At 39.5% G+C, this 70394-nt stretch overlaps 2 protein-coding genes across 3 annotated transcripts; both read left to right on the plus strand.

The window, feature by feature from the left end:
* Positions 1-17230: 17230 nt before the first annotated feature.
* Positions 17231-29040, plus strand: LOC309440885 (phospholipid scramblase family member 5-like). Its single transcript, XM_082055092.1, has 8 exons — positions 17231-17290; positions 19867-20018; positions 24343-24385; positions 25281-25501; positions 26460-26621; positions 27659-27820; positions 28740-28818; positions 28905-29040. Exons 1-7 carry the CDS (start codon positions 17278-17280, stop codon positions 28776-28778), a joined length of 792 nt encoding a protein of 263 aa, XP_081911218.1. The 5' UTR covers positions 17231-17277; the 3' UTR covers positions 28779-28818; positions 28905-29040.
* A 15356-nt stretch (positions 29041-44396) lies between these two features.
* On the plus strand, positions 44397-58920 carry LOC309440884 (phospholipid scramblase 1-like). 2 transcript variants are annotated; one of them, XM_082055090.1, is made up of 9 exons: positions 44397-44526; positions 49344-49375; positions 50181-50282; positions 52634-52803; positions 53778-53820; positions 54876-55096; positions 55906-56067; positions 57124-57285; positions 58492-58920. In XM_082055090.1, exons 2-9 carry the CDS (start codon positions 49369-49371, stop codon positions 58549-58551), a joined length of 927 nt encoding a protein of 308 aa, XP_081911216.1. In that variant the 5' UTR covers positions 44397-44526; positions 49344-49368; the 3' UTR covers positions 58552-58920. The 2 variants fall into 2 exon arrangements, with proteins under 2 accessions (XP_081911216.1, XP_081911217.1); XM_082055091.1 differs by lacking the exon at positions 49344-49375.
* Positions 58921-70394: the final 11474 nt, after the last annotated feature.

Consider the following 70394-nt stretch of genomic DNA (forward strand, 5'->3'; position numbering starts at 1 on the left):
TGAGTATGACACCTCTTCTCTATAGTGTAAACATACCTTATCCAGTCTGCTCTGAGTCCCTAATAACTACCTTGAAATATGTGTGAAATGTTAAGTATTGTGGTTCATGTCGACTGGGGATTGTGAAGCTCAGTGATAAAATCTAGTAGGGCTCTTGTGTTGTGTGGGGTTTTTTTGCATAATAATTTAACTTCACCTTCCTTAGGTCCTTTTCCTTCTGGTTTGTGCATGCAGAAGCATGAAAGTTAGGACTCATTAGATGGCATTGGCATGGTAAAAAATCTCAAGAAAAATACTACTGTTAATGAGATTTGTGTGCATAACCCCCTGCTTCCCGCAGTCACAATTCACTCCTATGACTCTGTCCAACATTGCAAAAAAATAAATAAACCCATTAGCTCAATAATAAATAACTGCTTAAGATGCACTTTTTAAAAAACTTTAAAATGTAACAGTCTAAATCCTCAGCTAGCTTGAATCCACCTCTCTTCACTGAGTTCAGTGCAGCTAAACTGATTTACAGTGGCTGGGGAATTAGCCTGTTGTGACTCAAACTGCAAAATGTGCAAAAGTTTTGACAAATCCAGTTGGAATATGGATGGAAATGAATATGTGGGTTTCAAATGCTAAAACAAAGCATTGGTTTAGAGAAACAAAACAAAACAAACCCACAATACAATACAACTGCTTGAAAATTCTAAACTACCACTGCATATGTTCCAGTAATTTGCTCAGCCATGCAGTATGTTGTATTCACTGAAAGAAGAAAACTTCTCGTGAGAATGTTTAAAATGTCACAGAGGTTCAGTTTGGATCAGGGTGCAGGTGGCTCTACAAAGGCTTTGCTGAGGAGATGTGTTTATACAGTTGCTGTGGACGGATGGTATTGATTGGCCAGGCAACTCATAAAACAAGCAACCTCACTTTCATCTTTGTGGTTTCTGTTCCTTCAGTAGATAGAAAAGTGGTTTTAATTATTCACATCGTTCATTTAATTTTTTTTTTTTTTTTACTCTTATCCACCCACTGTCTTATAACCAAGTAATATTCTCATCTTCTTATTACTGTACAAAACATACGAAGGAAGCAAGTGTGCGCAGATAGATAACAAAGTTTTAGGAATACAAAAGCTGATGCTCCATCACTGGTAAAATTAGCAGAGTCATATATGCTGAAATCTCCATCCTACAAGACTGTTTGTTTGGATCAGCTTCAGGATGACAGAGCACTTGACAAAACCTGAGATTTAGAAATTATGAAAGCTGCAAAATCTTTGCTACTTTCTGACTTCATAATAAAAGACAAGTGTGTGAAGTAAAGAAACACGAGGAATGATGGAGCAGAAGAATTTACAGGTGGCTTAGCTGACAACTCCAAGGAAAAGCAGCACATAGAGAAAGTGCTGCTTCTTTCTCTCAAATGGCCTTACAGACCTCTAAAGTCTATGTCAGTAGTGGTCTTAGATATGTTACATAAAAAAACATGAGTGAGTTCTGGTTCAGAAATAATATGTCTTATATGTCACAGCAAGTAAAATGAGAAGGGAGTATAGATGGGAGAGTTCCTTAGTCAACTGTTGGACAGGATTGTTCAGAGAAAGCTGTAGTGAGGACTGACTTTTCTGTAGGTTTTTACTTTTTGAGATGCTCGCTTTTCCTTCAAGCTAATTTTAACTCTAAACCAGCTGTGATTCTTTTATTTTTAGATCAAGCTGAGCTCTAAGGGGAAGTGGGGCAGGGAAACAAGAACCGAAAGCTGCAAGGTGGGTTGCTTCCTGTATGCAGTCTGCTGGAGAGCACAGCTCCAGAGGAGAGTACTGCTGGTAAGAAGCCTTACTGATGGTAAGAAAGGCTGCATCACTCTCCCCAGGACAAACATGTAATTAAAAGGATTAAAGAAGAAGAGAAAAAAAAAGTACAGCTTTTCAAAACCTTATTTTATGCCTCCTTCATATTTAGCATTCCAATCTTGAATACAGCACCAGTTCAGGGTAACTATATATTCCTTTTATACTTGTTTCGTTTCCTTTATCACTTCAGCCTGTCTCTCAGAAGTATAATTTGCGTGTGGAAGAAAAGTTGAGCTTGATTGCAGAGGATGCATCTACCCCATCCCCAGTAAAATAAAGTAGAAACCCATGTAAATGAGGCATACAGTTTATAATGAATTGGGCTGATCATGATGATGTGTTCAAATGTATCTCCCAAAGTTCATTAACTTAATGTAATATATAGTAGCAAGACTGATATCTATGATTACTCCAATTAAAATGATAGTTTTGTGCTTTTCTGTGATGCAAGCTAGTGCTGTGAGAACATGAAACGCACCTCATAAATGCCACTCAGCTGCAAAAGTGGCAAAGTGAGTCTGCCAGCTTTTCCTAACATCATTGAGAATAATCGGCGTGGCTGCAACTGGCTTTTGTTGTTGCTGGAAGGTCTGGCAGCTCACCAAGCATGGTAAGACCAAAGAAATAAGTCCATGATAGCATTGCTCAACAAGTGATTAAAATACACTACGGAAAACTGAAAAATGTATACTCTTAAATGGAAATAAAAAGAAAGCAAACACTACCATAAGCATATAATATGTGGATACCACTAAGAGAAGGCTGTAAGCAAGTGAGGTTAGCACATCATACTACTCAAAAGAAGTATAGGATTAAAGCTTTGCTCTGTTTTGAGCTCACTGCTTATTAATAAAGAGTGGATGGTAACTGAAGAGATGAAGAGACTGTATTGTGAGACACCACAGAGCACTGCATGTGTGATGTTCCTTCTGAAGCCATAATAACCATTTGATTTCTGACCCTGAGGTGAATTTTGTATACTCATATGCATGAAGGAGGTGAAAGGATATGCACTGAGATATGCCCTTCTTTCCAAACTGTGTTTTTAGAAGTGACATAATTGAGGTATAAATAAAATAACAAAGAAGGCTTTTGTAGATATGTATTATTATTTCAAACTACCAACAGTTGTCTTCACATTTGCTGATATTTTAGAGTCCTGAATTTTAAATGGCACAGCTCTCCTTTACCATCTCCTGTGAAATGCAGTCAATAGCGAATGTATCTGAAGGGAAACATCCAGAAATCAGGTCTGCAATAAACAGTCCTAGGAACTTAGAGTTCCCTGCTTGTCTCCTGTTTGCCCTGTGACATCTCTGACAATAAAGAATGCAGCCCTAAAATTGGCACTTAGCAATAGGCGAGTCCATATCCTTCCCCCAAAATTAAAAAAAGGACCTAGCACGTGGTATTTGCTTCAAGTGTCTGCCATTATGGGAGATGCCGAGAGGCCACCGCCTGCCATTTTCCATTCAGATGAATGGGAAACCTATGGATAAATCACCACCTGCAGTGCATGATAGCGGCCATAGTAAGCAGCTGTCACTTTAGCTCTGTAATTATGCAAGTATTCTAATATTATACAATTAGATGGCCCTCATCTCTTTCTTTCTCTTGATAATGTTTTTGTAGGTGTCAAGAGCACTGAACTGTTTCCTTGTTCGGTCACTTATGTCTCTGTGAAACACAATGAGCACTTTCCTAATGCTCCTGGAGCTGGCACTCTTCACGTACTGGTTTACTTCTGTTGCATTTTCAGTACTGTATTAGATTTTTGTGTTGTGAGATAGCAAAAACCATGGGAATAATAGTCAGTAAGTCATCACACCTCACCTTTATTAGAGATATCAAACAATCTTGGCAGTTAGAAAGATGCAGCTGGCTTTATTTTCTTCAGCAGAAGCTTCTTCCAAGCATTCGGTGGATGAAGTATGATAAACCAAAAAATGTAAGTGCATCCTTTATGCATTTGAGGCTTCTCTGCACTAGAAGAAATGGGAGAGAAACTGGATGATATAAAGCAAAGCCAGATTTTCAGAAGTAAAAAAAACAGAGTAGAGTTCTCAACTGAGGGGACCATCTTAGTACCATCTTAGTAGGAAATGGCTAGTTTGTTATTGTGGGTGTTCAGAAAAGCATATTTTACTACAAAATGTTTCCACCTTTCTCAATATAGTCCCCTTTTTTCTCTTCTCAGCATGCCAGTCTGTAATTAGTGGTGAGCTTATGAATACTAAAAGCTTGAATTTTTCTAAATATCGTTAATAAAAATGGCTGATATTACTTCCCCCTCACCCCCTAACCCAAGCCTCAGTTGCCATTTTTGCAGTCTAGTACTTTTGATTTTATTCCTTTCTCCTATATTTTTTTTTTCTGCAAGTCTTCATTTGAACAAGAAACTGTGGAGATCTCTTGATGCCATAGAGGGTATCAAATCTCATCCTCAAGAGGTGGCATTCATTCTGAGTTGGTCTAAATATTGATTGTTAAAGGAGTCTACAAACTCTGCACATTTTAGTTCTTCCTATATTTCTTAACCTAAGGAAAGTCAATTACATGAGATGAGGATCTGTTCTTCAGTTAACCTTTTCCTGTGAGACTAAAGTTTAAAGTAAGTTTAGATTCAGTACCAAGGTTGCTAATTAGTACCTGCTTTTTTACCTAAATTTGGGCTAAGTCACAGTGAATTTTACATTTGAAAGGCTTCATTCTTGCTGCCTTTAAGATAATTTCCATAAACAAAAATAGTGAGCCAGTTTTGATGTTGCATTTAATTCTGCTGTTTACAAGATCCTCAAAACTTCCTTCCATAGGAAGCATGCAAAAACCATTAAACTGGGCTTTGGAAGCAGCTGTAACAATCGCCACCCAGCTGTGTGAGTTGTGCCAGCAAACAGGAGTGCAGACTTGAAAAAGGTTTGGGGAAACCACGATTTTACAGATCTGTCCTCATGTTGGCAGTTATGCAGCTGTACGAGAGGTGAACAGGGATAGTGATGTTTTAAATCACTGCAGCTGTAGAAGAAAATGTGTGATTCTGCCTGAAGGCTCCTGCGTGATGGCACCCAGGGCACAAACCTGCCATTGGTCCCCGGGACTGGCTGAGACTTGGTGAAAAAGCCAAAGTAATTTGGCTGGCTATTGCAGATTGCAGGTTCTCCTGTTCATGCCTGATGTGTCATGCAAACACACAGGTGGACCAGAGCTGGACCAGAGCCATCCTGCCCTCTCTCATTACCCCTGCAGTTGCATTTCTTTCGAAGGCAGCATGAGAGCATTCCCTCGCTGTTATGCAGAGCCCAGGACTCTAAAGTTATATCTCCTCTCTTATCTCTTCCAAAGGTTAGTCCCATGCTTTCTTTGTACATTTGTACAACAACAGATTTTTGGCAGTTTACAGATTAAGCTGTACCTTTCAGAGCACGTAAATGGATCTAAATTAAGTTGCAGTTAAGCGGAAAGGTGTTTATCCTGTTCTTTGGATGCCCTGAAAAGAATTTTTGAAGCAGCAAACAATGTAGAACATAGTTTTCTGAATTCATTTCTTGAGTTGGTATAAATACAGGGCTTTTGGGAGCTTGATATATATTACAATAACGGAGCATCATTCTAAATTGATAAATTAGAAGAACAAACCATGGTAACATAATGCCCCCTATGGTTTGTAAGGCAGTATGTACAAGAGTATTAAGGGGAATGCTTCCCTACATTCTCTTAGTAGAATTAGAATTACATGTCATGCTTCTCAGCTACAGAGGAAAAATCTGGCTGGCTTTTTTAATAAAAATGTCAGATGCTGCTAATTTAGGTGCTCTAAATCTTTCCTTCTTTCTGGAGATCCAAAGCAATTGAGATCAAAAGTGGTTTTGAGTAATGTAATTGCATAACTCGTAGCGGCAGAGTTAATACATTCGCATACCAGACAGCCATCAACTAAAGCAAGGCAAGCAGCGGGCCCCAGAGAGGAGAGGGTGCTCTGTAATGCAATAAATAGCCACGTGATGGCAACATTTTACCACAGATAAGTAAACCCAGCAGCATTTGACAGTAGAAACCATAAACCTGGAAACATGCACGTTTCTTCAAGACCCATTTCAAAAAGCTCCAGACATTCGTACAGCATTGTTTTCCAATAAATTCTGCAAATAAGACTTCTATCCACTGTATTGTGTGCATGTCACAATTGTATGATCATTTAGGAATTCCCTTGTTACAGGACTTCATTTAGCAAGTTAGTGCTTCATTCAGTAAGCTAAGCCTTTCAAGCAGAAGTGGATGTAATGTATTAATAGATTTGCAGAGTGATAAATTGCCTCAGTGGTGAGTTATACACAAGATAATGTGTAAATAATGGTAGGACATTTTGCAGGTAAATTAGTGCTCTTTTCCTATTCAGAGTTTTTTTAATCTTGCTTTCCCAATGCAGTTCAAAGGCAAGTCTGCCCCCTTGTACTCTCAATTCCTTTATGGTCTCATGGTGTCAAGGAGGGCATAAACACCACTGTACCCAGGAGAGGGAGCAAACCTGCCCACGTACAGGTGCTGTGAGCTGAAAGCAGGGACAAGCCGGGCTGTCCTGCTCTGAACCTGCACAGGAACCACGAGAGCAACACCTGTGCAGTATGGTGAAGAGATCCAACATCTAAAATGGATGAAATCAATTACACCCACCTTTGAGCTGTGGATGGGGAAAACACCCTGGGGTTGCTTCTCTTTCAGTTTCCATGGAGCTCACAAATTTACTTTTAAACCTTCTCACTGAAATAATATGTTGCTGATATTTGCATGGTGGTGAACTGGCAGCAACCAGAGCAGACTCACATGTGCCTATGAGTACACATATAAAGTAAGAAAAAAAGGTATATTGGCTGTTGCAGATCCTCAAGAAGCCAAGAGCAAATGTGTGCCATTTGGCTATTCAAGCAGGTTGGCTTTGTGTAAAGTGATGGATGAGATAAGATGTCTCATAGGCCCAAAGTTTTGGCCTTGTGTCTTGCATAATTTTGTGTTTCAAAACTTAATAATCTTGATTACACATTTCTTCTATTTCAGTAACTACTGAAAAAGTCATTGATTTTTCATATATTTACATCTTTGCAATACAGGGACAAAGCAGGAGTGACTTACTGGGAGTAACTTCTGCATTTTGTCAGAATGTAATGAGAACTGTTTAGTCACCTGCTTTTAAGCTGCAATCCTACTAGTAAACTGTGGGCAGATTGATTTAGCAGTAAGTACACTTGGAAAAAAACCATACATTTCATTTCACTGACAGTGTATGATAGTAATCCTCTTGCTGCCTCAGATACAGCCAGTGCTTGTCTGGAGTGGAGAACCTCTTTTCTTCATCACTCCTTCTGCAACAGTCATTAATTTGTTGTACTGGGACTGAAAACACAATTCACTGCTAAATTTGCCACAGCTAAGGTTAAACAAATGGTTATTCCAGCTACTGGTCCATGGGCATATATACAGCTAATATTTAAAATCCATGAAAAGACATACGCATAGGGTTTGTGAAAAATGAGACAGTTTTCCCTCCTATAATGGCAGGGATCTCAAATGGGTTGTGTTGTCAATGGGACCACAAGAGGTTATATAGTTTTCCATAATCTATAAAGCTTCTTCAGAATCATGTCATTAGCTTTCCTGTGGCAGTGCACAGCAGAGCTAATAATGCAATTATGGTTCATGTAGTTAAACTATGCTATTGATATTTTTTTTTCCCAGGAGGCCTTCATTTCTAGCAATTCTAATAATCTTCATTGTACAGCTGTATGGATTCCACGTTTCACCATGAGGGAAATAAAATTGCAAATAAATACCATCTTTCCTAATGTCTCTGTAAATGCTACATTTAGTAATCATTAACCAAATGTTGGAGTCTATAAAATGTATAATTCTTTGTATAAAGAAAAATATAGAAGAGGCCGCATTCACATACCAGTCACCAAAATAAGCTATTATGCTGCAGTAAATGAGAGCAGAATTTCATCCAATATTTGATTATTCTGATTTCTTGCTGCTAAAATTCATTACACTTTCTGGTTTTGGTGTACTGTCTCTTCCTCTGTCTGTGTACTATATTTAAACTCTAAGTATTAGTATGAATTAGTAAAATTACCGCATGAAAATGGCGTGTGTGTTTAGCGGGGGTTGGGGGGAGAATCTTCTTCTAACTTCCCATTCTTTTGAACAAATCTGGAAGCTGCAGTTCTGTACTTTTACATGATATGCAATTGATATGAGAGCTGGCAAGCATGGGATAATTAAGATGCTATTTAGTCTATTATTAAGCAATAATTTATGAATTCCATTAAGGAGATGATGTATTTTTTAAGAAAATGAATGCTTCCACCTGTGCCAATCCCCAGTACAGCAAAAATCTCAGTCTTGAGGTGTTAGGACCCTTATTCAAAAATCTAAAGCAAGAAATAAGGATGTTTGCTGCCTTTGTGTTCTCAGTCTTCCATGATTAAGGCTGTTCCAAGAAAATAAATTATTAGAGCAATGAATCGCTGAAAGGATTGCCCTGTTTTCTTGAGGGAAAAAAAAAAAAAAATTGTTTCTGTTAACTATTATGTTTCTTCTGAGTAAACTACCAAACACGTTATGAAGCCTTTCAAAAAGACAAATTATAAGGTGATAGTGTTGTTCATCATTTTGCTGAGAAACTTCCTTCTCTTTCAACATGCCTGGGACACAAAGGGTTGAAAATAAACTCAAAGAATGATTCCTATTAGGTGTCTGAGGAAACAAAAACAGATATGACAAGGACCTGCTAATTAGGCTTTCTCAGTGGACCACGTGGAGATGGAAAGGAGTTGAAAATAAAAATAAAGCGAACACAGCGAAGGCCTTTAGATATTCTTTCAAAAAGTTGTTATCTATGGTAATGAACTGGCAGAAATATTAGTGAAGTTCACAGGCATTTTCTGTTATAATCTGTGTTTTTAAATTGCTTGACACTTTCTACATATTCTATTAGTATATTTTTTTTCTGTTGCATAATAACTGTTTTGACTTGTTCTTTAGGAAAGCATTGAAAATATTCAACCTGTATTTTGAAATACGTAAGCAAAATATCAAGAGGTACTAATTTGAAAAGTTGTGCACACATAACTTCCTAGTGCTCTCTTTTGCTCTCATTTGTTTGTCTGGTGCTAGGTCAAAGAAGCAAGCTGGTTTTACAGCTCAAGTAGTTCTGAAATTATAAGCATTAATAAATTTTTTTATCTACACAGAAGTTTTTTCCTTCACTTTTTATGTTAAGCTAAGCCTTTGGTGGTTTGCTAAGATTTTATTTTCTCTTTTTACTTTGTATAACAGGGAATCTGCATAGTGATTTGCAGGAATCTAAAGTACAAATTTGTTGCTTTTGGGAATCAAAAACAAACAAAAAAACTTGCTCTGTTTTTTTTTCACCAGTAAGTGAACTCTGATACAAGGAGAGAAGAATATAAAACAAACTTGGAGAAAAACAAAACAAAGCAGAAAACCACAAACAGAAAAGATTTTCCAGAGCTGCTGTGAGAAGACTAATGAATTAGCATGTCTATAAAAAGTGTGGTTTGACCAGTAATATAGCAGTCACTTGGGGACTAACGAATGGATTATTTTGTGTTTCAAAATGTAATAATCTTGATTAAGCATTTCTTCTGTTTCAATACCTACTGAAAAAGTCATTGTTTTCATATAGGACATAATATAAAAAGTAAAATTGCCTGGCACCCTGCAAGAATTACTTTTCTTAGTGAGCCTGTCCTTTGATAGGTAGAATGTCAGAAATGCGATAAGTTCAAAAGCAAAACATTTTCAAATTAAAATAAATTACTAATAGTTGTGCCATACTATTGGGTAGAATTTCTAAACATTGCTACTAAATGTAGAAAACAAATTGGATTGAGATCCTTAATTCCTTTTCTTATTTTTTTAGGGGATGAAAAGCTTTATTAGAATTAAGCTCATCTGAAACTTATTATTCTTCCTGCATGCTAATTAATAGAGCAGGATCATGGATTTGTTAATTAAAATAAGATACCTCAGGGAAAATGAAATTAATTTTGATGTCCTAATAGTGTTACCATTATGTCATTAAATCTTGTGGATGTCTTATCCATTTCAATTCTTTTTCTTTCCTCAAAAAGTGAAAAATGTTTTATTTACTTTGAATATAGAATTAGAATATTGAATCATGACTTTCCGAAGATGTGGAAGAGATCAGCTGATCATCTTGGAACAACTGTAGCCTTCATGGGAATGTTAGGGCTATTCACCTCCTGTGCTCTAAATGAGCACAAAACTGTTCCCCTCTGGGTCACTGGATCTGTCTTAGTAGGGATTAACTTGTAAACAGTTACTCCAGTAGACTACTAGAATAATTTAGTAATGTTTGCTTCTATTTTCCAGAAATGGAACTAGCAAAGCTCAATTATCAGGCAGAATCACAGAATCACAGAATCGACTGGGTTGGAAAAGACCTCAGAGATCATCGAGTCCAACCCTTGGTCCAACTCTAGTCCGTTTATTAGATCATGGCACTAAGTGCCATGTCCAATCTCAGTTTAAAAACCTCCAGGGACGGCGAGTCCACCACCTCCCTGGGCAGCCATTCCAATGCCTGACCACTCTCTCTGTAAAGAATTTCTTTCTAATATCCAGCCTAAATTTCCCCTGGCAGAGTTTAAGCCCATGTCCCCTTGTCCTATTGCTAACTGCCTGGGAGAAGAGACCAATCCCCACCTGGCTATAACTTCCCTTCAGGTAGTTATAGAGAGTGATGAGGTCACCTCTAAGCCTCCTCTTCTCTAGACTAAACAACCCCATCTCCCTCAGCCTCTCCCCATAGGTCTTATGCTCAAGTCCCTTCACCAGTCTTGTTGCTCTTCTCTGGACTCGCTCCAGCACTTCAATGTCTTTCCTGAACTGAGGGGCCCAGAACTGAACACAGAATCAATAAAAAACACAGACATCATAATGACTGCCAAATTCTTATTGCACCTTAATGAAATGTCTTTCATACATGGCAGGTGTCATCCAACAGCAAATACTGTGGTCAGTTGGGTATTTCCAAGTTAATAAATTAATTTGTGTGGAGTTTTTTAAGGGAATCTCCTGGTCGTCCCCCTTGCTGTGTTTGAGTGTAGTTTTGGAGCAGTCCTGGAGTGTGCAGACCAATTCCTGTTGGATGGGACCAAGCTTTAAGATGTGCTCCAGGAGCTCATCGAGGGCCACCAATGGTACTCAACCAAAGAGCCACACAAGAGCCAAAGCAAAATGTGGAGCCACTGAGTATGGGTGACTCCTCAGAACCTGTCTTCTCTTTCTACAGGTCTGCTGCTGTTGCATTACACTTTGGCTAATGTGGATGTAGCTAGAACTACCCAGGTCTTACCTAGTGCCTTGGCAAGAGATCAGAGTGTTGGTGTGATGGTTGGTGCAAATGTTGATTTCAGTTAAAGTCATTTTTACAGAATATACTCAGTGTTTTCTAATACTCTGACCTTCCAATACACTTTCTTCCATTTTAGATGTTTCACAGTGTAGAGAAACGGAAAACGAGAGGTAAGTATGACAGAAGAACTAGTTTTTCTTCTACAGCAAAGCACAATGGTTCTAATTTGACTTTATGAATTTTCAAGGCCAGCAAAGAAGTTCTGCATTGTCACCAAGTGTTAATTGCATTTGTATCCAAAACTTCAGTCATTCAATGTACTAGAAGACAGAAATAATCTTATTAATATACCAGTGTATATTGTCTGAGTACTTTATCTCATTTTATCACTGGGTTAAATGGCTAAATTTGATTAGAGGCAAGCACTAGATCTAATTGTGAGTGGCTGCTGAGCAGTCACAGTTTGCTTAGTCTTGTGAAAGCTTATGACTTCCTAGGAAGAATGCCTACTTTGCTTTCAGCCTGAAAAGTGTTCACAGAGGTTTGGTTATGTGTGAGGAAGGGCAAGATGCAGTTCTCTTACGCTTGAATCTGTGTTTAATAAGGAAAAATAAATTGAGATTGTGTGTGAATTTCAGTTGCACTTGACAAATGGTTTCAAGCCAAAATAAAAATAAAATTAGGTAAAATTCACTTCATCTTCTCAAAATAGATTAATCACAGTACTGTTTACTAAAGTATGCAGAAAAGAGGCATAAAATGTCTTTGTTTCCAACACACAGTTAAAACAGTGAACTTTATATGTACCTCCAGAGTCCTTTTGCCACAGAGCTATAAAGCTATTCTCTCTGACCTTCAAATCCAATGAGTATTAAAGGACATTTACCTGGAGCAGAATACCTTCAGGGCAGATTTAAAAAAATACCCTCAGAGTGCTCATTAATTAGGGTAAATTCACTCAGAGGTGAGAGACCGGGTTCAAAATTTCTACATGACCAAAGAGAAGGTTTAGTATGTGTTTTGGTGCAAGATACATTCAGGTCTCGCATGCTGCTCCTTTCTGGCCTTATTTTTGTATAAATCATGTTGGTCAGCTTACATAAATCAACCTCTTCATGGCCATGCTTCCTCTGCTTTTATCCTAGAACTTCTTCAATATGATTCAAGTTGAAATATTTGGGTTGGGGTTGAATTCACTATTATGGACTAATCATTTCAGGCAGTGGTTTCAGAACTGCTAGGAAACCAGAACGTGTGAGGCAGTGCTCTCCAGCAGTGCCCACAGCTCCACGGTGTGCTGCATTTTCATGAGAAGAAGATTTCACAGGTGATTTAAAAAACAAACAAACAAAAAACCTAACACAACAAAACCCCACAACCCCAAAACCTCGTGACAAAACTGAAAACTAAACACCTCCCTGAAAAAAACAACAACAAAACAAAACAAACAAACAAACAAACAAAACCAAAAAAACAAAGCCTTCTCCATCTACTGTATGAAAATGGGGTATGGAAGCTGGTTTATGAATTTCCAGTTGATTGCTGTATTTTGCTGACATCTATATTTAGGCTCTGACCCATATTAATACTTGCTGGGTTGGTGTTAAAATTTCTAATACATATTCATTACCTGTGCACCATTTCTAAATACAAGTGCATGAAGGGTTTTTTTCTTGATCTTTTCTTAAACAATCAGTTTAAGGTTGCTATTTTGATCCCACTTCTCACAGTTCAGTTAAATGGAAAATAAAGAACTCAAGGCTAAACAGTTATTTTAAAAGTTGTATTTTTCTATTAATTCACACACAACAGTCACCTTGTGGAATAGCCATGGTAAAACAAATGCCAGGCGCCCATTCCACAGCGCCGTGTGTGCTGCATGTGCTGTCAGCGCAGGCATTGCCAGGCAGCGCGGCCAGAGCCGGGTATTTCAGCATGATTGCAGATGTCTTCGGAGGGGAGGAGTTCCTGCAGACACAAACTGCAGCGAGACGCCTCACAAACCGAAGTTCAAGGTGAGATCTATATTAGACAGTAGCTGATTTAACAAATTGATTTTTTTTTTTTTTTCCCCAGCGCAGAAAGCAAAACTAGGTAGAAATCTGTAACTTGGAGCTTCTTATTGCACAGGATCACAGGCTGATACTTACATTCCTGCTCAGCATTTTTCCCTGTGCTAAAGGCAAGTCCAGGAAAGGGAAGAAGGCTTCATAATTTCCTATTAAAAAATACAATAACAATTTATTTTAATGCTTGCGACAATTGATATTTTGAGGAAAAGAAATGTAAAGTGGAAATGGGCATTAGTGATCTTCCCTCTTAAGCAGCAGGGAAGCTCAGGCATTGCTCAGTGAGGTTTCAGGTGCATTTCGTGGTGCCTGTGCCCTCTCCTTAACTTGCCTGCTGGGTGGCACAGCGCATCCCTGGCTGCTGGGACCTCAGCAGGGGCAGGTGGGGAAGAGCTGAGCTGTCTCACGTGAACTTGTTTAGGTTGTGGGGATGGGGGGGAGACAGTTCCTGCTTATCTGGGGAAGCTGATAGTGATACAGTGGGGAAAGGGCAGTGTCATCTTTTCCCTGCTGCGTACAAGAGCAAATGTTTTGCACCAGGTTTATAGGGCAGTTTTCTGAGCAGCAGAACTTGGGAAAAGAAATTGGTCAGTTTTTCCTAATACTTTAAATTCTGTTGCTGTCTCCTGTTTTTCTCTTGGTGCCTCTGACCTCTAGTGAAGGTGGATTTTGTGAAACTATTGTGATACTCTGGCTGTGGTGCCTGTAGAAAACAGAAGAGTGATTAGGCTCCAGAAACGCAGCACCTATGTTGAGTCATACAGTATCTTTGCTCTAGTGATCCACCTGTCTGACTAATACTATATACTTTCTGGAGGAAAAATCAGTGTTATGGCTCTGTGCCATCTGCTATAGTGATGTCTTAGTCCACAGGTTTCCTACATGCTTATGTAATAACCATTAACTACAAGGATGTTTGTACGTCAGCTTAGCAGGGATGGACCTCTGTGCTTTTGAAGAAGTCGTAGTTGTAGAAAAGATGCAATGTAACTTTTCTTTAAAGAAAAAAGGAAGTTTCTAGATGTATAAATTCTTCCAGCCAAGCACTGCTTGCCCTGATCTGAATAGTCTCATGGAATTCAAAGGATCTGTATTAACTTGCATCTTCAGAGGATTTGCCCATCACCTTTTATAAGCTTTACAGCATAGGATGCAATGAGTATATTTTACAGGTAGAGGGAATACATGTATGCACGCTCAGTTTCTTTTTTAAAAATTTTTTGTCTTCTTTATACCTGTGAATGGGTTACAGATGTTCAGCACGTTCATACAGAGGAAGGGAGCATGTTCAACACCCTAATGACAGAGCAAGTGTGGGCAGTGGTCCCTGAGAGCCTTCTGCAAGGAACAAGGGCAGCGCGCTCGGTATCCTGTCAGAGTCCCACTTTGTGTGCTGCCGCTCTGCTTCCTCAAGTCCTTAACAAATGGACAGAAAGAGCTGCATACAGGTCTTTTAATGTTTATCCTGATTTCTTGAATAGTTTTTCTAGTGCATTTCTAAATAGCATGAAAGAATGTCTGCGCTTGTGCCTGGGCAAACATGATCAAGTCTTCCTCTGGTCCTGAAGTCCCTAGCAATGCTGCTTTTAACCACGGCTGGAGTAATTTTTCACCAATATGTGAGTACTTATTTAAAAACAGCAACAACCATGACAAAAACCCACAGAAAACAAGCACTAAAACAAACACTCCCCACCCACTGAACTAACAAATATTCAGATTAAAGAAACTGTTAAATACATAGTTTTATTTGTAAATGTATTTGCATTGATGCCAATGCAAGACTACAGTTTACAAATCCTGAAGAAATCTATGGATGTAATCTATGAAAATAATTGCTTCAGAATCAAACAATAAGAATAGAGTAAGAGGAGACACTCTAAAATATACAGAAAATTGTGAAAGAAATGGAAAAATAAAAAATGTACTTGAAGCCAGGTTTTATATCTTTGTATTACTATTCACTGCATTTTTGTAAATAATGCTAGAAAATTAGTTATTTGTGGCAAAACTGCTTCAGGAAATGTTTATTTCATGAGCGCAGGGTATTGAAACCCAGCTCCTGCAGACAGGTGGACCTGCTGGTGCCACTGTGGCAGCTCATGCTCCGGAGCCGGTGTCACAGCACCAGCAGCTCCCAGCACAGCCAGGCTGTCCTGTCCCAGAGCCCACAAATGATGAGGGAACAAGTGGGACTGGTCCTGTGTTAGTGGTACCCAGCACAGCACAGATGGGCTGCATCAATGTCCATGTGTTCCTCCAGGTCAGCAAACGAGCTGTTTGGACTTCTCAAAAATGCTTTTTATAAATGTTTGAAACATCATCTTTCAGCATATATGTGCATCATCTGATTTAGGTACATTTTTTCTTACCATACTACACTTGCTTTATGCACTGACAGAATTATTGTTTTTTGGGTTTTTTTTGTGGGTTTTTTTTTGGTTTGGATTTCTGGGAGCTAAAGTCAGTCTTTTTTCATTTTTCAAGGTAGGTGAGTGCCATCTTATCTGAGGTTTCATCTGTCATTTTCAAGGTTAGGTTTACTATATTTATCCAGAACTTTTCCTTTCCTTTTTTCTTCTTTCTTTAGGTTTTGTGTCTGCTTTCCAGGTTAGATCCCCTGCTCCAAAGAAGCGCATCTTTGGCAGGGAGAAAGGAAGCAAAAACTTTTAGTCATCCTTAATCTGTAGTGATGTCAAACTTCTTTCCAGTACAGAAGGATTTGTTTAGTGCCAATTTTACAGCAACCAAAGCTTTTGTCTGTTAGCTTCCTTTTCCCTTTCCAGGACTGAGTACAGCAGGAACCGGTTGCTGGGTCAGGCTGTGCTGCCACTGCACCCAGGGACTTCTCAGGTGGGCAATGATAAACTCCTGGAAAATTTTGCATGGCCAAATTTTCTCACATTCTATAGGTACACCTGGAGCCTATGTGTGGACTAACATAGTTAATAAAAATCAGCTTATTTAGAGGGATTTTCTGTATTTTTCCTTCAGAGACCCTCGCATGTTCCTGAACTGTTAACTCTGGAATTACATCTGCTCGAACCTGCTCCTACAGACTGTTTCAAAATAGTAGGATTTGCAGTAGCAGGGAGAAGAGAAAATGGTCCCCAACACCTCACCCTGCTCTGCTGAGCTCCGTGCATAGACTCTGCCATTTTTGCAGCCATGTATCACATCTGTCTGCAGCTCGCGTGTGCATGATGATCTCCATGGCGACTTGGGCACTTGAGGCAGAAATATGAGCTGGTAAGTCAAGGTTACTCTCCCTCCTCCTTCTTTCCTCTGAGTGCAATGCAGGTGATTACATGTGTTACATTTTGGTGTGGAAGATACTTGTCTGGAGCAAAGCACAGCCAATCTGTTTTAATTCCCCAAATCCGGTTTAAATACCTCACATGGATCAGCAGAGCCCAGCATGGTGGGGGGTACAGGAACACTTTCTGGGTCTAGGTGCAGGTATGACAATCCCTTGTAGGGGAGGCTGATGCTACACAGATAGAATATGATGAGAAACCCTGTCTTTACTGGATACTCTGAAGGAACGGAAACATAAATATTGAATTATAAAGGTAGAATTTGTTTAGTCTTAGAATATATGCGTACCTTATAAAGCACAATTTTAGATCTAATGTGCTCAGTTAGACAGTGGGTCCATTGAAGTTTTGCCTCTTTGTATTCACAAACCACTTTTTCCCTCTTTCCATTGGTGCAAACCACTTGAAATGAATAATGTTTTGCTTGTTTGTCAGCATCATCTCCCCCTGTTGTCCATCGACATAAAATGCAGTGTTCTGGAACATGAGAAAGGCAATACATTTCCTCCAGTTCTTTGTAAGCTGATATGAAGTAGACAGACACCTTCTGAAGTTTTGTGCATGCTGTGCTCTTTTTTCGCTTTGCTGCAACAAGAAAAGCCTTTTCTTTTAACCTGGCTTCCTTTGAAGAAGAACTCAGGAAGCTTCATGGCCTCTCAAGGTAAGTGCATCTATAGTCTGTATTTTTAGATCATGTTTACAGAAAACTACGGTCTTGTGCATTTCCAGCAATCAGCAGTCTGATGAAATGAGAGTTTCAGGCTAAAACCACAGCAGCCAAAGCACAGTTGTTTTGGCTTTCTTTAATTTTTCAGCATTCAAGAGGCTCCTAAAGAGACTAAAATCTGTACTAGAATGTTATTTGAATAAAATATGTTACGAAATGTTAGCATCTGTATTCAGTCAGAAAATCTAGCGTTTGTATCTTTGTGCTTAAACCTGTCAGCAGAGAATGCGTGGGAAGGGCAGGCACCGAGCCAAGGGTACCACTATTTTTGCACAGTTCTTTCCTATTCCATTTTGAAAATACCAAATCAGCAAATGCTTTTCACTTTTAAAACTGGCCAGAGTCCTGCTAACCACATAAGGAAAATAAATATCTGAAGAATAACTGAATTTAATCAGATTACTCCTATCTGGGTTAACCTTTGTCACATATTATCTTTTAGCAGCAGCTGGTTGTGTACTCAGGGCTATAGACAAACACTGCAGTATGCTGATCTAACCAGCCTTCTAAATTCACTTTCTTCATGCTCTCAAATATTTAAACTAAGTAGAAGGACACAAATCTGTTTTTTCTTGACGTGAACACAAGTCCATAGATGTCACCCTGTTGTGACATACAGAGGCAGATGTTGGCCCAGGGAGTTTCAGCAATGTCTGTTTATGTTTGTTTACCCCTCTTTGCCCCCCAAAATGCTCAAGGCATACTGCATTTACAGCAGTAAAAGTTATACAGCAGCAAGCAGGTTTTACAGCATTATTGTACTCTTGTAATATACTTCTTCTTTTTTTGCTTATGTTTAGCCATAGAAAAAGAGACCTAGTTTATATATTTTTAATGCATAGTAGTTAACAGAAGCAGGAAAATAGTCATATTGTGTAATATGGTTTTCATAATGAAGGAACTTGATAATTTACTTCTTTTAGGAATAAGTAACTCTACAAATTATGTTTGTGTAGAATGCTCACTGTGTCATATAGTAACTTTTAAGTTTTCCCATACCATAAATTAATGGGGAGACATCCACAAAAATAGACAAAGTGTCAGAGTAGCTGGGATTTTCATCAATATTTAATATTTTTACTGTTTGATTTTTGTATAGCTTAAAATTTGACAGGTAGAACTGCAGTTTGTTGTCTTTTTTTTCCTCTTTATTATTTGAAAATAACACTAGCACTTGGTCACTTCATGGCATTTCATGTAACAACAAGAGTTACAGCAGTAACAGAACTCTGTGAGGTAAAATGATGCAGAAGAGCATATAAAATATTTATCACCTAGTCATACATTTTTAAAAGTCAGCGACAAATTCAAAGGCATTACTTCTTCCTGTCTCAGACTTTGAAAGAAAGCAGTGGCTGCAAAGACAAATTAAGATCAAAATACGATTAAATGATGAATTGGCCACAGTGAGTTCAAATAATACTAAGTTATCTCATTTAAACCCACAACACCAAAAGAGAGCTTCAGACTTAGAGTCAAAATTCCTTCTGGACCTCAAACCCCATCATATCTAAGTATTGTCAGACATGAGACAAAAATGATCAATTTGGGGACTGCTTTACTGCCTGTGCAAGGGGGTTCAGCTTAATATGAGGATTTGCCATTTATATACAGAGCGCTTCAGCTTGCTCTTTCTTGTTCTGTCAGAACCAGTGTTACTGCAGGCTGTGGAAAGATGCTTATAGTAAACCCAGTAGGATTTGTTGAGAATGAGGTGGCAAAGGTGGTCACCACACTGTGGGAAGCAGTGCCTTGCATGTGGCAGGGTGTGGGAACAGAAGTGCCTGTATCAGTAAATGCTCTCCTTACCTTTGCCACACTATCCAAGGTAACCACCACTGTGTTCTAAAGGATGTGTTTGCAATTGCAAACCAGAAAACTCAGCTTAACGATATCTGATCTTTTCATTAAGATAATAATGAATAATACATTGTGAGAGGCTGTTTAGATTTTGATACCAGGGTTGTAACATCTAGCTTGGGAAATCTGAGATCCCTGGAAAGGCTATCCCTAATTAACAGAAAATATGCATGACCTCAAGATGCTGGAAAGCCTCTTGCTTGGGGCAAGCCCTCAGCAGCTGAGTGTACACCTGCATGCAGGGCAGCTCATGTGGAGCTGGGCTGAGCAGCCTGTGCTGAGGATCTTGTGGCCACCCTGTGTGTGACTCTGGACCAGCTCCAGCCTTGTCACACAGACTGAGTGCTCACAAGCTGTCAGAGCAAATTATGTGCCCTCCAAGACCACAACTCCTGGTTGAGCTTCATCTAAGGTGATTGCACTTTGTGTACTCCAAAACTACTTTACAAAGTGAATCAGAATGCTTGAAGTGTGGGGCCATCAGGAGTTTCATTTCAGATCCTCACTCCTGATCTGAGATAAAATGCTGATACAGTCACAGGCAGAATGTGATGTTATTGTTCTAGTTTTGATCCAAGCAGCTAACTGCTGTTTGGCCCTGTTCATTTCTGATTGTTTGGTTTGCTTGTTTGTTTCTTCTTTTCCTGCAGAATCTAAGGGACAAAATAACCCAGTCTTCAAGGATTATCTCCCTGGTTCTTCTGACCTTCCAGAAGAGAATAAGCCTGTTGAACCAACAAGTCTCTGGAAGCAAACATCACACACTCATAGCTTGCCACCTGGTCTGGAGTACCTGAACCAGGTCTTGAATCTTTCCAAATGTTAGAATTATTTTGTTTTCTTCGTAGACTTCTTTGATACCTTAGGGGATGGAGTTGCTTGGGTCTTCTTTTCTTGAGGGGGAGGAGCAGGTTGAGATAGAGAGGGTTTATTGTTGTTTGATATTACTCTGAAATAGGGAGCATAGGAATGACAAGCCCCCCTTTTGTTGCTGCCATTCATTTTTATAAAATCCATTTGTTGTGCATGCAGCTCTCCTTGCACCAAAACCATGGTTTTCTTCTCTGTAGGACTTTTTCTAGGTCATAGTATTATTCCTCTTGTTGTCCCCAGTTTCCTTCCAACTCCTTAAGAGTTCACCCTCAGGGCAATGACTATCAAATTCCAGCTGGCCTCAGGAAGACTGAAACAGGCAGTGTGTGAATGACTTTTTACCTCCTTATCACCCATCCTTTGAGGAACATGAAGGTCTTCTGAGCAAACTCCTGCTGAGAGCAGTGCTGTCCAGGTTAGATAGAGGTAAGGTCCTGGGGAGATGAGCTGCCAAGGAGACAACTTTGTGAGCGTGAACCTGGGTGGCTACAAATCCACAGCTGTTCTGTGTGGGGTCATGGGGCATGGTGTCGATCTCACTGTGTGAAACCTCATGGCTCCTGGCACTCAGACCAGTGCTGGTGGCAGCTCTGCTCCAGAACTTCCCTCTCTTCCTGCATTTTTCTACTGGGAGGGTCACTTCCTGCTGCAGCTTTGACACTGACTCCAGTTTGCGTTTCACATGTGGCTGGATTTGGCCACTCTTATATACACTGAGTGACAGTTTAGACACCCTGTCTGGCATGGACAGGGACAGAATCTGGCCCCTAGTGCAGTCAGGTTGTGATTCTGATACACAGGCTTCTGCTGTGTTTGTGTTTTGGTGGTGCTGGGAAATGTTTATTTCTCTCAAGGTCTGTATTTTAGATATAGATTTCTGGTAGTTTCGTACAGGAACAGAAATTGACTGTATTTTATATTTGGAGCTAAGTTATCTAGACAGCTAATGAAACTGGGAGACCCTTCAGAAACAATTTTTCATATCGAGTTATGATTTTCATTTCATGGTGCCCATGCACAAAATTATATGTTGGCAATTACGGGAGCATTGCTCACAGACTGAGCGTTACATTTTTTAGCGATTGTGATAGTTAAATACTTGGCAGGTTACATATTCAATCTCCTCTATGAACATGAATTATACCTCAGATTTACACACACAATGTGGGCAAGCAAATTCTGTTGCTCCATTTTGTCAAAGCTTTGTGTCTGACATAAAGACAAAAGAGCAAGTGGCTGTCAGAACTATAACTAGAACTCAAAACTTTGTTCATGCGTGTTCTCAGCCCAATAACCGTGTGTCTGTGCTGCAGCCCTTGCTAATTATTTTCAATTTTCTCTGCAGTCTGAAAAGCGGAAAGCATGTGTGCAATGCTGATTATTGGCATATACCCACAGCTAGAGCTTCCATGTGTTGCTGAACGTTTTGGTGTGTGATGCTGAAGTCACACTGGCTGTGTGACTAATGAAACAAGCTCAGACAGGATAGATTGCAGCAGAAAGGAGATCTGACCAGCAGGGAGAGGGCTGCCTGCAGAATGAATGTGGGATTCACAGCTGTCAGGGTAATCCCTTGGGATTTATCCTGATGGACTAAGAGATTTTCATGTAATGAAATTCTCATATGAATTAAGATATTTCTAGCAGAACAGTGAATTTTTGATGCCACTGGAAAGACTGGAATACTGAGTATTCTTCTGGTTGTGTGTGTATTGGGGAAAGTTGGTCCAAACTGAAATAGGCACAGATAGGTGCTACTGGAAGGACATGGGAAATAAAGAAAGTGCTTTAAAACAAGACTGCGAGCGTTTCATATTTAGACTAAGAAAATGGTACCAGAGAGGGAGTTAGGACAGCTCTTACCTCTAGAAGAGTAAACAACCTGTGGGAAAATGAGGCAATTTATAGAATGATACTACCAGAAGAAAGATTGTATAGAAAGTGATGGTGAATAAGTACAGGATAAAAGGTAGAAATGAGGTTCTGGGATTATCTTTAGCAGGAGCGGGGAAGATATCTGGACAGATTTGTGAAAACTGAAAATATTTGCTAATAAGACCATGATGTATTTGAAACAAGAATCCAAATTTAGTGAATCTCAGAGAGATCCCTACAGTCTTATTCTAAAGAGCAACTCAAAGGCACAATATATAGTGTTGAATGTGAGGAAAATAAAATGTCTATTGTGTACATTAAGGCCAGACAGCAATATTTCACTCTGCAAGTACGCTCCCAGAGTCAGTCAAGCTGAGGAGCGATTTGGTTGGCTGTTCAAGGTGCAATGAACTACTTCTGCCCTGGCAAACTGATACCAGGCTTTCTATCAGTATCAAAAAAGTGACACTCTTCAGTCAATTTCCTACAAAACTAGCTAAGCAAACCTCATTATTATCTTCCAGATCGCAGCCATAGTTTGAGGAACTGGCCAGTGCCTATCACAAAAATCGAAGGAACTTTTCCCCATAGCAGGAATAGAGAGATGAGACCTTGGAAAAGAGTTTTCCAAGTAGCTCAACAGCTTGTTGTGCCACTATTCAGTCTTAACCAGTTTTTTAAGAAGCTTCTTAGTTTATACTTGGTTAGACTGATCTGATGCAAATTTAATGCCCACAAAACTGAATACTGATAATTAGCTGTGTAGAAAGAATTTTAACACATCTGAGCTCAAGAGGACTCAGATCCTTGTAAACCAAAGTGGTTTAGATGCTTTCAAATGCAAGTGCAGAACTCCCTTAATCCACAAGTGCCCCTATAAAAGATACATCAGAATAACTGCCTTGCAGAACACAGTGGAAGGCAAAACAAGAAAGCCTGACAAGTGATATTGCTATGCTGTCTCAACATTGTTTATATATCGTACACAATAAACCAATACACAGACCGAAATCACTCAAAGCTGCTCAGGGTCATTAATTTTCTTTTCCATGTGACAGTCTACATGAGACAAAGAAATCCACATGGAAATATTGAAGTACCCCTGCCATCTTTAACTTGTTTATTTTTTTTTCATCAGCAGAGCACTTCCCATGTGCACCAAGAGTTCACATGTCTCATGAAATCTAGACTACAAACAGCAAAGATTCTTGGGAGAAAAATTTTAAGTCCAAATATTTTTTCTTATTTCAATTACTGGCATAAACATTTTGGAGATTAATGAAAAGGATAAAGAAATTTCTCTTTACTAGCTTTTCTTTGCAGCCTGTGAATTAGCTATAGGAGATGACTAGAATTGACAAATGGCTGCAACAGTTTGAATATGCACCAGGCGCAAGATTTATCAATTGTAAAATATACAGACGCTGGAGAGCTGTGACATGCTGGTCTCAGAAGGTCGTTGTGTGCATTCTGTCTGCAGCTGTGAGTAATGGCAAAATCCTGTGCCAAGCATTTGCCCATCAGGAATTTAAGGAAAATAAATTAGCAAAGCCTAAACTATCACATAAAACAGGCATAAAAAGTCACATAAAACTGAAAGGTAGACTGAAATTAAGTCTTGCTGGTTTTATAATACTAATGACTGTTCTCTAAAAAAGAGTAATGTCAGAGGGACGATAAGCATAGAAAAGCTGGGTACCATGGCAAACGGTCTTCCTCCTGTGTTTGTAACCAGCTCACAGAGGCAGAGAGTTTCAGCCAGACGAGGATTTTTCTGGTGAGCTGTTGTTTTGCTCATTCTGGCACCTCAGCGTGATGGTCTGCCAGATTCAGGGTGCAGAGCTCCCAGTGCCTGAAATCGGAGAGTTAAAGCTTGTGTGTGTTGTTGGCACTAACTGACAGCCCGGCTGGGCTGCTCCAGTGGGGCCCTGGGGATGTGGCTGCAGTGCATTTTGATCTGGAGTCCAAACTATTCACCCCTGAACTGCCGTGGTGCCCAGCACCAGCCTCACCTTTGGGGTAAGGGGCTTCCCTTCTGCCAAGACCAGGAGGGAGGAGCAGGAGTGAGAAGTGGCTCCTGCTTCTTGCATACATCTTTTCATTGCTGTTGGCTTTCTCATTTCCCCCAGTGAGGGTTATTTTTCTTCAAAACTGTGGACGAATTACATGACCACGGTGCTCAGTGTCATGCTCTTCAGTCATCGTTTCAGAGGGATGACTAAAGTGTCACTTGAGATACTCCTAGGGCACCCAGCTCGTGCACCTCTGGAAGGAAAGAAATGCTAATAACAGGGAGATGAGCAATAAAAATAGATAGACATCACTGGCACCCCCAGAACTTTCCAACATCCAGCATCTTGTCTATTTTTTTTAAACAGTTGGACCGGATAATTATTCATCAGCAGGTGGAGCTTCTTGAAGGTATGGTGCAATCCTTGTTCTTTAACAGTGCTGGTATACAGATGTCTCCAAGAGGTTTCTGAATCTTGCCCTCACCTTGTTGAAGTCATTGTGAAGCCTCCTGCTGACCTTGCATTAGGCCTCTAATGCAGTGTTAGTGTGGTGAAAATTCACTTTATTTACGCCTGTTCAGAAAACCAATGAGGAGAGAAAGATTACAGTGAGTAATCTCTACACCAGTCCTAAAGTCTCTACATCAGATACCTCTCCCTCAAAGTTATTAAAGTTCAACCATCTTTCCAATCCATGGAAAAACATATTGTCTTCAACAATAATTAACGTGCTATGAGAAACAAAGCAAATAAGGAAAGATCAGAAGGCACAAAATGAAGAATAATAGTTTTCTATTTACATAGTTTCTTAGAATTTCAAAATACTGAACAAGTATTAAGATCTGCAAGTAAAACCTTTTCAATGTATTTCATTCAAAATGTTTTTGGCCTGATTCTTGGACATTTCACTGAGTGAAAGTTTTGTCAAAGGAGTGGAACAGCTTCATATTGTTACTTTTCACAGATGATAAAATAAGAAAAAGCCCAACCCAAAAGTTGGCATCTGAATTCTGTTTTGTAATATGTACTTCAGTGTACAGCAAATAAAAGTCTGAACTACATGTTCCTTCAAAATACAGACCTGACATTATTATTATTTCCTTATAATTGTATATCTTCTTTGTGTCCTTATTTCTAAACAATTTTTAAAGAGTCTCTGTTCCACAGTTTTTTAGAATACATGCTACAGAGAAGACCAGAACTACAAACTTGTATGCAAAGCTGAATTTGGTGGGTCTTGGTAAGGGCTAACTCTAATGCTAACATTATACTAAGGTAATGTACTACTTGTTTTGCTTTATTAGCCATACTTGGCACAGAGACCTCCAGCAAATATGAGATAAAAAACCATTTGGGACAAAGAGTTTACTTTGCAGTGGAAGAAAATGGTTGCTTTGATCGTAATTTGTGCTCACCCATAAGGTCTTTCACCATAAGGATTGCTGATAACACGGGCCGAGAGGTGATTACAGTGAACAGACCCTTGAGATGTAATAGCTGCTGGTTCCCCTGCTTCCTGCAAGAGGTGAGTGAATCCTAATTGCCTTCTGCCCCAGCATCTTGCTGTCTGTGCACAGCATTAGTGAAGCCCAGTGCAACCTCTGCGAGGTGGTCAGGAGGGAATTCACACCCACGTCTTAGCCTGGTGCACTGTCTGGGGCCTTCGTTTAGAAGTAACTATTGATAAACATTCTAACAGCTATATTCCTAGCTTGCCTCCTGTCTCCCATGGGACTTCACTCTGCTGACATCCTAAACAAAGCCTCTGTATCTGATGATACAGATGTCTCCCCAGTTAGGCAACACCCTAAAACACTGCCTGCCCTGCCACAGACTGACGTCTGTTGGTGCTGCTGACGGACGTCACCCACTCTGCTACCAGAGCATGAAGGATGGAAAATCACTGGAGGCCACTGGTGCATGTGGGCAGAACTGGGAAGAAGCTCTCAGAGGAAGCTGATGCTTTGCTCTGTCACTCTGCCTCTTTAAGGCCATATACCTTTGAGAAATTGCACAACTTAAAAGTAAGCTGCCTTAAGTGACAAATACAGATTCTACTGAGATTTTTTTTCTCCTTATTTTTGACTCTTCTTTATTCAGACATCTTTCTTGTTTTACGAAAATGTTTTATAGGATAACTGATCTACCTACTTTCTCAGTTCTGCATCAGGATTTTTTTTTAAAAGGTCTTTTTGTAGCACAGCTGCTATATAAAAAAGCTTATAGGATACTCACAGATTACAGTAAAAAAGACTTCACAGTGCATGGCTTTTATCTAATCTTACATGTAAGATGTTAGCTTCTGGTGCAGATTTTGAGGTTCATATTGTGCACTATTTAAAAACACCATTAGATAGCCTTGTAACATCTAGTTCAGAGTTTGGTAAAATTATTTATAATACATAAATAATGTATGTTGTCATTATAGAAATAATACACTATTTTGAAGTTAACCTATAAGGTTTTTTTGTTTTGTTTGCTAGTTAGAAGTTCAATCCCCACCAGGAATAACAGTTGGATATGTTGTACAGAACTGGGACCCTTTTCTGCCTAAGTTTACTATACAGAATGAAAGCAAAGAAGAAGTACTAAAAATAATTGGCCCATATGTAACTTGTGGCTGTTTTGAAGATGTTGACTTTGAGGTATGTTTCTGATGAATGTTGAGAATTTTAAAGTTTTACTACTTCGAATAAATTTCTCACTCAAAAATCCTGTTATTCTAAGCTTAAAAATATTATGTAAATTGCTATAATTATGGAACAGAAATCCAACAATGTGCATTGGAATTCCTGACTTCTACACTCAGATTCCCACAAATGTTTTCTGGACAGGAGTGACAATTTCATCAGGGAAATAAATATGTTGCTAAGCTGAGTCCTTGTCCCAGCTGTTCATGACTGCTCAGCCTTTGACTTCAGTTCAGGGTTCCATCCCACAGGCATTCACTGGTACCTGACTTGTAGTCCCTTAATACCTGTGACATGGAATCTGCTGCCTTCATTATTCTCAGACTGAGAACCATGGACAGGACTACTGTCCGTTATGTTTACACCCATTTGACAATATTCACCAAGAGAAAAATAATTCTGAGGAGCCATTGAAATACTTAAGGGCTGAGAGGGAGAATGGGAGATGCTCAGAGAAACCACGGACAGAGTTTTCTGATGTGACCAAAGCAATTTGCCTTAGTTAAGGAATCATAAAAGAGCTGCTGTGTTGATCAACTCGTTAGCCAAATCAGAAGACTTCAGTATACTGTGAGAAACATGCAGATAGCTACATAATTAAGAACATATCTATCAGCTGTAAGGGACAGTGGTCCACAGCAATGGTACTGCTGTGACCGGGAGCACATCAGAAACATAAGACAGGAAAAAAATTTTCATTGTGAAAAAAGAGCAAGAGTGGTGTAAACTTTCATAATTGCTTTCCTCCACTTTTCTGTCAGGTCTAAAGTTGCTGATGTTTCCAAACTTGAGACCCATTCTTGTGTGCCACTCCTAAAGGCAAATCTGACACTAACAGAGCATCTCAATGATAAAGATAAAAGAACCACCTGACAACTATAGCATGCTCTGTGTTTCAGGGCACAGTCACTAATTCTGTGGAGACACAATCAGTGTGTATTTTATTTATTTACATTTAGGTGTATTACTATTTTTTTTTTTTATTTGTGCAGGTAAAAACTCTCAATGAGATGTCAACGATTGGCAAAATTTCCAAGTACTGGTCTGGATTTGTAAACAATGTCTTCACCAACACTGCCAACTTTGGGATCCAGGTCCCTGTAGATCTCGATGTGAGAATCAAAGCAGTAATAATTGGTGCTTGTTTCCTCATTGTGAGTATGCAAACCCAAGAGGAAGATCTACAGAGGTGGGCAGGCTGGGACCAAGGGAGCCTTTACTATCAGCTGGGATCCTATAAAGGCATAAGTGCAGTGAAAAGCCAAACCCATTACCTAAAAGATAAGCTAAATGAAAACCTTTTAATTTTTACAGCTGCTTTTGTTTTTCTGTTATTTACTGAGCACCTCTAGGTTCCTAACATTTTTGTTTATTAAACCATTTAAATAGTATTCCACATGTGATTCAATAATCTTGATTGACAAACCTACCAGACTCGCCAAGCCTCTTATCTGTTGTTCGAACTGGTGTACGAACCAGAAAAAAACGTTATGTTATTTCTAATAATAATTTCAAATGGTGAGTGCCACTTCAATAATTCTGTTAGGTGTTGCATGTAAGAGCTTCAGGTTACATGAAATTTCCTACAAAAGTTTCCTTGTGAAGATAACAATAAGAGAAGAATTGTGGGAAAGGGGAATACTCATCGGAAGGGGCAAGGATGAATTTAAGAAGCATGTTTTCTAGAATTACAAATTGATATTTCCTGTGTACCTCTTTTGCCAATGCTAATGACTTAATATTAACATGCAATGACTCAAAATCATCTGTGATACTTACATCAGAGAATATAATCTTAAAGGAAAAAACTACTTAAATTATTCACTGCAAAGTGTTTCCTTAAAATAGCAACAACAATTCGGATATTTTGCTTTTATTAGGTCAGAAATGTAACTCTCACGACACTTAAGAATATTAGATTTTGTCCTCCAAAACTCCTGTTGCTCAGTGACAGAGTAATGGAAAATGATTGACTAATTACTTTATGTAAAAAAAAGCCTACAAGTAAGACTTTTGATAGTAACTGTTGCATTTTCCTACCTTCCTTACTGTTCACAGTTTGTTTATTTGTAGGACTTAATGTTCTTTGAAAACTCTTTGGATGGATTATAACAAGTTGACAGAAACAGTAAAATATGCAGAATGTGTTTCAGTAAGTAAAAATGAAAATAAATTTATCTTCTTGCTTTGAAGACTTATATGTTAGATACTTTCTAATTCTTTTTCATTTTCTTCCAGAAATCCCCTGAGATTTGAACGTGATTTTGAACTGCACAAATCCTTGTTCCTTATAGGAAAAGAAAGGGACCTAATGATGAAGTTTATTAAAATATGTCTCATGTAAATAACAATTTCCTACTTACATTTTATGTGTTACTGTAGCTAAACATATACTTTTCACACAGAGCACTGTTGCTTTGGAACAGTGCTATTCTCTTCTTTCTCTTTTGATGTTCCTGCATGGGAAATCATGAAAGATTAGATGAAGGCTTGCAGCGTAACTGATGAAAGTCTATGTTTAGAGAAGCCTTTGATGTTTTGCAAGTGCTGGTACCAGTTACTAACCACATGAGGGTGTGTTCTAGGGGTTTTGCTTTTTATAATTTTAGAAATAATTTTCTGATTTGTTATTTAATTAATAGTAGCAAACTGAGGCTGAAAGTAACAAATATAAAGACATCACCCAATGGGAAGTTCAAGATGTTATCTGTTTCAGCGAATTGAAAGAAGGGAAGTGATGTTTGCTAGTAAATTAATTTTATGGCAGATTTGTTTAATGAGAGGCAGCCAGAAATTAGTCTTCCAGTACTAGAGTCTGGAACATAAGGTCTGCTCAGAAAATCTGGTCTTCTACTGCCCTTATTGAATACAGGCCATAAGGTTTGAGAAACGGTGCTCTGTGTGCTAGGCGTGCACTTCACATTTGACCCGTCTAATGTTAGGGATTCTTACTCCCATCTACTCAGACTTTCCTTCAAAGTTTTGTTCCTCTTAATAATATCTGGTGGTTGATAAATTTTCATTCAGCCTTGCCTGAAGCCACCTTAGCACAGAATTATTCTTTTCCTTTGGCAAGCTCAGGTATTTTCCATTATGGAACTGTGCAACAGGAGCTTTTTCTGTTTCAGATGGCAGTTCTACATAGCTGTTCATTCCTGCAGTCACACCTCATCATACTGTTCCCAAACATTCCTACCAACAGGCTTTTACTAATACAAGCTGCCTTTGTGGGAATATCCGTGATACACATGCAAGATAAACAGAAAATATTTTGTTGCAAAATATTTGCTGTATGAACATGCTTACACCTATCTTGAAAATTCCAATACATTCTCAAGAAGCAAGCTAGTACCATACAATATTGGTGTTAAAAGCAGATGCTATCCTAGTCACCAAGTTTCCAAGGGGAACATTTTACAAATCACCATGAATACTGAACTCTTTTTTTAGTGTGAACTAGTAATTCAATTCTTGTAAATAACCAACATATCAACGGAAAGGAGAGGAGATAATGAATAATTCATAAAAATGAAAAAGAGCTAAATTTATCAGGTGATTAATTCTCAACAAATATTTAGAGTAATTTTAAATTAATGTTCATGGCTATGAATTTAAACATGGTGAAATCAGGAAGTTGCAACTAATATTCCCATAGCAAAATTAACTCAGGAATGCTTATAGATTTAAACAGTATGTTTTATATTATATGCCACACTTAGGTATTTATACAGATTTACATATGTCTTGGAAATAATTGTCGTTAACAAGCTCTGACAATCATCATTATCTGTTAACCATTTCATTACTGGCTCTCACTGTGACTCCTGGCAGTGCAATCAAGCTGCAATCTGCAGAAATTGAGAACTCAGAGGGAACCATCACTGTCACCTTTCCCAGGAGGAAGCACCCTGTGCAGTAGCTGTGAGCTTTGTGGGCAAGAAGCTCCCTCGTGTGGAAATTTATAGTTTTGCAGAAGAACACAGATGCCAGTTTGCTATTCTCACTAGTTTCACGTTGGTGTTATTCTACTAAACTCAGTCAGTTCACTCTTGACTTACTCTAATGAAGACTGAGAAACAGAACCAGGTTTTTATATTATCTCTTTAAATCCCTTTGTCGTCTTGACAGAAGTGACTATTATTGCAGCCAACAATCTTGGGTCTCATGCAAAACCATGTTCTTGCACTTGAGTTGTGTGTGTCTGAACACCCAGCAGAGCGCAGTGCCAGGTGTGACCAGCGAGCTTCCCTTGTCACCTGCCACTCGTCCTTGGCACCTCCCAGCCTTCTTGAGACCTTTAACAAGCCAAAGACACCTTTGAAACAAACGTGTCCAACCACCACTAAGTCAACACAAAATAGAGTCTTATTTACCTGCCAGGCTGAATTTGGCTGTGATTATCCACAAATATACCTTGTAGGTAAGAAATATGTGCATATTTAGATATATTTCTATATCTATATATATAGATATATTTTAAGCAGATTATAGTACTGTATTTCTTGCACTTAGTGACTTTGCTGTTTAGTGTGTTAGTACAACTTTTTTTGTTTTAATGTAGCGCTCGCATACATGTATGAGTATGTTTGAATGCCTCTGTTCAAATCCAGCTTCTGGGACATACAGGAACAGGTTCAGTCCCTGGATAAAACAAAGCACTGGGGCTGGGGTTGCTCTTGCTGGCTAGAGCTGCTGTAGCAGCCTGCTTGATCTCGGTCCCACCCTTCAGCATCCAGGTAGAAATTCAGTGCCAATGCCAGGACTTTTTCAACTGGAAGCTCTTTTGTTTAAATCACAGCTGCCATATAAGGGCAGGTATTTATTGTCAGCAAAGACGAAGGGGTTCTGTGTGATATTACTAAATAAAAGCTAACGTGTAATAAACTTTTAAAAACCTGCAGCTCTATCTAGTAATTCTTTCTTATTAATAGCAATGTGTTTCACGTTTTAGGAGCTACATATGCTCTGTACAAATCTCACCTTTCACAATTCCCTTATGGGCTAGGAGTGGCCCTCTAAAGGACAATTCAGTATTCCCCAAAGTGGGGACAAATTATTGTCCTGAACGTCTTCTAGAAAGAAACATGATTGTTCTAATGAAATTGAAATCTTACTCAATACAGCCAAGCAAATAGTTTCATGGTTGATCACAAGACAAATTGTAAAGCTGTGTAGAACATATTTTTTGCGTTCAGTAGATGGCAGCACCAGTTCATTATTGTAATATTTAGATTTTCAGAGATCACAAGCTGTACCCAGGATGCTGATTAAAGATCAGCACACCTTTAACCCCTAATTGATTTCTACCCTTAACTGGAAGATTTTATTTTCTTTGTCTGCTATGGAACCTTTGTCACATGGTGCTGGTTTATCTTTATTGTCTGCAACTTACAGCTGAATTATTGGTAACTGATATTTTGTAAGATCTCATAGATCCATGGGCAGAATCCAGTCTACAACAAAGTGAACTCTTCTGGTAAGCCCAAAACCTATTTTTTCCACCTGGAGTACCTCACCAGCTTCCACAGATGGACAGAGGAGAAGCCCCAGTTCCAGGAATTTCCCCACCTTCTGCAGAAACAGAAAGTGCTACAAGAGTGTCTAAAGGAGATTGCCTTGCAGTGGGGTCCCTAGAAACGTAGAAGGTTTCTATGGGTAAAATAACTTTGCCCCCATGTGATGTCACCATGGACTATCACTATGTGTTGTCCTGGGACTTGTAGGGCCACAAACTCAGACAACACCACTGCCTGGGAAAGAGATAGTTCATCTGCGGGAAGGTCAACCACTTTTTGGAAGAAAGTGGCAACACATCATCTATGTAAGTCCTGAGATATTTTTGTCATATAATAATTTTGTGGATGTGAAAGTACTTCTCTTTGCAGACTTTGATGTGTGTTTTGGGAAAAAAAAAAAAAAAAAAAAAAAAAGGTTGGTCAGTCTTGGTCTTGAAATAAACTTACTAGATTGCATGGATTAAAATATATCTCCTCCATTTAATGTCCTTATTCACAAATAATAGATAAATTAGGCAATCTTGTATAGATCCAAATTCAGTGCTTTCACAGGCTGCAGGTTCAGTTCTGGGTGCTTCTTATTGCACAGGCTCTGGCACAGAATAGCTCCTAAAATCCAGATACTGGCAAGCAGGGTAAGCATGGAGACTGTTCAGCTGCTTAAAGATGATTGAGCACTTTGTGTGCTCTTATTTGTAAAGAACCCAGCACCTCCTAGCTTCAATCCTCACATAATGATGTAATAAATAAGGTTGACAAGAGCACGTGAGTTGTCATATAAAATCCTAATTGGGAGGAAAGTCCCCACTTACTTGAGTGACCTTGTTAACTTTGCTTGTTGTTTATCTAAATTAGGCTTACTTTCTGATAAAGATTGACAGATTAGTCTTCATGTGCAATAAAATAGGATAAAGGAAAAAATGCAGGAGAGAACCAAGAGCCACAGGGTGGGATGGTGAGAGCTGTCTGGCAGCTGTCTCAGGGCTGGGGCATTCTCTCTTCCATCGCTTACAGGGAAAGTTGCACTTTGGGTACGCAAGGCTGGAAAACAGAGAAGCACACACCACACATTTTCCATCTTTAGGTTTCTATAGGCCAGTCATAGTACGTCTAACAATGTTTTTATTCTGGCAATAGGATGAGCATTGAAGGAAAATTCTTCCTGTAAGTAATTTCAAAAGGACTCATTAGCTTGGTGTATTTTTCCACTTTAAGAAGTTAATTTGAGGGACTTCTTTGCTCTGCGCTAACAACATCAGGTAAGTGTTCTATTTACATGGCTGATTTTTTGGTATTAAAAAAGCCCAAACATACAACAACAAAACCCTACATGCTACTGTTGGCAGCAACTTCTGTCTCTAAAAATATTTGTTTCTATCTAGAAATGAGCCTGGATACTTCTTCTGTTGTTTCAGATGAGCACATTTAGAGAAAGAAAATGTCACAGTGCCTGTGTCAAGGTCCACTATTGCTTTGTAAGCCTTTTCTTAGTTATTTATGGATTGCCTGCAGAAACCTGGGGAATTTCTGGATAAGGCTAATGATTATTGTTATTCTACCCACATGTAATTTCTAGACACATAAAGAATTACAATTTGGTACCAGGAATCATTTTGGGCAGCTATATTTAATAATAAGGCCTGTAGCATATCAGCCAGCATCAAAATAAGAAAAGCAGCCTGAGATCAAAATAAGGACCACTACTAGAAATACCTTGTATGCTTTACACTTTTATAGAATTCAAATGAAAGTTTTGAGCATTTTTTAATTATTGTGGGTTTCATGAAGAACCCAAAGTGTCAAAAAACTATTGTATTTTAAAAAGAAAGATCCTATTTGCTTTGCAAATTCAGGGGAGATTACTCAGGTTATTATATAGGATAGTTTGCTGAGTATATAGGATAGAGGTAAAAACCACTTTTTTTCTTGTTTTCACTGTTCATTTATTCTAGTTTCTTTCCTATCTCTAGTTTTATATAGTTGTAGATAAAGGCTCAGAGCACCTGGGAACTAAGAGAAAGCCACAAGTGGTGCTTTCTCCATCCTTCAGCCTTGCCCAGCACCAGGGCAGCAACATCGCACCTGGGAACTGTAAGTTTCCCTTGAAAATAAGGCTGGGGATAGGCAAGCCCTTACTGTTTGTGTTCAAGGGGATTTTTTTAAAATGTCAGCATTTAAATCAAGTCCTAGATGTGCATTTTAAAATCCTGAGAGTTTGGAACAGTTTTGATTAGATGAATATTTGGTTCTTAAATATTTTCACTTAACTGAGCCAACCTTATGAGAGCAGCCTCACACCAATGCTCTGAAAAGGCAACAGCCTTAGTGGAAGCTAGGACAAGCAAGTTATCATTTATGTTAAGAGTTTAGTAAATGAATGAATGAAATGGTTCTTTATCAGGAACAGCTTTATCTCTGCCTTTATTGCTGCAGATTATCAAGGGCCTGATATAAAATGGTGACATCTAATAAAAACTCCCAGAAAAGTGAAACCCCAACAAGAATTGGTTCTGTACAATGTATTTCATCCTTCTTGACACAGTGCTGTGGCTATTGTCCCAGCAAAGTCAATACAGTCCCACAGTTTGACTCCTTTCCTAATGGCGCCTAATAGAAAATTAAAGAGATTTTTTCCCTTTCAGTGATCAGCAAGATGTGTCATTATTGATGTCCTTCAACCACCTGGACACTCAAATGGTATTCATCATTGTGGTACCAGAGCAGTTACAGACACGGGCAAGATGAGGTGGTACTGTGCTTGCTGCTGAGGAAAGTCTGGGTGTATCTTCTTTTTGCTTTGCTGAAGAACTGACAGCAGTGCACGAGGAAGAATGTGAAGGTTTCAGCAATAAGGTAAGAGAAGAGACAAAAAAAGCGAGGGCTTGGGAGGGCTGAGGAGGAGCGCCTGTGTAAACAGATAAGGTGTGTCTTTGGGAAAGGCTTTGTTCAGGAAAAGCTGAGAAACAGCAACTGATATATTGACACTAAACTTGGCAGCAAGCATGACACCTAAATAAAGAGCATGTATGTGATCCACAAAAACTTCTGTGAGCTAAAACTGCTTGCTTTTAGCTGCAGTGGTTGGAACCAGTGGGATGAGGCATTTTGTCTTGATACTATTATTTTTTTTTTCAAACAGAAAAACTTATATCCCCCAATGACTGCATGCATGTGACTTCCATTTGCACACCAGCTGGGAGAATGTTATCACAGAGAGGTGCGGTTATGTGGCGGGAAGAGGGGGGGCGGGAAGCACATGTGTGACCTGACTTCTGACTAACCCATTTGTATAGTCACATGAAATTATTTGCCTCGTCTTTCAGTCTTCTGTTCAGTCCTCTCTTGCAAGTACTGGGTTTGACCTGTTTCAGGGAACACAGTGATTTAGTTGAACTGTCACCACCCTGGGTGGTGACATTGGCCCTGATGTCAGGGAAAGGGTGGCTGGGAAGAGTCTGAATAAGATGAATCCCTGCAGGGTAACTTGACCTGAAGGAGGTGCGAGGGTGTCATTGGAACAAAATGAGCCGGGGCAGAGGAGGACATGAGGAGTATAAAATATTTCTATCAAAAATAAATGAATGCTTTCAACTAGCTGTGAAGCCTAATACGGTCTTTACAAATATGTGCCTGGTGGAAAAAGTATGATGGATCTTCATTACAAAACAAACATCTGCTTAGTGAAGTCATGGTTATCTAATGCACTGCTGATTTGTTCAACCGATTGTGCTTTGTTATTTGTACTTCAGGAGTATCACTGATAGAAGATGATTAAGAAGGAAAAATATTTCAAGAAAATCTGCAGAGAGGTGAAAAGCAAACAGCATTTATATGCTTGGCACCATATATATATTTCTACAAATATATGTTAGATTTTTTTGGTGAACTTTTTAATCTAAATCACTTAACTGTAAAAAATCAAAATAGAAACCTTTCCTGAAGGAGATATATCATAGCAGATGAAGTAAAAACAAAACAAAGCCAAAACCTGTAAGAAAGAGATCAGAATCCACTCTTCTCCCATGCTGTCCCGGAAATTAAATTTTGTAAACAGCTTTGTTCAGTCTGTTGTTTATAAAGCAACATCATCTTAATTGCAGTCTTGGTTGACGTGGAAGAGTTTAGAGTTCCAACACTACAGTGAAGCATTAAAACCACAGGGCTTCATTCAAAGCCTGATAAAATAAAGGTTAGCCTTTAAGCAGGTCATTATGGCCTTTTATCAGATGAGTCCAGAGTAATTGTACGTAGCTCTACAAGCAAGTATTTTATATTATTAACTCAGAGAAAATAACTGCTGAATGGTGTAAAATTTTTGTTCTAGCTCTAAAGCCACAGAAAAGTCTGATTAATGCCAATATAAGTCCACTTAGGCAGAAATGACATGCTTTGAAATTCTGGGAAAGATCATTGATAAAGAACTACATAGAATAATTGTAAATACTAGAGTAAAAGTGGCTTTTACCTCAATTTTGGAAACCTGCCTAAGGAGCATATTTGTTTCAGAAACCTGCATACCAGACTTGCAGGCCAATACATCCCATCCACCCTGCAGGAGCTGCAAGTCCAGGGGTTGGACCTCCTGTCTCCAGCAGGAGAGGGTGGCCCTTTCCCAGGATCAGGAGCCACAGGGCACTGAACTTCCTCCTGCAGCACACAGGAGCAGTGCTTGTCTCAGCAGGGCTGGCGGCCGGTGTGTCCCCAGCGGGTGCAGTCCCCTCCAGCAGCACACTGCTAACCTGCCACAGCTGGACAAGAAACTCCAGCCTTGGGCCAGGAGCTTCCAGCAGGACCTGTCCTCACTCATGCAGGGTGGAGGTACCTGCTGTATTGAGATTTGGTTAATGGGAGAGGATGGAGCATCTCCTCGTCAGCAGCAGCCAGCAGCTCAATTACATTAAACAATTGAACAAAGGATTGGATAGCAAATACAATTTATAATACCATGGGATAGAACAACCAGGGAGAAAGGTCTCCTGGGCTGTGTGTAAGAAATCTGAGAAGCCCGATGTAAGATATAATAGGATTTAATGTGAATCTCCTGAAAGCTATGGTCAGGATTTCTAAGGAATGGTCCTGGCCTGAGCGTGAGGTTGCTGCTTTGATGAGCAATTTCCTCACATGTAATTACTCCACATCCAAGGTAATGCAAACAAAATAACTACTACTACACCTGATATTGGTGGCTCAGTCTTCATAGTGAACAGGTTTTATGTTTGATGTAAATCTTCTCTGTCTTCCTTTTCCTGCATTTTCCCCTTCCCAGCTTCCAAATCTCCCCAAATCCCACAGCTCTCTGTGCAGTGTGCCTCTGAGCAGTGCCTTGTGCTGTTTCCTCTATTTTTGTTCTTAATTGACCTGTAAATTCAACTGATAAACCCTTGCAGATATAGTGACCCTTCTACATTTACAACTTCTGTATTATCTTCTTAATTAATGAAATCCTCACTGTCCTCAGTATGTTTTTATCAGATGAGTCTGTTATGAAATGCATTAACTTGTACTTCATTTTTTTCAATAACATTCTGTTCTCAGCCTGGTTAGACTCAGGTTGATAAAAGAAGCAAGTGCTGTTATATATCATACCAAAATCAGAAACAACCCCATTTGCAGCTTTTCCTTTGTTAGCAGCTCCCTGGCAAGCCTAGGGTCCCTAGTCAAGAATGTGAAGCTAAAGGGTATTATTTTTTTATAACAGTGAATTCACAAGCAATGGTGGTATTCAAAAGACTAAACTATTGTAAACAAAAGCCGTTGTGGGCCTGGGTGCTGCCAGATATTCTTTGCTGTGCTAGGACAGAAGTGGGGCTGGGAGGTCTGGGGGAGAGGCAAAGGGAGCAGAGGGGACTCCTTCTGTACAGCCGAAGATACCCCAATTACCATGGCCATGGGCTGCTGCTTACCTGCTTTTTCATTTTATGTACCTCTGAAAATGAGAGATTTCAGTTCAAGGCCCCAGATGCCCTAACATAACCGTCTCACGTGAATCCAGTTTTCCAGCAGTGCAGCAGCACCACCTTGAGAGGACTTTGGCCAGAGAATCCCACCCACAGACGTTCCTCACTTGTCCAGGAAACTGGAGCCAGGGGAGTGTTCAAGGACTAACACGTCATTGCTGCTGTGCAATCTAGTGTGGCCTGCAACAGTGCTTAAATAAAAGAACTTAGCTTTGCAAAAAACCTTAAAACCCCCACAAACAACCAAAGAAAAACCCAAAAACCTAACTCTCCACCTCCTGCTCTGCAAACCAAACACGGTTAATCTAAGCAGCCTGGAAATGCAGAATGCCAGCTTCAACACAGGCAGCTGCATATCCTCAGTGTGGGGCGTGTGGAATTGGCCTGAGCTGGCTTTCCTGGTGTATTATATAGATTAAGCTGGTATTAATTATGCTTTTTAGGAAAAAAAAGTCACGCCTGTGAAAATGTTGCCTATAAATATCTATTTGCGGTATCAGTATCCCTTTGGCAGAAAACAGGATTTACACAAGCTGCATTTTAAACTCTTGGTATCACAGTTAATCCTAAATGCTGTAAACTGTAATGGCCTATTTCTTTGTCGTGTTGTTCTTTTTCTCCCTATATCCTGGTTTCTGACTCTAAAGCGGCTTACTTTGGCTCCTCTGTAGTGCTGACATTCAAAAATCAGTATGACTGGCAGCAGTAAAACTTTATTTAGCCTCCTTCTTAGCCTAAGAAAGAAATTGGTTTGGCACAAAAACATCTAGTAGCAAGATCAAATATGTGGTATTATTTCTATTGTTGTTCAGTTGTTGTTTTTCCCTTATGTTCAAATGTCTTGAAGAAAGACTGATGATGATGGCTGATGGTTCACTGTGGGAAGTGCTTTTCTTCTTTAAATTATTATTGTAATTGTTAGTGACAGCCTGAGGGGAGATGTTGCTGGTCAGTGTATGTAACAATATAAGGACTGTTGCCTTGTGGGGTTTGGAACTCTTAAACATACAATCCTGCTATCTGTATGGTGAATTTACGAAGACATTACAATATTAAAAACATTTTCACCCAGTTTTCCCTCTCAAAGGAGAACATTAAGCTAATTTCTTAGACTACAGGCTCGAAGACTGACTTGACATTGTTAAATGAAATCAAATAAACTAACAGTCCTGTTACCACAGTTACAAGTCTTTAATACAGAGATAATGTGTTAGCTGCCTCTCCTGGTTTCATGAATACATTTTTTATTATCTTAGTGAAGGCCTAATTACTGAACCAAAAAAGAGAACTACTCTGGGACTGGGAAGATGTCAGATGCCTCTCAGCTGTTAGCATGATGGAATCCATTGGCCCCAGTTCCACATCAAAGAAATAATAATGCTAGTAATTTATCTACTTTTAAAAATGTTTGGATTTAAGCTTCCTTTTACTACATGTCTGACCCATGGAGCAGACATGGTGGTCTGATATTAGACATCATGTTTTAGCAAAATGTGGATCTTGCCTATTGGAACATTTAATTAGTTGCTTATTTGCTTTCAACACTGCTACTAGTTTGGATACAATAGATAGTATAAATGCAAAGAGGAAAATAATTTATTGATTATGGATAAGATTCCTAAAATGTGAATAATTTGGGGTAGGGGAGTTAGGGTTAGCCTTTTAAAACCCAAACTCTCACAAGAAGTTCTAAGTGTTGTGAAAATCCTGTAATTTAAAAGTGTATTTTATGTGACTCCATTGTACGTTTTTTGCCAGCAAAACCTGTGCAGGGTAGAGCAGTCAACATTGCAATCTCTGGTACTGTTGGGATCTACCATTCCTTCTCTATTCACCAAAATGTTTCTGGTATTTAATATTCAGTTTCACTTTTGTTCTGTCATTCCCAGATGACAACACTGACTCCAGTTTACTCCATCCTGCCATATCCCTGCAGCAGTTTGCATGCAAAGGGATGGAAGGATTTGCCAAGCAGTGCTTGGACATCTGCATTGTATCAGAAACTGATGGTCCTGGAGTCGGTCAGTACCTTTTCCATTCCTCTGCATGCACTGTTTGAGTGACACCAGCCTCCCCACAGGCAGGGGAGCATATTTTTCTTTTTTTCCCCCTCTTCCTTCTTCCCCCTTCCCTTTTCTTTTTTTTTCCTGGCACCACCCTCAGTTGTGCACCTCAAACCTAACACCCTGTACCTTTTCTGTGTTTAAGGCAACACCTACTCACGGCTAATCTTTCTCTGCATCTGCCAGGGCTGCTTGCTGTTCTGGATTTGCTTTCTAGGACACAAAAGCCAGAGAAGGGAGTTTCCATCTTCTGTGGGATGACGTGCACAGACACAAAAGGCAAACCTGCCGGTAATTGCTCTTATTTCCTGAAGCATGCAAACAATGCCTTTCTAGAGGTTAAATGCAGTTACACACTGGTTGAGCTGCACAAAAGTTATTTTGTTTCTTCTGTACAGTTGTGAGTGAATTTCCTTATGTTCTATCACAAACACTGCACTGCCTGAGCACGAAGTGAAACAGAGCTGTTTAGGTGACATCAGGAAGAAGGTAGCTCCTTTTGTCGACAAAACTCCACACAGCAAATCAGGTTACTGAGACCTCTGTGTCAGAAGCTGGTGGAGGATTTGATCCTATTTCTGGTGTTGGATACCATGGGATCAGATGAGTTGCTAGAGATGAGGGATCAGAAACTGAAGCAGTAGTAATATACTGAATACGTAGCCCATAAGCAACATACCTGGAAAATGGGGTCAGGAATCTACAAATGATGTTTCTTCTCAGTTAAACATGCTAAATCTAAAGAACAAATTATTATGAGCATAGTCTGTTTCTCACTTCTCTTGAAGCAATTCCAACTTCTCTACCAAAGGTTTCAGGGGTTCCCCCGCGGCACTGATCAAATCCGCTCACTGGAGAAAATAAAAAGGTACTGAGCATTTCAGCTCACCGATCTAACAGAGAAGCACTGCCTGTCAGTCATAATACCAGTGATCATAGTCGGATAAGAAGCGGAGCATTATTTGATATGGCAAAGACTGGCAATTTACTGGCATTGTTTGAATCATGGCATCTTTTTTTCTGCCACCGCAGGTGAATAGGTTTTTTTCCTACTGATAAAAGCCTCAAAGGAAGAGATACGGTGCTATCTCTGTTCCTATTGATAAGATGAAGATATTCTCATGTAATAAATAACATTCATCCCTGTGTCAAAAGTCATGTTTGCTGGGCAAGAGAGTTTACATTTCTAGGTATAAATCTGAACTGAGTTAAATATAATTCTTTCATTTCTGTTAAAAAGGAGAGGTAGTATCAAATACTACCACGTATTTCTAATTTCCCAACCATGTCAAAATAATTCTATATCCATTTCTTAAAAGAATTATTAAAGCCTACTTCTCACTGTCTGGTATTAATCCTCTTAGTGGACTCAATGCAGATGCGTGGAAAAATGCAAGTCAGCTTTAGATTAGATTCCTATGTACCTGAGGAAACTAGCAAAATAAAATCCCCAAATCCTTGTTATATCCGGTGTCCAGGTGAAATTCAGTGCACAACTACAATAAGATATTTTGGTTTTGGAAAGTTTTATATTGAAATGCAGACATTATTTTGTGAGTTAGAAGAAAAAGGCTGCAGTGTATATAAAGCTGTAAAGTGACCTGCACTTACTCATTTATGTTTTCTTTATTAAGGATTCAAATTTAAGTCCCAGTCTTGGGATTAATGCATGCACAAATTACCAAGATCAGATTTGTGTAGTTTAGATGAAGCGCAGTTTACTTGGCAGACGCATACATGGACCCTAACAGCTCCAGTATGGATTAGGTGACTATATAGCAAAGGATGCAGAAGATTAGTTCACCAACACTGTGTTCAGGACATGAGCCAAGTTACTCCAAATGCTTTCTTTGCCAAACAATTCAGTATTTGTTTGTTCTTGTTCCTGTAACTGTGGAGTTCACATGAATATGTTTTTTTGCCTGAGGTGGTGCCTTATAAGCAAGGTAAAATTGTTTCAAATATAATTTATTTCCCTTTCAAGGTGGACATAGAGTTTGAATGTAGGTATGTAACCAGGTATTCTGTGGCTAAAAATTAAAAATTAACATCTCACTAGAAGTATAATTACTGAAAAAGCCCAGTGTACTCCATGTCACAATTTAAACATTTGTTGTACTGCTTGAATTTTGTGTGGCCCGAGTCTTTTTACAGATAGGTGGAAAAAAGACACTGGATGAGCATTATATTCTAAATTTGGAGATGGAAAAAATAAACATCAAAAGGAGAAATGCTAAGTAATCTTTAGAATTTTTTTTTACATTTAATGATCAGATACACAGTGTCCTTTCTGGCCTTCCACTCTATGAGAGGAATAAAAAGGCCCTAAAAGAGAAAAGATTAAAGTGTTAGTTTTGGGTCGGATGTTTTCCCCACTGAAAAAGAGCAATACTTCCTTTTTTTTTTTTTTTTTTTCCTCCAGTAGATATTAAACATGTGGATCTGTAAACAGCACAGACTTCAGTATCAGCAACATCATAACGTCATTCTTGTGAGGGCTTGACTTTGTTACAGGAAGGAGCTGGAGCCCGGCCGAGCTCTGTTCCTGGCACCCAGGCAAACACGCAGCTCCAGCTCTGGGAGGCAGAGCTGGGAAAGCAGGACTGCTGCCTGCCAGCAATGTAAGACTGCACACCGCATCGGTACTTCTCTTTTCTGCTGAATTTTATTAAAAGGTTGACTTTGCAGCAGTCCAGAAAAGTTGTTATAACTTTCCCAGATGTACACAAGTTTTCAAACAGCTAATATCTCAGCACCATGGGCCAGCTCCCTGATGATAGCAGGGAAGCTTTGCAACGCACGCAGCACACTTATCGGAGCCCCCTTGACACTGTGATCAATTGATTTTAAGAATTAGCTGGATAGTTCCTAATGCAGAAGGAGCAGACTGTCTTTTTCCCTTCTTACGAAAACATCATACATTTGTGTTTCTACACATCTATCAAACAGGATCATCTTATTCATAGATAACTAGTACTTGTCTGGAAGCACTCCTAAGCCTGAAGGAGTAGGAATGTATATAGAAAAAATAGTATACTGGCACCCTGGAAATGGAAATATCAAAAGTGCATTTTGCTATTATAGATCTATTATTTATATTCTTTGACAAAACACAACTGTTCTTTGCTTTGTTTTTTTAATTCTGCTATCTTGAAAACGAGGCTTGCATATTGCATCTCATTAGGTTTTATTTACACCTGTACAAATCGTACATGTAAAAGTATCTATAGGCTTCTGAAGAATGAATGACATGACTTTCAACAATATGAACAGAATTTTAAAAGATTCTATTTTTCTGTTGTTTAAAAGCTCAGTTCATCATATTTGTTGAATGGTCTGGGAACCAAAAACATTGAGTAAACTAGCAAGAGAATTAAGTGAGATTTAAAATTTAGGAGAATATCTTGTTATTCCCTGTAAAGTGTTATAAAAAAAAATCTAGAACATAATTTGTTTTATGGCATCTAAAGATTAAAAATTCATTAATATGTAAATTACAATCCATTACAGTAAAAATATAGACTACATGTTTGTAGACAATAGAACTTCCTGTGAATCTTAACAGTGTCATTTAAAGAAATGTACTCGCAAGCCAATCCTCTGCAATGTGTTATACCAGTTTCTCTATAACCTTGGAATGTTTTATGATGACCAAACATTGAGTAAATCTACAACGACCCAGCGCTGGGACACCAGGGGATACAAACAGGGCATCTGACCCAGACTGGCCAAAGGAATATTCGATACCATATGAAATCATACTTAGTATATAAACATGAGGAGTTGGACAGGGAAGATGATCACTGCTCAGGGATGGGCTGGGCATTGGTCAGTAGGTGGTGAGCAATTGCACAGTGTATCACTTGTTTTGTAGCTTCTTTTATTATTATTATTCTCCCTTTGCTATCCTATTAGACTGTCTTTATCTCAATCCACAAAAGCAAGCTGTTCAATGAGTCCCCAGTGTTTCACCCATGCGGTTCCTCTGCTGCCCTCAGCAGTGCCAGCACCACGGCCCGGAGAACGGCTGCCACAACATCCGAGCCGTGTTTCCCACTCCCATTCACAACCGTGGTTCCTTCCAGAAATCCAGCAGCCGCTCCCCCGCTGTCACGGAAGGCGGTGGCCGGGCTGCTCCGCCCGCCCAGCGCGGCCTCCCCGGGGCGGCCCCGGGCAGTGCCCGCCCCGCGGTGCGGGGTGTTCCGGGGGGACGGGAGGGGACGGGACCGCCGGGCGCTGCGGAGCGGAGTCGGGGTCGCAGTGGGTCCGGCGCCGCTGGAAGCGGGGTTCAGTGTGCGGGACGCCCCCTTGGCTTTGGGAACGGGTATTCTTTACAATATATGATTTCTTTACCGTATATGATTTCCTTTATCTGTTCGGGTATTTTATTTTATTTTTTTCCTCGATCACAGGGCTGTGAAAAGGACCTGATGATTAGAAGGACCACAGTTTTCCAGTTTGGGACTGTGCATTAAGTTAGAAAATCTCTCTCTTTAGCAACAGTTAGTTATTAAATGTGGGAAAGTAACTGGCTTGCAAAGACTGGTTTAAGGGAAAATCTTGCTGCTGAGGCTGTCAGTGGAGACCCCCACTCGAGAGAGGTGACAGCAGCAGGCACGGTTTGGGCAATCGTGGTCCTGTCACCCAGCCGTGAAGTGAGCAGTGGTAGAGACGTGGCCTTGTCTCAGCAAGGCTTGATAACCAGAGAGTGCATTGTAGCTCTCAGATGTTGGACTCCCAGGTTTCAGTAGAGATCTTTGTGTGAGGGGAGAGGGTGTCTTACTGAATGAGAACAAAATAATTTTATGTCAACTTACAGCACATTTCATTCCTTCTCTGAAGGCTATTTTCTTAACTTTAGCAGAAAATAGACCATTTAATTATATCATGTAGTTTATTTGTAAGTATACTGTTTCTTCACCAGTCAAGGTTAAGATCCAGTGGCTGAATATTCTCATATCATGTGATAATGCAAAGAAATGCTAAAAATTTAGCTAGGGGGAACTAATGCATGCCTCACGGCTAATTGGCTTTTTAAGTCTGTTTTTTGAAACATAAACCTTCTTGGAAAGGGTGTGACTTGGTTTTTAAATGGCACCATGTGATGTTTGTGCTTGGGGGTGTATGTTAATATGCTCTTGGCAGGGTTTTAGTGAGCTAGATAAGAAACGAAACTGATTGTGATGTTTTTCTGCTAAAAAACGGAAGTTCTGGGGTTAACTGAATTAAGGCCTCTCTAAATTAGTTGCAGCACATCTACTGACGTGCATCAGGGTAAGGGAAATCTGGTTGTATAATATAGTTCTGAAAATGAGAAAGTGACTGAAAAGAAATATGGACATTCTGCCGTTCTTCAAAAAATAATAATCTGGGGATGTAGTTTCCTAACTCTTCTCTGAACTAGAATAGTTTTCTTCTGAATTCCTTCAGAACCATTATTTCCTCGATTTCCTTTCCAAAAGCTTTTGGATGTCCTTAAGTGCCTGGGATCAGGACTCCTGAAGAGGGGAAGACACTGTGCTTGGACTCCTGGATGCCTCTGAGGGTTGCTTCAATTTCAGTAACAATTTCAGAAAGTAAGGAAGTGAGGGACCCGTTAGATATGTTGGTGCTAGGCGAGAGGGTTTAGACTATCGCAGCAATTGACTGCTGCTTGTGAGAGCACAGAGAAGATAGTCTGGGAACTCCTATGGATGAGGAGGAAGGCTGGCAATATGGGTTCTAGGTAGTACAGCATATAGGGACAGCAGATGAAGAATAAAACTTCTTGATATACGTTCCTTTCGTGAGCAGTACAGCAGACAAGGTGTGGGAGTCTGCTGTCAGCTTGCTAACCCGCAGGTGAAGGAGCCTTTAGTGTGGGGGTGTGCTGGTTCTTTTGCCTTTCATTTCCTCTGTATTGCAGTGGCTGAGGCCGGAAACCATGCTGCAGGGTTCATGTGTTTCTAGGAGAGGTGGCTGGCTCTGTGTAAGGCAGGCAGCCCTGCCTTTCCCACTGCTGGTGTCAGCCATGGAGGGGGAGCTCAGACCATCCAGAAACTGTATTTCATTAACAGTCATCCCTCATTGCACAGACGCACCTTGTTGCCCTGGTGCTTCCCTCCCCACAGCAAAATTGCTTCTGCTGTCCCTTGTGTAAAACTGAACCCAGGTATGTCCCCTCCTGCAGAGAAGAGAGGGTATTTCTTCCTTATCTGTACTCCCTTTGGGAGAGTGGACCAAGAACTGTGAGTTACTATGGGAATCTGTCAGGAAAGTGATCAGGGGTTGTTATATGCAGGGACAGGAGTTGGACTGGATGATCCTTGTGGGTCCCTTCCAACTCAGGACATTCTATGATTCTAACTCATTGGGTTTCCCTGGCACAGGCTCCATTGCAGAGCCCTAACCCAAAATAGCCCGTGAGAATCAGGTGCTGGGAGCCAGAGCCTGGTCCAACCCCTCCTCTCACCCTTCTTGTGCTTCAGCTGGGGATTTTGGGGAATATTTAATTAGCAAATACCTCAGGCAGTATAATAAAATGTGAAGGACCCTTATTATTCTAGCACAATTTAGGTTGGAGAGGATAACCCTGGGAGATCATCTGGTCCATTCCTCTGCTTAAAGCCAGGCTAAATTCAAATTTAGATCAGACTGCTTTTAAATGGGCCTTGTACAGCTTTTTATAAGATGTATGCAAAGATATACAGCTGCTGCTTCTGGAATGCCATGGCTAGCTTGTTCACTCCCATACAACTTACTCTCGATTTATGCTGTGAATTCACGTTGCAGCATGTGGTCAGTGTAGCACAAGGCATTCATGCAGCTGCTGTTTTTGTTGAACTGAAATTAATTCAGTAATGGACTTCTTGCTGAAGCACTTTCTTTCATTTTTCTTTAACTCTGTGAAATTTTAACTCCATTACAAAGAAATAGCATTCTCCCTTTTTTTGTATTAGTGGGAGCTAAATGCAAATACCTTTACTTTTCCCTGCTATGTAAGTAACGTTTCAATGATTGTTCCCTATATTTATTTTAAAACTGTTACTAGAACTAATAACACCTAGCAGCATGTAAAGCCTCATTTTATTAAAATGAAATGAAAATGTAGGCTTCAAATCATTGCTTTGTGTAACCCAAGCAGCTGGAACCAACACATTTCTAAGTGACTAGTCTGCCCATTGCTGCTGGTTTTGACTGAGGTATCACCAGGTAGGAATTTCCCCATGTGTAACAGCATGGCTGAACAATAGATTGTGCAATATAAAGGCTGATGAAAGTGAGTTTTTGTTCCTTGTTCTTTTGGTATTTCCAAATTTTCGGTTATTTCACAATCTTTATAAATTATTTACGTGAAAAGCAGCATATGACTGAGAATGTGTTAATCTTGGTGACTGAATTGGATGTAGTAGGAGTCTAGATAAAAAAAAACCCAGAAGAAAAAGAACAATATTAATAAAATAAATAATATTGACTAGCATCAGGTCTTATGAAATGGGAATTGAACTTTGTAAAATCTTTGTTGCTTTTCTAGCTATAAAACATATCAATATTTTCTAAATCCTAGTTGGCACAGAGGTGAATAGGTATGATTGTAGGGAAAAAAAAAGATTCTGGGCTACTATAAAGCCTTTCTTTTAAATAAATAATATGATTCTGTCTCTGCTCTCTCTTTAGCAAAGGGTTCAGTTGTAATTCACAGTAGTTCACTAAAGTTCAAGAAGCTGGAACATTTCACAGTATAGACTGAGAAGCTGATCTTTGGTGGTTTAAATAACTTTTTTTTAATTGATCTTTAATTTGTGCTACTTCCTACAAGCTGGTAGTTTTGTGAACATATTAATATGGTCTTATATTAACCTTGTCACTCTAGATTATCAACTGGGAGAACAAGATTTAGTTATGTACTTTGAATGTTTTCTTTCAGATTTTTAAATTAGATGTAGAATTTTAAATTATTTCCTACTATGTTTTAACCTGTGTTCATATGGGGACAAGAATCGATTTAAAACATGTAAAACAGGATGGTGGTTTTGTTAGTAAAGTAGAAGAAAAAACATATTAAAGAATACCTTAAGACTTACTTATTAAACAAAGAGGATGTTATGTGTGAGTTGGGAAGTGAGCTAGATGACATGTCATCCCAGAACATCCTTCTGTGACATCAGCTTTTACTCTGCGAGTGAAAAGCAGAAAGGAACTGGTTTCAGTTTCATTTCCAGTTTTGACCATCTTCATTGAACTGAACTAGTTGGAAGAATCGTAACAGACAAAATATATTATTACTTTAACTTGAACTGTGTTCTTTTTAAAGAATAACTAGGTTTATTGTTCATTTTAAAGCTTTTGAGCCCCCAAAAGGAGCTGCTATAGTGTTCTTTATTATACTTCCACTTGTGGATCTGGTGGCTCTTTTGGACCTCTGTCTTTAATAGAAGTTGCTGCCATTGATCTTTCTTCTCGTATTACCCCAGAGACTGAAAGGTTCGTCTCTCAGGGTTAATGCTGGCATTAGTAAATGTTCTTTCTGTTTTTAACTCCTTTTGGCAGCCCCAGAAGAGCAGAAAGAAAAGCAGCTGGCCTTTTCACTCAAGATACTCTGCTGCGGAAGCCCACTTACCTGTGCAATCCTACCCTTTATTAACATATAGAGACAAGAATTGGATATGTGCTATTTAGTAGTACCACTTCAGAAGTGGAATGGCATAAAGAACTGAGGAGTGGTTGCATGGCATCACAGCTGCTCCAGGATTTACAAAAGCAGGTTTTCTAGTCAATATCCATGCACTAAACTAGTTGATCTGAAATTACTGCAGTAGTTACTCCATGTGAATTGGGTGATGTTTCCAAATGGCTGCACAGTGTAGTCCTGCACTGCCATGGAATACCAGCATATCCTGATGCTTTCCTCTGAATTGAGGATGATTTCAAGATCCTCAAAGCATAAATGCAGGCATAGATAATTCAGATTGATGTTGTGGTAGAGATATAGCCTAGAAGGATGCTGCGATATTTAAAAGTAGTTTGGTTTGTATTTATAATTCACCTTTTCCATGCAGTCTAGGTAGGCAAGTATCTTTTATCAATAATAGAGAACTCTGAGTAACTCTTGTGTGAAATTATATATTAAAAAACCCATGAAATAAAAATGTTGTTTTGCAGAACAATTATAAGCAGATCCACGGCAATGCAAGGTGAGTAAAATATAAACAAAATGTCATCTGTTGTTAATATCAATGATAACATGGGTCCTTCAGAGGTGCTCAAGCAATATTAGCTTAGTTATTAGTTTACCTTCTAATATTATGAAAGATACATAAATGTTTTAAATTGAAATTATTTATTTTTTGAAATTGAGTCATTTAGAAAACATATAGCTTACATTTTCAGATCTTGATTTTAGAAGTTGAATAAAATAAATAAACTTGACTTCGAAGTTGTTTCTGCTTACAAACCGAACTTGGTAAATGTTTTTAAATCTATAACCCTTTGAGTCTGCCAGTGAGGCATTAGTATAGTCCTAATTTGAAGAAATTGGGAGATAATGTTTTATATAGTGGAGTCTGTTCTGTACAGGAGGACAGCCTGTCAGTTTCTTGGTAATTGTTTGAATTAAAGCCTCCTTATAAATATAAATTAACAAAGGCACTTTTGCTTCAGACAGATAGTGAACTGACCTTGCTTGAGCAGGGGTAGGAACAGGTCATCTCAAGAGGTCCCTTCTAAGCAAAATGATTCAGTGTTTTTGTGACATCTTCATGACATAATGGGCAATACCTGCCTTTTTTCTGAACTTTAAGGATCAGAACTCCCTTTAATTATAGTGATGTTTAATATTTTTAATAAATACAAGCTTGTTATACAGCTTTTGCTGTACAGAAAACAGCTACTTAATTTTCTTTTATGTCTGCTCTGAAAAATGAAGCAATTCTGGGGATCTTTCATGCTAGGGTAGGAGGAAATGAGCAATACTCAAAAGCATATTTTCCATTTTTCCAGCACATAACCCTGCCCCAGCACCTGGATTTCCAAATGTAAGCTATGCGCCAGGAAATCAAGTGCCCTATGGCTACCCGCAGCATGCACCTGGAAGTTACCAAGGTAGGTTGCCTGGCTACAGATCTACTATATCATTAGGAAATAATTATGGGAAGGATGACGGCAACCATATCTGATTTACTTTTCTGCTGTTAATTCTGTAGAGTTTCTGTTAATTTCTGTTTTGCTGAAAAGTTGTCTTCCTTCCTTGGCGCTACATGTTAGTATGTGCTGAGCAGTACCAGTTGTGGTAGAAGTTAAAAACGTTGGATGTTTCTCACTGTGGGGAGTTTGTTAGAGAGGTGTTACTGATGCAAAGCAATTAAAGTGTGGATGCTTCTTGCTGATTATCAGATTTTTTTTAATTAACATGTTCCTTCAGAATTGCACTTTTTTTTTTCTCTAGAAATCCTGAACTGGACAATTGTTTTCCTTTCGCAGTTCTGCTGGTCCATGTGTTCTGTTCCTGTTTCTTACTCTGTTGCTGTATTTTGCGTGTGGTTATATCTCACATTTTTACGCATTTAATTTTCTCCTCTATCTCATTTTCTGCTCCACATTCAAAATACAGCACTCGTAAATAGCTTCTCATGTTCTACCTATGAACTGCTTTCTGAAAACCAAATCATAATAAGCAAGAGCTAACAACCAGGCTCAAAGCATAGGTTATAGATTAAATGTGAAATTTTCGCCTAAGTTACTGTGCTGTTTTAAGTTAAAGCTTGTGCAACATGTGGCAAAGCAGTCTGAGGCCTGTATGTACTGTGAGATTCAGCGAGGAATGGGCATGTGCTACCTGTGCGATGTAGGTCAGCAAAGCATTTTTCCTTTTGAATAATTGTATATGCACACGTACATGACAGCAGTAGATAGATTGTGTGCAAAGCCTGTGCTCAGACTTAAAAGTAATTTTGTGTTCCATAAGGGTGGACCCTTCTCTGAGGTGAGTGATCCAATGAGTTTTAAGCCACAGATGTTTACGTCACCTGAGATACTGTGCTGTTTATGGCTGCAGCATGAGTTTTCACATGGTATAGTCCATGTTTTGTTACGTAGTGTGAAACATTGGTGCTGAACTGATTTGAGCTAAAAATAAGTCTATAAATCAGCATCTCTTGAACTATTTGCCTTTGTATGGCTTTACAAAAATATTCTTTATGACTTCTGTGTTGTGCTTGCTTCTGAGTAAAACGTAAAATTCCTCTGCATCACACTGAAGGCCTTGTCTACCTACCAGGAAAGTATTAAATGAGAAAAAAAAAATAGTTCTTGTTCTGTAACAACTTTGGCAGCTTCAGCTACAAGGGCATAAAGCATCTCTCTAGCAAAGACCACATCGCTGCAGGACCGTACCCAGGCGAGGCAACTGTGCACAGTCTGGGGACATGGGATGGGTTGTGAGCAGCACGACCGTCGTGCTTGTGCCATCTGGTGGGAGGTTGAGCATTTAGACCCTGAAGTGCTTCATGAGAGCTTGTGTTTCCTACTGAGTGCTAACTGGAGAAGTTACTTCTGCAAAATATGGAACTATTTCCTTCTTTGCTACACACCTCCTCCATGAAGGAGTTGTGGATTTCCTGTAATCCATTAAACAAATGGGAAAGGGCCATTTTTAGATCACAGTTAACTGGCTTGAAAACTGCAGATAAACAGCTAAAAGGACATTTCCTGTCATATAAATAGAAGGTATAATTCCGGAAAAAAAAAAAAAAGTCTTAAAATTCCTCATTTGTACTTTTCATGTGTTTAAAGGTATTATGTCTTAGAATCATTTTGGTTGGAAAAGACCTTTAAGATCATTGAATTCAACTGTTAACCTAACACTGCCAAGTCCACCTCTAAACCATGTCCCTAAGAACCTCATCTATGTGTCTTTTAAACATCTCCAGGGATGGTGACCCCAGCACTTCCCTGGGCAGCTTGTTCCAGTGCCTGACAACACCTTCAGTGAAGAAATTTTTCCCAATATCCAATCTAAACCTCCCCTGGCACAACTTGAGGCCACTTCCTCTCGCCCTATTGCTTGCTAGTTGGGAAAGGAGGCTGACACCTTCCATGCTACAACCTCCCTTCCAGGTAGTTGTAGAGAGTGATAAGGTCTAAATAAGGTCTTCTCTACTTGGAAATAACCTTCATTTATTCATTTCTAATTTTTGAATTGCTTATCTTTATTTGAATAAAATTTCTGCCGTATTCAAGAATGATGTATTTATTGTTTTTGTCTGGAGGGATTAGAACATCTCAATCCAGTGTAACTTCCCTCATAAAAGTTGTAATATTCATAACTGAAATATACTGTAGGTGTAAGGATTTTCACAGTTCAAAATAGTGAATAAATTAGTCTTTCGAAGATCTAGGGGGCAATTATTTTCCAACATCCAAGTTTCATAACTGCATCTCTCCTACCACCCTAGGTGTTGCAGGTGCAGAGAGCTATGGCTTCCAGGTACCAGCCATGGGAGCCCCACCTGGACTTGCTGTTCCACCCATCCAGAACCAACCCTTTGTGAAGGAGGGGACAATCTGGATGCCCGTCCCACCTCCTCTCCCCAACTGCCCTCCTGGACTGGAATACCTCACACAGGTACTTGCACCCTTCCTCCTTCCCCAAAGAACAGGTATTCACCTGAGAAGCAGCCTGCATCTGTGAAAAAGCTGAAAAAGGCATCCAGCTTTGTTGCAGCTGCATAGGTTGCTAGTTTTGAGCCACAGTTGAAGCCTTTTGTAGTTTGAGTGTGGAGATGCCTGTTACGGCTGCAGCACTTCGTGGAGTGCTCTCCCACTAAGTGAGATGCTAAAGGACCAGGGACACAGGGCTATCATTCATCCTTCCCATTTTGGAAGCTACTGTTTGTGACATGTAATGTCACATGGCAAGGTGTATATAAATAAGTATATGTAATGTGGGCAACTGTAGCATATCAGAGGGGCTTAATTTTCTACATGATAATTTTTTCACACCTCTTCATAATGTTAGGAGAGGTGCTAGTCAGACTTCACAATGTACAGGATGCTAATAGCAAATTAAGAATTGTTTTCATATTACAGAATATGTCCTTATACTGTAAAAGTACAGTTCTTCTCATCACTGGGAGCAAATGTCAAGGCTTAATACTGATGTATTGTTGCCAGTTTTGCGAATCACTCAAAAAAAAGCACCAGTGAAGAGCGGCTGATTTTAGCTGAGTTTCACACAGAGCTGAGCAGCAGCTGAGCTTCTGCTCTAAAATTTCTCAGGCTTTGTAGATGAGCTGCCCCAAGTTCTGAAGGGAACACAGGTAGCTGAGCCCTGTGTGCTTGTAACCAGACAGGCTTAGGTGCAACTTCGGAAATCTGCCATGGTGCTCTGAAACACTATTCTGCTGAATTGACCTGGACAAGACAGGGGGGACGTGAGCTACTTCCGCAGCTTTAGCAGTAGATGACCTGCCTCTGGGCAATGTATTGATCCATAAATCTGCATTTTGAAATGAACCAGTAATGCTTTTTAAAACTACATTTCTCTTAGTTCCAACTTCTTAACTATTTTTTTCTGTTTAATTTTTCAACCACAAACAGATTGACCAGATATTAATTCATCAGCAAATTGAACTTCTTGAGAGTAAGTGAAAAGTATTTATAACAGAGAAATGTTTAAATCTCATAATCTCAAGGACAGTAAAATTTAGACTTTCTTTGACACTACATGTTTAAGGTGGATTGCTGCTTTTATCTTTCCTGCCCTGTTCTCTGTCTCAGTTTCTGCAGAAGTTGTGCAGGAGAGGAAGGAGAAAATGGGGTGGCAGAGGATTTTAAGCAGGTTCTGTATCTTAAGAGATACATAGCAATGTGACTGAATAATCTTAGGAGCTAGTTATAGCTGAAGTCATGCATTTCCCATGTTACTCATGCACATGATTTCTACTTGCCTCTCTACTTAAAGATCCTCTTTTCTGCCCTCTCTTACTCCATCTAATTCCACAGACTGGCATGCAGCTCCGATCTTGTTTTCAGGAAATCCTGCTGTTTCAGAGAACTGAACTGCTTTCATTCTGCTCCCCTCATTCCGTTCACTTCAGGAATATCAGTCATGTTATCAGTTTCTTTCAAACAGAAAAAATAAAATGGACCATCCATCTTGGCTGACACCTAATGCTGCTGCATTTTCTTTACATAATGCTTCAAATATTACTTCCATTTGTTAGAGAAATTAATCAAAATTTCTGTCCTGGCTCTTGTTGTTTTCTATTTGTGCTGCTGTGAATCTTGACTGTGAGGCTTTATTTGTGGCCTTTTCATTCTGAACATATTTGTGCCCTCTAGAGCCCTTTTCTTGCTTTATCCCAAAATTCACAAGTTTCCTTAATTCTTATCCCTTCAGCTTTTCCCTGGGAATCTTCTATGCTGTGTTATTGCTAATTGTGGTGCTTCCTCTGGCAGTGGGTGTCAGTGTCTGGTGGGACGGGACAGAGGGACATCTCCGTGTCCTTTCCACGTTGCCATGTTTGTGGTGGCTTCTCTCTGACCTTCTCCATCAGGCTGCTCTTCTCTTTCCCCACCACTTCCCTTCACCAATAGCTGTTTCTGTCTTCCCAAATGGTAGCTTTAGGGTTAGCATAATGACTTTTCTGACCAGATGCACCTCAGAAATTTAACAGTTCTGTTGCTGTTTTTCAGTTTTGACTGGCTTTGAAACAAACAACAAATATGAAATCAAGAATACTCTGGGGCAAAGGGTGTACTTTGCAGCAGAGGACACTGACTGCTGTACCAGGAATTGCTGTGGGCCATCACGACCCTTCACCCTCCGGATCATAGACAACCTGGGCCACGAGGTGATAACACTGCAGAGACCCCTCCGATGTTCTTCGTGCTGCTTTCCCTGCTGCTTACAGGAGGTAAGTTGCTCCCTCTCATTGTCTTCCCTCAGATGGGACATGGTCCACATGTGCAGTTTTGAGATGGGGTTGCCTTGAGTCAGGAGGCAAGGTGAAACAAGTCAGGTTTGGTCTGTAAGTTGCGGGGAGAGAGTGATCTGTGGGATTTAGGCATGGGGTCTCCTTGGTCTGAGAAGAAGCCAGTGTGCTGCAACACTTAGGATTATTGCTCTGACCACTTGTGATTATGGTAAGGAAAAAATTGATTCAGCAGCATGTCAGGGAACTCATGGCCAGTGCTGAAATCTGCACTGGCAGTGGTGTCAGAGTTGGGCAACAGTTTTCATAAAATAACAGCTAGAGGTTTCACTATACTGCTTTGAAAACTGTAGTGAAATTCAACATATGAAATGATGAGATTTTTACTGTTAAAATAATTATGGGGAGATGCAAATTGTAAAGCCTCAAATTTGAGCCTAAACAGAGCTCTTTCTGAGGTGTTTATAGTAGCTGCGCCATGTGGTATCTTCACTGAACGCCTTTTAGGATGCTCACAGCCTTTCTTTCACTAAACTTTGATCTTTTTACTGTAGATATATAGATTGTGTACATATAGCCCTAGGAGCATCTTATTGTTTTCAGTGAAGGCAAAAGTTGCATATGAGGTCTGCAATTTGCCTGCAGACAACATTCACAAAAAACCCCATGCAGCTTCATGCGTTGGAAAGCCAGAACGTGTGGAAAACTTGTTGTGTTTTGTTTGTGTGCTAGTGTGGGTTTTGTCTAACAAGCATTAACATTCACATGGAGGTTTTCTTTATCCTGTGAAGCTGGAAGTTCAGGCACCTCCAGGAACACCGGTTGGTTATGTCGTCCAGAACTGGCATCCCTGCCTGCCAAAGTTTACCATTCAAAATGAGAAAAAAATGGATATACTGAAAATCATTGGCCCGTGTGTTGTCTGCAGCTGTTGTGAGGACATTAATTTTGAGGTATGCAATGCTAAAAATTGCTTGTATCTTCTTTCAGATAGTAGTTTGCTAGTAGTCTGTTGCTCAACTTACTACCTGTCAACTGAACTGTAGTGTATATTAAGTAATTAGTACATAATCTTTAAATGCTAGTATAATCAATTCATTTCTGTAGATATCTAGGTTACTCTAGATAAGCCTGTCAAACTTCCAGGAGTGACATCTTAAAGCCATTCATCAGTGTTCAGTGAGACTGATTCCCTCTGGTTGTGCACAAATCTCTTAATTGAAATCTTTAGCTGCAAAAGCTTTTAGAATTTATTATGTTAGACCCTAACAAAAAAAAATACTATTCTGAGATACATCAGGTATTTATTAAAATGACTTCCTATAAGCACTCATTTAATTAATAATCATTCAATGACCAAGTAAATAAAGATAACTTAGACCTAAAATATAGATTTGAATGACTGAAGAGTTCCAACTTTCACTTAAAAATGATAGTGATTAATGCATTATTATTTTCATACACATGAAACAGTCGAAAAACTAGTCTACCATTTAATATTTAAAATGATGTTGCAAATAGTTGCTAACCCAAATTTAGTATCATTTTATTTTGAGGACCATTTTTTCACATGACCCTGAAGACGGGATCTAACTTCAGAAAACATAATGTTGACAAAGGGCTACTCTCTGCTTTGGAACAAAAGAATGTAATTTGTGTATTTTTCACTTGAGCAGTTCCTGATACATGGCAGGAGAAACTAATTCACTGTCTTGGCTAAAATACACCACTTCCAGCAGAGTGTGTGTGTGCATGTGGTTGCTGTCTTCCAACACCATTAAAGCATTGAACTCTACAGTCAGTTTTAGAATTAAGTTCATGTCTGTGCTACTTAAGACTGACTTTGTGATAGTCAGGATTGCCTTTTGGTACAAACAGTTGGATTCAATGACTGCATTAATTCAAATAACACAATCTGAAGCTTTCAAATCGATCTATCATGAAAAGGATTTGGGAATATTATGAATGATAGGTTTGATGTTGCTTTTTAAAATTTTATGTTAAACTAGGTGAAGTCTGTGGATGAGACTGCTACTGTTGGGAGGATTTCTAAGCAGTGGACTGGCTTTGTGAGAGAAGCCTTTACAGATGCAGATAACTTTGGAATCACATTCCCAATGGACCTTGATGTAAAAATGAAAGCTGTCATGATTGGTGCTTGCTTCCTTATTGTAAGTCTGTTATTCACTAATACTTGAATATGAACTGGCTTTTTTAATCTCCATGTTCAAACTATGCTGGTAAAGGATTTGACTCTGAGCTTGTTGAAGCAGGTGACAACTTGTTGTGAACTTTCTATGCATAAAACTAACCATGGAAGGCAACAAAGAATTATTTCAGATAATAAGCTTATTCTAGACTACATGAAGCTCTTACTGTACTTAAGGACAGCTTCGTATGTAATAGGACTGAGAAACCCTGTAAAGGGAAGACTCCTTACACACACCTTAGAAGAGGCAAGCATGTTCATATGGAAGGTGAGACCAGAAAAGCGCAGATCAGCAGTAGGCAAGAGACCCATCTGAAGCCAGAGCAGCCTGCTGAGCTGGTGACCTGGACAGATGAATGCTGCAGTCAGGTCCTATTGACTCTCCTTGGAACTATGTGAAGCCCTGAGCTGAGCAGGATTAAATGCTCTTAGAGGAATCATTGCAAATGGAAGGGACTTCTGGGGATGCAAAGCACATCGAACTCCATACAGGGTTTTTCAACTGCACTCTGTGCCATGTCAAATCCTGCAGTGCAGCTCACTTTGCTCTTTGAAAACAGTGTGCGACACACTCCTGTTTCCACTTATCTGTGCAATTCAGCATCAGGGACCATTTCAAAAACTGCGCTGCTGCTGTGCTGGCAGGGCTGCAGAGGCGGAGGAAAGGGGCATGTGAAGCACCTTCAGTTTGGAATGTTCTCACCAGCCTCTGACAGCCCAGGTTTTCCTTGGCTGTGTATGTTCATGTGCAAGAAGTACAGTGAGTGTGAGCAACCCAGGACTCCAGACACAGAAAATGGGGCTCCCAGGTGTGAACTAAAGATAATGATCATTATGATGGACTCCAGTGTGAGGTCAAACTGAGGGGACTGAGTTGGGCTGAACAAAGCCAGGGCAGGAATCCTGAGTGAAGGAAGCATAGCTTCAGCTAGTGGTAATTTAAAGTTTCTGTGTACGTCTGTCACCACCTTTCTCTCTCTGTGGGTGTCCTATTCTGAGAGACCCGGGTGATGGGGGGTGGAGAGGTGCCCCCACCTTCTTCTCATCTTTTGAGGAGGTTTCCGAGAGGAAGGTACTTTGAAAACCTTGCAATGCAACCAAGAGATCTCTGAACTAAGAACTGCATTTCAGAAGTATTTGTTTTGTTTGCTTTTTGTTTCCTTCTTAGGACTTCATGTTTTTCGAGCATGCTGGTGATAAGAAACAGCGAGCAGGAGTTTGGCAATGAAATCTAGAACTTCTGTATAGAAGGAAGAAGAACATATATCTCCCAGTTTTCCAGTGAATTGCAGAGCTCCTTTAAGAATGTGAGAAATGTACATCTTGTGTGTGTAGTTATATTTCTATAAACTAAAAGCTTTATGGTCTTTTTGTTTTTTAAACTGATGAAATAATTTGTTATATTCAAATAAGAACCCATTGTACAGATCAATATTGTGATTTATACAAATACATATATCAACCATTTTTTGCAAGAAATTTACAACTCTAAAATAACTAATTACAGTTACTTTAATTCCTAAAAAAGAGGACGGTTTCTATATTCAATGTTAATATAAGCAGTGAGCCTAATAAAGAGATCTGGATCTTTTCCTGTGTATCCTTCTTCGGTAGTTTTACCTTGCTATTTGCATGCTGTTGTTTCCAACTTTTTATCAAATGTATATGTTCAAAACAAAGTAATGTAAATGAACAGAACTATCAGAAATCACTATGAAATTATATTAATCTAGTGATAAATCTACTGTCAAATATGACTTATTTGGTGTAACTTAGTTTCATCATTTAGGTTGTTTTGAAACTTAAAGGCTTCGATTTTCACCAGCAAAAGTTTAGAGGAAATATAAATGCCTGTGGTTGCTTCTGTTTAATAATCCCTTAGTTTGTGCACTAGTGTGTTTTTCCTGAGGTCAGGAAAAACTAGTTAGTTACTTTTCAGTTTCCCCAGTCCTCTTTCCTCAACATTTAGTCCATGATTTTCACAGGTTTTAAGTCAGACTATAGGTGTGAAGGGGTAGGAATAATAAACAGAACAATTCAACTGAAAAAGCAGGTGCATGGAATGGTAGGTCTATCTCTTAGCATTTATAGCTTTATTTAGATGTGCGAGCAATGGATAAAGTTTTGGTTTGTTACTCTGGCTTTACACACAAGCATATGTTTAGAGCCGTTCTTGGTATCCAGCTGTAGGGAGACATCCTTGCCAATATTTCCAGTCGTATTCTGGTTCTGCTAAAGATTCCTTTTGTTCAGTATTTTTAATGTATTGATTGCTCCTGTCTATTCAAAAAGCAGAGGAAAAGAGGAGTGTTGTTGCTGCTATGTACCTGGACTCTCTTGGTGTTACAAGAATTGTACAAAATTGTGACAACCATCTATACTGTTCTGAAAGTCTTTAAAATGGTATGTCATTTAGGGAACTAAATTATTGATATTTTGAAAATATTTTGGCCTTATTGACCAGCTATTAATGAGATACTGGAAAATCAGTCTTTCAAACAGTAGCTTATCACCTTTGTAATCTCTTTCTCCTAATCATATTTAATTGAGAATAACTTATTCCTTAAATTTTTCAAGAACTTCTGTAGACAGGTGTATTCATTTTCTCATTTCTGAGACTTATTGTGCTAAATACAGAATAAATCATTCTTGGAACTATCTTTCTTAATTTTGAAAGAACCCATAACAGCATCCATATTTAATAAATCACCAGACTCTAGAACTCTCCACTCTTAATCCATCAAACTATATGCAATACAATGGTTTGTCCCCCTATCCATAATTCCAGGCTTTGGAAAACACTGGAAGACTTTTAGCATGCTGCTTGTTATTCAATACCATTTCAGTTAGATGGAGCTGTTACATAAGACCTTTACAGAGTGAGATTTGCGATAGATTTCTTTAGTTCTGTGAATGAACTTTCCATCTGCATCATCCCTGTAAGTTTTACATCTCCAGCTGTACAGGAGATGCAGTAACTTAATGAAACCCTAGGGTCAATATGGCACAGAAAGGCATAATTTATATGATGTTTCTGAGTAAAAAAAGAGTAGTTAATTCCAGTTTCAAGAAAGCAAAATTATAAGTGTTTAAAAAGAAAGTAAAAACAAAACAAAAAATAAAACCACAAACAAACAAAACCCAACAAACAAACAAAAAACCCAAACAAAACTAATTTATTCATTCTTTAGTCTTAGGCAAGATTGAGGTTTTGCTAACTGGGGAGAATGATTTTGTTAATTGGAGAAGAGGAGGAGCTTTGTTTTGAAGTACGTTGTATTACAGTTGGTCTCCTAAAAATGTTTTAACTTGTATTAGCAAAGTTCATAAAAAGGCCTCCTTGGACATCCCTGACATCCCTCGTGTACCTCATCTTGGTTTTATTAATGAGAATAACTTTGTCCAAAAGCTGACAGCAGGAGCAGGGACTGCACAATAAACGATGAGTCAGGGAAGAAAGCAACTGGTTTTACTGAACTGAATTTAGCTCACTTACTGTAGGTGCAGTGGTAACTTGTTGGAAATGCTAGGGGTAATAGAGAAAATAAAATCTTTGTTTATGGAAATGTATTGTAAAATTGTGTGGCTTGAGTGTTTGACTACTAATGGGCATAGTATGATATGAATGCTAATAATATGTGGCTGGAATAGGTATCAAATTGATAAATGGCAAAGGTAAAAGGATGATGCGGGAAGGAAGCTGTGGAATCAGAGGAACTTGCAGATAAGGGAAGCCACTCAAGACCAGGGCAAGGAAATGAATACAGATTGCATGAAGGGGAAACCACCACTATACCACAAGATGAACAAGCCATTTCAAGGAAAAAGCAATCATGGTAAGATTTGATCTTAAAATTAGTGAAACATGAGGTAAAAAGGTACAAAAACCCTACAGAAAATAATAAGAAATCGGATGGGGAGGAATAATGAAGAAAAAGCTGCAGCTTTCCCGGGTTGGATGGAGTAGCCCAGATAGTGGAGAAATCTCTTGTGTTGGTCTGGACATCTATATATGCTGGACATCTATATATGCTTTCATTATATATATATATATATATATATATATATATATATATATATATATACACATATGCATCCTAATGCTTAAGTACTGGATCAGATCGCTCGAGGACTCCAGTAGTTCCCTGTCACACCTCACAGGGAGACTTCCATTCATTGCTGATTTTGTTCTGAACAGACTTGATCCTCTGTTCTACAGACATATTACTTGGTTTTGGCTTATTTGCATTTTTTTCCTCTGATAAAACTATGTTATTAAAGGCAGCAGTGAGGAGAAAATACGAAAAAATATTAAAGCATTGCAACAAAAAACATAGGGAGGAGATGAGAACAGAGATTGACGAGGATTGATTGTGTCTGCTGTTGTTCAACGAGTGGCAATAGGTGGCAGTGTTAGCACAGGAATTACGTTTTCACTGCTTAAAACCTTGCTCTGAGATTCACAGGCAGCTTTGCTAGTTGTCATTCTCATGTTCTCAGTGGAAGAATTTGAGATTACGCTATCTCCAAAGTATGTACTCCCTGCATGAGTGTGAAAAGCTAGATGTGTATTTCCCACCAAAGCTGCAAAATCTTAAGCTTCAAATGCAATTATGTGCCACTAGGAAAATTTAAAAATGTGTGTGAAAGTATGTTAAGCCATACTTGATTAAAAAAAAATAATAAAAAAAAAAATCACATAAATACTGTGTAGTGTCCTTAAATTGCATTAGGCTTGGTAAATGGTAAAATCTTGAATTGGATTATGATTTCTGATGTAATTTACTACATAATGAAAAAAGTTAATATATCGTAGCAGGTACATCAAAGCAAACAGCCTGATTTCATTGCTGGTTTAATGTCTCTGATTTACATCTGAGGTGCATTTAGCCCCCTAGACATGAGATTACTTCAGTTGTGCATGGCTGTGACGTGGATCGAACGATGATGAGGACTGGGTGAGCTGTGGCCAGGCAGGCCTGGGAATCTGCTCCAGGCTTTGGTTGTGCTTTTCTGTTTGTGTGTGGTTTGGGTTTTTTTTGTTTCTTTTTTTTTTTTGTTGTTGTTTTGTTTTTCTTTTCTTTTTTTTTTTTTTTTTTAATTTAGACTTTCTGCTCATGCCTCAGCTAGTTTAACCTTTAGCTGACCTAGTTATTGAACCAGGGCAGCTTGTAGCAGATGAGGAAGTCAATATTTCTCCTTTGTTGATTGCCATTTACTGAGGAGCAAATATAAACTAGTGCAAGGCTGGGCAACACGCACAGAGGGGAGCCCATGCTAGTGCTGTGTATGCCAGGACCTCAGCAGCTCCTGGTGTCCCTGGCTCTGCTGCACAACCAGCTTCGGTCCGTGATTACTAACCCATGCCATGGGGAGTGGGCTAGGGCAATGCAGGGGCTGCTGGCCTGGCTGCCTTCTGCCCAGGATCCTCCTGTTCCTTGTTGTGTGCACTACTGAGAGGAAGTGATGTGGAGACACTGGCAATAGGAAAATTCCTGTGCAACCCTGTGTCACGACAGCAAGGAGCACAGACAAAGGCATATTGCAATGGTAAGTGGTCAAATGCTGCACCACTGCCATAGCACTGTGTGTGGAGCTGGGAGATGGTGCTGGCACAGCGGTGACAGCACTGTGGTGATGCTGTGAGCTGGCACTGAGCCCCAAAAGTGAGCGATGGGTAGCAAATGATACGTGGCAACTCCTACACAAACTGGGGAAGCTGAAGTTTATGGTGAAGGCTATAATTAAAGTTATTCATAAGAAGAAAAGTATAAACAAAAGGTAACCTGCTAATTTAAATAACCCAGTTGTAGGTTTTGACTCTGAAGACACTAAAGACCTTGGGCCTGCCTTGACTTCGTGGCTTACAGCAACATTCTGCTGGTATTATGCATTATGCATATGTCAGTGCAACAGCATTCTACACTTGAGATCCCGGTTGCATGTTCCTGCTCTGAAGGATAGTCCCTCTTGTGTAAGAGGTAAAGTTTCTCCTGAGCGTTGGGATTTTTTTGAACAGCACATCTTCCCAAAGTATCTGCACTTGCACAAGCAGAGCTTTGTGCTGGTCCACTTTTTATTTAGTTATACCCCACTGTGCAACTGAGCTGTCGTATACATCACCGATGAGCTCACTCCAACAGTCTTATATGTTGTGTAAGTTGTTCCTTCAGTTCTTTATGATCTTTCCCAATGCCCCCAGCTGATATTTCAGATCAGGCTCTGTCTCCTGGTATTACTGTAGCTCTCTCCTGTCACGCAGTATGATGCAGAGCAACATTTGGCCTGGGGAATTTGAGCAAAATGAATCCTAATACTGCAAAGGTTGTGTAGGTTTGCCAGGGGCCTACACATTAGCAGCTAAATCCTGTTGTCTTTTACTCCTGCAGTCAGTCCTGCTTTTTAACTGGTATAAAGCTGGTTTTTTATCCCACTGAGTATGGCTGTACAACAGGACCAAGGCACACTGCTTTATTCTGTCAGAAAATTCGTCATTTTTCAGGGAACAGAATTTGTGGCTCCTGGAAAATGTAGGTCTTTCATTGAACTGAGGTTGAGTTGCCGGCACTTTGTTTATGTCCATATTCTGCTTGTTGCCAGATTAGGATAGAAAAGAAATACAAGCAAAGTTGTTCAACGCAGACAAGGACTTACTGTGCCCTGTCCTCTTTTTCCACTGAACAAACTTTGGAAAAGCCATGTGAGGTAGTGAGCTAATATTAAAATTAACCACGAACTAAAGCCAGCCATTGAAATGAACAAGAACTTACCTGTGTGCTGCAGCACACATTTTTACATGGAGGAAAAAAACTGGGAAAAAAAAAAGAGCAAATAGTTAATGTTTCAGTGGTAGAGAAGAGAGTGAGAGAGAGAAAGGTAAAATCTCTGAATATATTAACTAAATTTATGTATGTTGTATGAGCTCCACTTACAGTGTTAAACTTTCTAAGCAACAAGATTAGTTGAAGGAAATATTTGTGCAAAAGTATATATTAAAAAAAGTAATGAAAAGTTATTAAAATGTCAGTGGTTATATATTCTTTAAGGGAGCTATTACAATGCAGTGTTAAACATGAACGAATCAATGCTTCTTAAGCTGCAGATATGAAATCTTCACAGCAAATTGTTTTTCCTGGGGATTTGGACTTCAGTAATTATGTGGTGAAATTTAGCAAAAGCTTTCACTATCAGATAAACTCAAGCCAAATTTGCAAACAGAAATATATATTAGTCAAGTTTTTGTATATTCAAAAAGATGTCATGAGCAGTAAATATCTGTGAAATATGTTTGACTTCAAAATCCTATTGGGCCAAAGCTTGGCAAAGTCACAGCTAATTACCTGACTGGTCCAAAGGGCTCCTAGAACCACTGATAAATCTCTGCATCTCAGCTCAGATCCAGCCACACCAGTATGTCTATCCAGGTAAAGATTAGGGGATTTTTGCTTCATGTTATATTTAAGATTAGAATTTGACTGTTTAAAAATACAAATATTCCTTCTGACAATGGAAAAAGCAAGAGAAGGGTGCTAAAAATATCAGGGCTTGAAATCTCAGCATAATCAAGCTGCAGCCCGGAGTGACTGAGTAAGAGAGCGTGATGAGCGCTCTCCTTGGAGACGTACTTTGGTGCTGCCTGATGAAAACCGCTGCAGTTCCTGAAACTTCATCCCTTCCTTCAGACCATCACCTGCCTCTCCATTTAAGCTACCTACCTGCAATTCATATTGATTCAAATGCTTTTTCTTTAGCTAGGAGGAAGAATATGGCATATCCACCCAGACCACAACAACTGATGCTGTCTGTCCTTTTTGCTGCTGAAGTAAGTCTGTATTGATAAAGCATTTGTAAATGCCTTTCTGCAAACTCCCATAGCAATCCCACTAATAGCTGGTTGTTGTTAACAGGCTGTCAGCATGGCATCAACAGCTTACTCTCCTGAGGATCAGAATGTTTTAGTCTAACTCATGTTCTTGGCTATAATATGAGGGTACGTAAGAGGAATGCAATGAGTGTGACATTCTGGTCAGAACAATTGACCAAGTGCCTCTTCTCATGCTAAAATATAGGAACTCTATTTTTTTTTTCCCAAAAGAAAGAAAAAAAAAAAAAAAGCAGCCAGGTAGAAATATAAAGGTACGCCTGTTAATCTAGCAATTTTTGCTTATGATTGTTATGTTTTCATATATGATGGAATTCTCCAAATAATGATACCTGAATTAATGATTGTATTAGATTTAGTTAGACAGTGCCCTGTTTATTGGAGATTTCTGTGCCTGTGGAACTAAGTTTCTTCTAAGTTCCATCTGTTTCTTGCTAATAATGGAGCAGATGATTGGTGCAAAAGGTTACTTTGGTTTAAAAGTTTACATACGCAACTCCTGAATGGATTTTAGTGCAGGATTGAGTATTCCATAAGTTCAAAATCTATAGAAGGCTGGAAAGCATTCATGTGAATCACATCTCCTTAAAAGCAGTATTTGCTTTCTCTGTCACCACTGAAAAGGCACACGGATCCCTATAGCACTGATATAGGGCACAATCTCAGGGCAGCTGGGGAGGACCAAGGTGCTGTGCAGAGTGGCTGCAGGTCCTGTTGGCAGTGACACATGCTGTCCCTCAGCGACTTGTCATGAACAGCCATCTCGGGCACAGCATACGTGGAGAAACAAAGCATATTTGCTAGTACCTTTTTTCTGAATCTTTGCTGACTGCCAAGTATTTTCAGTGAGGTAGACCACGTCACAGAGAGATGCTGCTTCATTGCTGTCATCCATCCATCACCTACATTAGGTGTTTTTAAAATGTTTAATCACCAAAGTATCAAAGCCTTTTTTCTGCCCAGTCATGATCTCTGGTTATGGAGCCCCAAAATGATGGGAATCACAGACTGAGTTTTGTGTGGTGTTAGAATTGGATGGACAAACTCAGAATCAAGCTTTCTCCATAATGACAGACTGATAAATCATGTCTGTTTTCCTCTGCAATGCAAAGGGAAAAAGCAACGGAATGACCTAATTTAGTCATTGAGATGTATGGTGTGACAGAAGAGTGTTCCAAAAAATGCACATAAAACGTAAATCCATCTTTCCTCTAAGTGCCTGGGCAACAGTTGACTTCTGTGACTCACTTAAGAGAAATTCCATGGGAAAAAGGTTAGGCTCTCTCTGGGATGAAAAGAAAAAGAGAAAATGATATAAACGGTGATTGTAAAGCAATCCCTGACTAATATCCCCTGTCTGCACTATATGAAAAGCAAACACGCCAGTAAAACTTCAAGTGCTGTGGTAAGTTCTCTGTCTTTGAGAGCTGAGGAGTGCACACTGCCACAAACAGAGCTGGGCTCTGAAGTCAGCCTTGGAGCGCTGAGCCTTCTCAAAAGAGAGAGGGAGTGTGTTTCATCTGAGGCTCTTGGCATTCCACTGAAAATCATGGATATTTAACCAGTAGCTTTTTCCTTACTCCAATCAGATGTCGGTCTGATGTGGAGTAATCTACAGCAGAGTCATGGCCAAAACATCTTCCACAATTGGCTGCAGGGAGAAGCAGCCAGAGTGGAAAAAGCGTGTGGATGGCCTACGTGCAGTGCAGTTCAGATGCACAGCGTTTGTTTATGGAAGCTTACATTCAGCTGCACCACCAGCTGTCTCAATTATAGACCTAGAGCATAAAGGGAATAAAATGCTAGAGTTAGGTTTGAGAACTAGAGAATTATTCATCATAATTCAACAGAAGAAATGTATAGTGATACACACCAAGCTGGGCTGCTCGTGAACAGCAGAAGGAAGGTGTAAGAGCAGGATTCAATCACCTACTCTTACTAGAACAACAAAAATCTTCATCCTCTCTGACACACAAGGTACCAAGAAGAGAAAGAGGCTGCAACTGAGATTTTGCAGAAGCCTGGCTTTAGCGGTGTATGAATTTTCTTGAATTTCTGTGATTTAGAGGGAATTTTTTTCTGCCTTTATCTTGTCTTCCATTTTCATCTGGGAACTGCATCTTAGTGCTCTCTCTGGCTTTAGTAGCTACCTCAAGCATGCTTCAACCTAAAGATTATATTTTGTTTTGGGAGCAAGTGATTTCTGTTCGTTAGATTGGAAAGCTGGGGAAGTTATCACTATTATCTCTAGGGGGAGAACCTTAAAGCTGAATAGCCTGTGGCAATACTAATACCTCACAACAGCTTTATATAGTGATTTGAGGAGTCCTGATGGCTCAGTAAATATTTAATAATAGTCTCAACATCATCATTCAGATTGCTATTTCCCTGCTAACCCAGGTGGTGCTCTGTAGGCTTTTGCACACTGTCACTACAATGCTGTGCACAATGTGTCTGATGCTCCTCTGGAGTCAAACAATACCAAATTTGCCACACTGATAGCAGTAATAAAATTAGTAATAATCTAATGGGATTACTTAATGTTCCTGTCTGTTAGGCCACATGACTGGAGATGCTGTGCTCATGGCTGAATGCATTTACCAAGGGGCTGGAGAGGTGTGTGGATGTTTCTGAGTGCTGCTTCAGGTTGGAGCAGACTGGTGGACTTAGAGACAGTTGAGCCATCTCCATGCAGAGCTAGCAGAACAAAAGATTATACAGAAAAAAAGGGGACTGAGCTAAAGATAGTCACATGTCCCTGTCATGAAACATAGGGAATGACATATGTATGGACCTGCAGAGCTTTTATTCCAAAATTAGGTTAATATAGTACTAATAGAGCTCTGGCTACATTGCATGAGCATATTTTGGTAGAAAAAGTGAAGAAGCAGCATCTTGAAAACAAGGATACATGAAAGGGAAGTGATATGAAAAGGATATGTTTTGCTTAGAATTTGTATCAAATCTATCTGGTTAGTAGCTTAACAAAAATGTTTACATAGCCTTTCCAAGCAGAGTAACAAGGGTAGTATTACTGATTTTTTTTTTTTTTTTTTTCCCCTGAATCAGGTGCACAAATCCCACTCTGGGAACCCAAATGCAAGAATAAATAATATCGATATTACCCACTACATGTGGGGAGCATTACAGCTGAGCCACAGTGAGTTCCACAGGCCCTATTTCAGCATAATCCTAGCAGGCAGAATGTAAGCACAATGAGACAGCCACATAAATAAGACTTCCTTGTACATAAGGGTTTTGTAGAGGTGATAATTTGGTAGGTAGCTGCCTGCCAGAGTCAGATACAGAGGCTACAAGGTTCTCCTTGTTTCTTTCTGGCTACAAAGAATGTTGTTAATGTGTGAATATCTCAAAGGCAAGAATATCCTTACATTGGTACAGGGATACAAAGAAAGGGAACTTGTATCTGCCCCTTTGCTATGACAACAGGATGGCTTTTACTTGGCCATTTACTGTGTGCTCTGTGCCTACCAAGTTTCCCTCCTCCTTTAGGTACCCTAGAATAGAAGCTGTCTGCACAGTTTATCTGAGGACATTATTAGGTTGAGTACTGTGATTTCTACTCTTCTAAATCCTACAGAAGTGATATTGGCTACAGCCTTATATACCACACATATCCTTTTGACAGAGTGAAGAAAGACTGAGGAAGAGGGAAGAGCAGAAGACAGTGACCCAGGCGCAACAGCATGTGATGCTCAGGCTATGTAGAATTTTGGCCACTTTCTTAATTCTGTTTAGGGTTTTACCAACAGCCACTCACGGAGCTTGAGCACTTCTAGGCTACCTGTGACTCCCGCTATTTGTTCATCACGACGTTCCTCCCCATTCTGGATGCAGTTGCTGCCTTCTTACAATACATAAAGTGGGTTTGTTTAGTTTTCTTTAAATACGAAGAAATTTTATTCCATTACGTTCCCTAATATAGACTCAATCTGTATGTTGCCTTCAACAGTACAGGCTTTGGATTATCTGTAAGTGAGGCAGCAGATCCTCTCTGAAACTACTCTCCTAAAGCCCAGACTACAGGAGCAAGATATACTGCCAATGTCAGGTTTTGCCAACACTGACAAGTCATCATAATTATCTTCATCTTCCTGAGCATCCAAACTAAAGAAGCACAGACTACAGTTTCTGAGAAATTATTTCAAAGATGCAAAGTAGTGATCCATCTGCCTTCTGTTGAGTGATGTAGTAAAAAATAATTAAATTTCAAGATCTTTTGAAAAGAGTCCTCTTGAGGATCTACTGGAAGTTCTCAATTTATTCCCATAATTCTCTGAACAGCAGATGGGTGGGTTGTCTTGAATGCAGAGTGCATCACATTTGTCAAAACTATGCTGCTATTCAAAGCTTGCCTCCTCTGTGCCCCTTCCTGTGTAAGCTGAGAAGATTTGAGCTCCCAGCCTTAAAAAAGGCATGTGTGCTTTCGCTCACTGTCCTAAGTATAACCAAGAAGCAGCACAGGGACTGAATGCATTTCACTTTCACAGTACACAGCCTAAAACTTAAGACTTTTTCATTGCTTCAGTAACTCCTGGCCATTTTAGTGTTAAAGGTCTGAATTTGTTCCAGTCTCATGCTTACCCTACCAGTCACTGAGATAAGTGATTAAGTACACTGGTGTGGCTTAACAGCCGTGACCCCTGCTCTGCAGTGAAAGTTTTCTAGTTGTGATCTGAATGTAATTTCCCTTCATATCCCTTTTAACCAAATAAAACTATGGGCACATGCAAGCCAAGATGGAGAACAGGATGAGGAAAAAACCCTCAAAGTCAGTGTTTAGCTCCTACATGTTTCTGAGCTTGAAAGCACATTCTTCTGCTGATTCGGTCCTGAGATTTTCTTTCTTGCTTGCTCGTGTTCAGAAACACTGCTCACAAACTCTGCTTTCCTGGTTACTCTATTTAACTGTTCGTTTAAAGACAGTCTTTTTACTTTCCACGCCTTGTTTTTATTGGCTGCCACCTCTTTTTCTCTGTAAAAGGTTTTCTTGTCAAGAGGCAAAATAGTTAGGTATTGCAAAGCCATAAGATATTTTGACCAACCAGAGAGGCACTAAATTAAGTCAGACCTGTGGCTCTGGGCTTTTCCTCACCTTTCCTGTTCTTTCACACAAAGCCTGCTGCAAAGAGGAAGTTGGGAGGCTCGTGCAAGGGGACTTTAGCAGC

The sequence above is a fragment of the Streptopelia decaocto genome (assembly GCF_964273445.1).
Source record: "Streptopelia decaocto genome assembly, chromosome: 6".
NCBI classification, from domain to species: Eukaryota; Metazoa; Chordata; class Aves; order Columbiformes; family Columbidae; genus Streptopelia; species Streptopelia decaocto.

What these genes read in the sequence shown, in the direction of transcription:
- LOC309440884 (XM_082055090.1), top strand. An exon ending in GACTGGAATACCTCACACAG is followed by an intron (nt 52,804 to 53,777) that starts GTACTTGCACCC and finishes AACCACAAACAG; the next exon opens with ATTGACCAGATATTAATTCA. An exon ending in GTGAGGACATTAATTTTGAG is followed by an intron (nt 56,068 to 57,123) that starts GTATGCAATGCT and finishes ATGTTAAACTAG; the next exon opens with GTGAAGTCTGTGGATGAGAC.
- LOC309440885 (XM_082055092.1), top strand. An exon ending in GTCTGGAGTACCTGAACCAG is followed by an intron (nt 20,019 to 24,342) that starts GTCTTGAATCTT and finishes TTTTTTAAACAG; the next exon opens with TTGGACCGGATAATTATTCA. An exon ending in TTGGTGCTTGTTTCCTCATT is followed by an intron (nt 27,821 to 28,739) that starts GTGAGTATGCAA and finishes GTTTATTTGTAG; the next exon opens with GACTTAATGTTCTTTGAAAA.